Raw genomic sequence first — 72089 nt, 5'->3', positions numbered from 1 at the left:
ATAAAAAAGAATGGGCATGTGCCATTTTCAGAGATATCGATAGACTTAGAGACTATCTCACAGAGTGAAGTAAGTCAGAAATAGAAAAATAAGTATAGATGTGGAATCTAAAAAGATGGTGCAGATGAACCTATTTGCAAAACAGAAATAGAAGCACAGAAGTAGAGGACAAACATATGGACACTGAGGGGTGAGGATGGTGGTGGGATGGATTGGGAGATTGGAATTGATGTATGTACACTACTATATCGGAGAAGGCAATGGCACCCCACTCCAGTACTCTTGCCTGGAAAATCCCATGGATGGAGGATCCTGGTGGGCTGCAGCCCATGGGGTTGCTAAGAATCAGACACGACTGAGCAACTTGACTTTCACTTTTCACTTTCATGCACTGGAGAAGGAAATGGCAACCCACTCCAGTGTTCTTGCCTGGAGAATCCCAAGGACAGGGGAGCCTGGTGAGTGCCATCTATGGGGTCGCACAGTCAGACACGACTGAAGCGACTTAGCAGCAGCAACACTACTATATATGGAGCAGATGGATGGCACTGTGTTGCACTGTGCTTATTTACTCAGTCGTGTCTGACACTTTGTGACCCCATGAGCTATAGCCCACTTATAATAACCTAGTCAAATTCATAGAGTCAGAAAATACACTGGTAGATGCCAGGGTAGAGGATTAGTATTGGGGAGGGGGTTTGGGGAGTTAGTGTTTAATGGGAACAAAGTTTCCGTTTAGGAAGGTGAACGATTTGGGGGATGGATGATAGCAATTCAGAAGAGTTGCCCAACAATGAGAATGCACTTAATACCCCTAACTGTACTGTTAAATTGGTTAAAATAGTATGTTTTATATTATGTAACTTTATCACAGTAAAAGATAAATTAAAAATAAATAAAAATAATGATGAATTATTGATATATTGAGAGTGGATCTTAGATATTCTTAACCTAAACACAAAAATTAATTATGTGAGGTGCTGAATGTGTTAACTAATCTTATTGTGGTAATCATTTTGCAATGTATTTATATACATAGTGTATATTATATACACATTTGCAATATATGCATATATATACATAATATCTCAAATTATCACATTGTCTCCTTAAATTTACACAATGCTATGCATCAGTTGGATTTCAATGGAGCTGAAAAAGTAAAATAAACTTGCTTTAACTATGAAAGTAAAAGGCTGACAGGATGAGAGTGTAAACAACAATTCCATAGTCTATAAAATAATCAAATACAACATATTATAAAAAATGAAGAACTCTAGAGATGGTTTGAAAAGCAGGTCAGTCACAGCAGCAAAGAAGATATTTAAATGGGAAGAAATATTTTTGCAATAGAAATATGCAATTAGAAAATACTCAGAGTGAAGCATACAGAAGAAAACAGGATATAAATGAATATAAAAGATATATGAGATCCAGAAGATAACTATCAGAGTTCAAGTAATTTTAGTGCTAGAAAAAGGAAAACAGGTAATACAAGGGCAATAATAGAATACATGTAAGCTAAAGACACTGAAAAATTAATGAAAGGGGAAAGAAAACCTATTAGAATTATTTTTTAAAAGATCACACATGGAAATATCATTTTAAAAATACCTGAAAACCAAAGACAAAAACATAAAAACACCAATTTAAAAATCATCTTCTAATATACAGTATTATTAAGAGCTATTTGCCAACAGGAATGAGGGAACATTAAATCCAACAATTAAAAACTTTGAAGATGTTGAAAGAAACATCTGTGTAAAACTCTAAATTGTGGAAAATACACTTCAAAACTGAAGTCAAAGTGAAGACAATTTTAGACTCAAGGGACTTGGGAGTCCCATTATAATCATTAGAACAAAATATTCCTTAAAAATATCAAAGCAGAAAGAAAATGATTCCACAAGGAAGCATGATATCTCAGGAAGAGATATCATTTCATATTAAAATGCATGAGAACAATAACATAAACCTCATGTGTAGTCAGGTGGAGGAGTTAAATATTATAAGGTGTATATATTGTCTCAGCAGTAGTAAAGGCAGTCAGTCCCTCAGTTCTGTGTGACTCTGCGACCCCACAGACTGTAGCCTGCCAGGCTCCTTTGTCCATGGGATTCTCCAGGCAAGAATTCTGGAGTGCATTGCCATACCCTCCTCCAGAGGATCTTCCCAACCCGGGGATTGAACCCTGGTCTCCCACATTGCAGGCAGATTCTTCACCATTCGAGCTACAGAGAAAGTTCTATGACAGTAAAGGCAGGGCATTCCATAAAATGAAAGAGTGAATCCAATCATAAAATAGAATTGTATCCATCAGTTACACAACCTCAAGTCATACAAAGTTAAAATTGACAGAACCGAGAGATAAATTCGAAATCATAATTAAATATTTAGCCTAGCTTTCTGAGTAAATAATAGAAAAAGAGACAAAAATTCAGCAAAGATGCAGTACTTGAAAAGCATAGCTAGATGCTGATTTAGCTTCTGATATCCACAATTGCTTGTGGTAGACAAAATAATGGAACTCTCCAGGTGGCCCAGTGGTAAAGAAGGTGCCTGCAATTCAAGAGACACCAGAGACATGGGTATGATCCCTGGGTTGGGAAGATCCCCTGGAGAAGGAAATAGCAACTAACTCCAATATTCTTGCCTGGAAAATTCCATAGCCAGAGGAGCCTGGAGGGCTACAGTCTATGGGGTTGCAAACAAGTCAGACATGACTTAGCAACTATGCAACAAAGTAATACAGAATAATATCTCCCAAGATATCCATGCCTAAATCGCCAGAATCTGAATCTGTTACCTGATATTGGAAAAAAATTCTGATAAAAGCTATCTACAAAATATCTACACAAAATATAAAGCTTAATTTTGCACAAAGAGTTGGATACAACTGAGTGACTGAGCACCCAAAAAGCATGATTGTGTACAAAGAAATGTGAAAAGAAGGTATGGACAGCCTTCATACATAATAAGGCAGATAATTAGGTCCCTGGATATACAACATATAAAAGTCAAATATATTCCAATGCCTTCCATATGTTAGACATGTTTTATGATAACAAAAGCTGTCAATAAAACAAATGAAAATATATGACTTGTAAAAAAAACTCTTTATAGATATTATTGAGAAAAAATTTTAAAGGCCTAATTAAATTACTGGTATACTTTATTAATGAGCTAGGAGACTAAATAGCATATAGATGCCAATATGACAAGGTTAATATAGAGAATAATTTGGATTCTTGTCAATATCCTAGCACTATTTGTGCAAGTTGATAAACTTATTTAAAAATATATATGGAAGGCAAAGAACCAAAAATCACATGAATAATCCTGCATAAGAAAAACTCACATACACTCTCAGATACTAAGGTCTACTATCAAACTGTTTTTGGACAATATGTTATTGGCATGAGAAGAAGCAAATAGAAAAGGCACAAAATAGAGACTCTGTAAAGAGATCACTACTTCTATGATCACCTGATTCTTAAGAAAATTGCTATTACACATTAAAATGGAAAAGTATGATTATTTTAATAAATGGTAATGCAAAAACTCAATATTCAAATAGAAAAAAGTTATTCCCATCTAATGATCACACAATACATAAAAACCAATCTCAGATAGACTGTAAATTTGAGTGTAAATGGTAAAGCAATAAAGCTTACAGAAGATAACAAGGGGAACATGTTTATGACCTTACAGTAGGCAAAACATGGTTTCTACTGTTGAGTCACTCAGTCATGTCCAACTCTTTGTGACCCATGGACTGCAGGCACGCCAGGCTTCCCTGTCCTTCACCATCTCCTGGAGCTTGCTCAAACTCAGGTCCATTGAGTCAGTGATGCCATCCAACCATCTCATCCTCTGTCATCCCCTTCTCCTCCTGCCTTCAATCTTTACCAGCATCAGGGTCTTTTCCAGTGAGTCAGCTCTTCACATCAGATGGCCGAAGTATTGGAGATTCAGCTTCAGCATCAGTTCTTCCAATGAATATTCAGGGTTTATTTCCTTTAGAATTGACTAGTTTGATCTCCTTGCATTCCAAGGGACTCTCAAGGGTTTTCTCCAACACCGCAGTTCAAAAGCATTAATTCTTCAGCGCTCAGCCTTCTTTATGGCCCAACTCTCACATCCATATATGAATACTGGAAAACCATATCTTTGACTATACAGATCTTTGATACAAATTAATGTCTCTGCTTTTTAATATGGCATGCAGGTTTGTCATAGCTTTTCTTCCAAGGAGCACTGATTAAATCAGCCTCAAGATTTGCTAACCATAAAAGTAAAATATTGATACATGAGATGTCAATAAAATTAAAATTTTATGTCCAATAAAATTAAGAGAATGAAAACTATGTGTGATATGTATACCAACATATATAAGGCACTTATTCATAATACATAAAGAATACCTACAAATTAATAAGAAAAAGACAATTCAGTTTATAAAGGATATGTGGGGTAGTGTGGATATGACTTAAACAGGAATTTTACTAGAGAAATCATGGTCAATTAATATATTAAAAGGTGTCAGCATAATTAATTAACATCAGTAATAAATGTTAAACCCATGATATGATACAAGTATATACCAACAGAATGGCAGGATGATCAAAATGAAAACACAGACTATGTCAGGTGCTGCTGCTGCTGCTAAGTCGCTTCAGTCGTGTCCGACTCTGTGTGACCCCATGGACTGCAGCCTACCAGGCTTCTCCATCCCTGGGATTCTCCAGGCACAAACACTGGAGTGGGTTGCCATTTCCTTCTCCAATGCATGAAAGTGAAAAGTGAAAGTGAAGTCGCTCAGTGGTGTCCAACTCTTAGCGACCCCATGGACTGCAGCCTACCAGGCTCATCCATCCATGGGATTTTCCAGGCAACAGTACTGGAGTGGGGTGCCATTGCCTTCTCCCTGTCAAGTACTAGATTTTTCAATTCATTAATTTTTATTCTTTTTTTTTTTTTTAAACTTTACATAACTGTATTAGTTTTGCCAAATATCAAAATGAATCCGCCACAGGTATACATGTGTTCCCCATCCTGAACCCTCCTCCCTCCTCCCTCCCCATTCCATCCCTCTGGGTCATCCCAGTGCACCAACCCCAAGCATCCAGTATCGTGCATCGAACCTGGACTGGCAACTCATTTCATACATGATATTTTACATGTTTCAATGCCATTCTCCCAAATCTTCCCACCCTCTCCCTCTCCCACAGAGTCCATAAGACTGTTCTATACATCAGTGTCTCTTTTGCTGTCTCGTACACAGGGTTATTGTTACCATCTTTCTAAATTCCATATATATGCGTTAGTATACTGTATTGGTGTTTTTCTTTCTGGCTTACTTCACTCTGTATAATAGGCTCCAGTTTCATCCACATCATTAGAACTGATTCAAATGTATTCTTTTTAATGGCTGAATAATACTCCATTGTGTATATGTACCACAGCTTTCTTATCCATTCATCTGCTGATGGACATCTAGGTTGCTTCCATGTCCTGGCTATTATAAACAGTGCTGCGATGAACATTAATTTCTATTCTTAAGTCATCCTTCTTTTTCCTGGTTCCCAATATTTATCTTAACTTTCTCTCTCTAATTATTGATGTTGCTCAATAATTGTTATTGTTCTTCTCTTTCCAAATATTAGCATTTAAGGCTACATTTCTGAAAGTCTAATTTAACTAAATTTCCAATAATTTGATAGGTATTATTTTTATTTCCTTTCAGTCTTTAAAATATCTACTCTAATTTTCCTTTTATTCTTTTATTTATGAGTTATTTAGCTCTTTACTGTTTAAAATTTCAACTTCAATGGGATTTTTCTTGGTATCTTTTATCTTTTCCAAAATAAAAGAAAATATGGAGTATATAATACCAATTCTATTTAGAATTATTATAAATTCTTGAAGAGATTGAACTTTTAAACATTACTTATTTATCCTTTGTATATTTTTACACTTTAAAATCTATCTCACACTGCATTGCACATATATGAATATATAGAGTATACAGATACGATAGTCACTTATACTGTACTTTATGTTCACTTTGTTTTCTCTTTGCTTCCTTGTCATCACTGCCATCTACTAGTGACTGTAAGGTAACATCACTTATAAGACATACCCTAACTTCAGCTGTTAACATGTGACAAATGTTGTAGTCCAATTATGTGTGGTTTTCAGCAGTTGTGTGTGTGTGTGTTTTAATACACTTGTTGACTAATGACAATGTTCTTTTACAGTGAGCTTGTTTAGCAGTCTTGCAATCTGAACTTGGGAAACGGAGGGCGTTTACTACTGGAACTCAGCATAGTTGGGTTTAAGAGTATGTTCCTTGGGAGAAGAGTTTTGCTGATTCTGAAAGTTCTGTCCTGTTTCTGATATTTTTTTGCTTGAAAAGTCAGAAATATGGTGTAGAAAAGGATTGGCATTAGGAAAATAATGAACTTTCTAAATTCACATTGTGAATTAAGGGGAGCCTGTGTATAGTTTAGGAACATGATATTTACTCTAAAAATTATTGTTGACTAAATTTTGAGCATTATGAAACAGAAATTCTATGACGTTATGTATCAGTTCATTAACTCAATTGTGTCCAACTCTTTGCAACCCCATGAATTGCAGCATGCTAGGCTTCCCTGTCTATCACCACGTCCTGGAGCTTGCTCAAACTCATGTCCATTGAGTCGGTGATGCCATCCAACCATCTCATCCTTTGTCGTCCCCTTTTCTTCCCGCCTTCAATCTTTCCCAGCAACAGGGATTTTTCCAAAGTGCCAGTTCTTCACATCAGGTGGCCAAAGTAGTGGAGCTTCAGCTTCAGCAGCAGTGCTTCCAATGAATATTCAGGACTGATTTCCTTTAGGACTGACTGATTTGATTTTCTTGCAGTCCAAGGGACTCTCAAGAGTCTTGTGCAACACCATAGTCCAAAAGCATCAGTTCTTCAGCTTCAGCTTTCTTTACTGTCCAACTTTCACATCCATACATGACTACTGGAAAAACCATAGCCTTGATTATATGGACTTTTGTCAGCAAAGTAATGTCTCTGCTTTTTAGTATGCTGTCTAGGTTTGTCATAGCGTTTGTTCTAAGGAGCAAGCATCTTTTAATTTCATGGCTGATATTATGTATACCAGTGACATTTTTGAATCAAAATAACTTTTTAAAAGATGTATTTGAGTGTAGTTGATTTACAATGTTATGTTAATTTCAGGTATCAAAGTATCTTAAATGAAGTAGAAGAACATATATGGCTTTATGATTACAGAATTACATGAACACAGTAAAAACTGTTAACTGATCAAAGAGGTATGTAACACTATTTTATGGATTTTTGTGGATTTTTCCCATTATCTATAATAATTTCTATATTAATTCTAACTAAATACTCTGTCAAAGATGTTAAAATATTCTCCATGTTTACTTTGTATATCTGTCAATTTTTTGGAACATTAAAAGTGTGAGGAATATACTGTTTATGGTTTTACCTGCTGTAGTTTTTCCTTTGTGGGGACGATTAATAATATATGATCACAGTTAGTGTAAGCTACAAATCTGTGAGTAGTAGTTTTAATGATCACTTTGCATTAAAAGTCATATTTTTCCTCTTTAGAAAAGAAAATTCCATTACAATATTTAAGTCCATTAAAAAACATTGAGGGGTATTTTTACATATAATAAAAACATTTTAGTGGAGAAGTTTTCCATGAGCTTCAGCAGATATACACATGTGCAACTTCGAGCAAGTGGAGATACAGAATATGGTCATCAGTCTCAAAGAGTTGACAGCTGGGCTTTTGCAGTAAATTCTTCCCAAGATCACTGACCCCAGAGAACCACGAATCAGCTTCTTTCACTATTGATTATTTTTTTCCTATTCTACAGTTTGAAATTAATGGAATCATAAAATATCTAGTTTTTTGTGCTTGGCAGCTTTTGCTCAGCACGACGTTTTGGAGACTCATCCATTTTGTTGCTTGTATATCCCTTCCGTTCCTTCTTGTACTGTTCAGTCCTGTCCCTTTGTGTGCATTCACCTCTTGATGTCCATCTAAGTTGTTTCAAGTTTGGGGATATTACAAATAAAACTACTATGAAAATTCATGTTCAAGTATTTCTGTGAACATATGTTTTCATTTCTCCAGGTAAATAACAAGTGTTGAATTGCTAGGCCATGTCATAAGTATATGTTTAACCTTTTAAGAAACTGCCAAACTGTTTCCCGAATGGTTTGTACCATTTTATATTTCTAGCAGCATTGTCAGAAAGCCCCAGGTGTTCTGGTTATAATGCATCCTTTTCAACAATGAATGAAAAATTCACAATGCTGGGCATTCACCAAAGCTTTCAGTAACTGTAGGTTACCACCATTTTTATAATCATTGTCTTTAATACTAGTCAGATGAATGTTGCGGCAAACAGCCTGGACAATTGGACTTGGAGAGTCATGCTATTGCAAACAGTGAAGCTTTCTGCACGCATTGGGGAACAGCTAGATTTATATCACTACAATGCTGATGGGGTTGCTTTATTTAATAGTAAGTATAAATAAGTGGAAATGCTAGTTAACAAAATAATTTATCATAATGCTGAGATTGCGTATAGTCAAAAACAGTACTGACCCTTGCAAAAAAAACTTTTCTATTCCATTTATTTCTGTTAGTTGAGCAATCTTGTTGACTCCTGGGGACACTAAAGCCTGAGGAAGCCTTTTAGGAGTCTTTCCTTTTGTTGTTCTTCTTAGTTATAAAGTATAGAGCTCAGATTATAATTTGCAAAAGCATCACTTAATCCAGCAATCTAGGAAAATAGTATTCATTTCCTTTTGCTCCATTCTCCAGTGTTGCCTAGAAGTTGAGGAGAAATATTAATCTTTTCACTTCTTTTTCCTTTTTCTCTTCTCTGCTCCAGACGTTTTTTCTTTCCCCATGTAACCAAGGTGTGCCTTTATCAAGGAACATGTAAATGATTTAACAAACTCTATACAATCTTTCAATCACAAATGATAGTTTGAAAAAAATTTTTTTTGCTTAATTTATTAGGTTTAGAATGAGATCTTTGTATCGGGACTCCTTATACATAAGGAGCAATTATATAAATAAAATATTTTTAAGTTATAAAATTATTCTTGACATCTCTTTCTGTGCAATTTTGGATTCCAAATGGAGTAATTAAATTTAGTTTTTCTTAAAAAATGTTCCTTGATTTGTTTTATTAGTCCTGAAGTAAAAAGGAAGATTGTATCCTTCTATCTTCTAATTTAAAAATTTCTGGATATCTACACCCTTCCATGTGTACACTTAATAGTCTGCATTATTCAAAAATTTTTAAACTATATTAGGAAGACTTTGCTTTTTGTTTCTTAGTTTTATTGGCTTGTTTTGATTTGATTTGATATTTTGTTGGTTGATTGTGCTTGTGTGTTAGCAGACCTAAGTTTTCAGTTGCATAAAAGATAAATAAATATTAAATTGAGGAGGGACCTAGTGACTTGCTTATAATGTGGCTGAAAACTCCTCAGAAACTCTGCCATATTGGCATTTTTCAGTATGCATTTAACTCAGAACTCTTTAGAATTTATACTGAAATTAACAAAATGTTGATAGAAGAATAGATACTATATACTTTGCTTACGTACTTCGTTCCAACTAGCTGATTCTTATTTTACTTTGTCCTTACTCATTTTAGGTTTCAAAGCAATTATGCTAATTTTGTAGCAAATTTTAAAGTACCATATATTTTATTTAATACTTTTTGATGCATTTTTCCTTACTCTGTAAATAAGTATGGTCATCCTTTTTTAAACATACCCAAACAAAACAAATGAAAATCACAGGATTTCAAAACCGCAGATTTTTTTTTTTTTTTTTTTACTTTAGTTTGGTGGTGATGGTAGTTTTATCATTAAGTCATACAAGTCATATCAGGACTCTTGCGAACCCATGGACTGCAGCCTGCCAGGCTCCTCTGTCCATGGGATTTCCCAAGCAAAAATACTGGAGTGGGTTGCCATTTCCTTCTCCAGGGGATCTTCCTGACCTAGAAATAGAACTCACATCTCCTGCATTGCAGATGGATTCTTTACTGTTGAGCCACCAGGGAAGCCTCAAGTTTATTTTAGAACTATGTATTTGTTTTCTTTTCTTAATGAATGAAAAAATTTTAAATTATGTAGCACTTTGCAGTTTTCCAATTTTTCATGCAGGTGATTTCACTATAGATTTTATATGGAGCATTATAAAATGCTAAGCTTTGTTAATCTCATTTGGATTATTTTTGATCGTGATTGTTAAGAGACTTAAAATTTAATAGCCAGGTTGTTACTAAATCAAATTTCACTTGTTTCAATGGGTACACAGTTGAAGTTAAGAATTTCACAACTACTTGATGAATTTATTAATATAATAGGAAGCAAGTTAGAAAAATATTATTATTTAAAAATTTTCAAATATTTATATTAACAATTAGCTTTATACTAATATAGTCTAGAGGGTTTCCCAGGTAGCACTGGTGGTAAAGAACCCACCTGCCAATGCCGGAGACATAAGAAACCTGGGCTCCATCCTTGGGTCAGGAAGATCCCCCAGAGAAGGGCTTGGCAATCCACTTCAGTGTTCTTGCCTGGAGAACCCCAAGGACAGAGGAGCCTGGCAGGCTATAGTCCACTGGGTTGCAAAGAGCTGGACAGGGCTAAAACAAGTTAGTACGCAAGTAGCATAGTATAGTCTAGACTTTTTTCTAAAACAGCACTGAACTCGATCCACTGGGAACTTACTAATAAGCAGTTGACTAGAAGGAACAGACCTTTCCAGAACAGGAGCTTCAAATTGTCAGATATGATTGAATGTGATCCCCTTTGGCCACAAGGTTTCAGGCTGAATGCTTTTTCTATGCTTTTTGAGAATATGAAACAGTAAGTAGTAACACAGTAAAATCTCAGGAGACAATGTCTTTGTGAATATCTACCTTCCCTGTATATATAAAATTTAAATAGTCAGATTTTGAGAGACCCACAAAAGGAACCAGTGTTCACTAGTTCTGTCCTCTCCATAAATTCAGACAAATTGGTGGCCTCTTCTCAAATTTAAACTACCAGGAATATGTTCACAAATTTGCTACAGCAAATGAATAGCAACATAGAAAAATCATGGAATCTTAGAGTTAAAAAAAATCTTACAGACCATCTAATTCCAAACATTGCCTTAGGATAAGTGAAACTAGGAACCAGCTATTAAAAGGACTTAGACAATTACCCAGCTTCCTAGTTTTCCTAGTTCATATTTATTTAACATTATTCTGTAGTATTATTGATTTTAAGTACATGGTAATTAATAATTTCATACATAGACTCTTCTTCTTTTCTCCAGGAGCTGTACTAACTTCATCCTTCCTCGTGTATCTAATAGATATTATCTTAATGTTTATCCAGACTCCATACCAGAAGAATGAAATTGTACATAGAATTGATAACCCAAGTTTTGAACAATTTTAATCATTGACTCCATGAACCATAGATGAAGGTAAGAAAGATAAAAAATAGTAAAGATGCAATAGAGTTATTTCATGATATTTGAACCTAAGTAATTGCTCTTCTTACTTTCTAAATTTGTGTTAACGTTTCCTTACTCATTTAGTGATGATACACGCTACGCTTCATCTCTGAAAGAAGTGGCAGTTTTCGGTATTGTTTGTTTGTTTTAGTTTCAATTTAATAGTGCAAAAGTCAAGTAGTTGGTTCCCAGAATTAATGTTTTATTTTATTAATGTTTGATCTTCTTAATATTTATATTTCTACCATTTTTAGATGTAATTCAAGTGAGTATAATCATTGCCTGGCAGTCATTTGGATGTGATTGAAATATGAAGTATGCAGATTGGGAAAAGGTTGAATTAGGAAATACATTTATCACATTTTCACTTCAGCATGACAATAAATCTCTCCATTAGGTGAAACCAGCCATGTAACTATCTGCTTCCTTTAAGAGGAAAGATATAAAATCTAATCAGTTTTGTGAAACAGTCTTGCATGAGACTAAACAACAATTCAAAACTGACAAAATACTAAATATCACCCACTGATGCTCACTCAGAGAAAACACTGCAGACATTTAAAATTTCTACATTCATGGAATATTTCCACAGCAAATCTCCATATCTTAGGGTTCAGATTTTTCTATATCTCTTCACTGTGGCCATACATGACTGGTAATCATATATTCTTAACTGCTTACTTTGACAAGGGAGAAGCTATTGAATAAAAAGGTTGACTAATTCATTGAAGGTCATTTTAGTAGCAGTTAAGCTAGGAAGAGACCTGTCTTCCTCCCTTGCTTGAGATTCAATTTTCGCCACATACTCCTCCTGTAAAGGCTCGGATCATGCTCACACTTCAGCTTAAAGTGCAAGTTGTGCTTTTAGTTTACTAATCTCTTGTCCAGAGAAATCAGTTGGAGAAGGGAAAGAACAGTGTCAGGGACCAGTTTGAATATTCTTTAACAGTTAGGATACTGGCAAAAATATGAATCAAGTATTATAAATCAAGGCTTACCCCTGTATTTCATCCCAATAATTTTCCTCTAAAACAATAATACTTTTGGTAATATGAAAACCTTGTTTAGTTGATCTCAAAAATTGTTTTTGAACAATTTGACTCAGTCTCCCTTGGGAACTCCAGCAGACTGTATACATGCCTGAGTAGACCATGTGAAGAGCCACTTCATGTCATGTCTGCACATTTGCTTGATAGCATCCTACCCCCAACCATCTTCAGCTTTTTCCCTGAAGGCTTTGCTATACTAGAGGAACTAGCTCAGACTGAGGAAGATGAAACATGTCAGGGTGTTAATATACCTGGACTCAGTCTATCAATAGTTGGTGGGTAAATACCATAGCTTTCTTCCTTTTCCAGAAGGGGTGTGCAGTCAGTTGTAGTGTTAAGAATGTGAATACTATATATGGAGGCAATTAATACAGCTGCTGGGGCTTCCCTGGTGACTCAGATGGTAAAGAATCCATCTGCAATGCAGGAGACCTAGGCTGTAGTATTTCACTGAACAGGGGATTCTTCAAGGAAGGTTCACTGGTGAAGTCTGCAGTGTAGGAGGTAAGATCGCAAGCCATTTTAGGTAAGAGAAAAGAATAAAAAGAAAAGTCACTGAGACTAGAATAATCTTTCTTTTTAGAAGAATCACCTAATTGGAGAAAGAACCTATCTCAGATAATAATGAAAGATAAGAGGGAGTCAGAAAAAAAAATAAAGATTTTGGGGGATTTTATCTAATAAACTTCACATAATGAATACAGATTCTTGATTCAGGATGCTCTACTCAGACAATTATACTATAAGATATATCAGTTTTAGAGAGAAAAGAATCTATAATCAAATCACATCTAAAATATACTTCTATATTTTTGCTGTGGTGTTTTTAATAAACAAAAGTAAATACCATGACTATAACAAAATTTGAAAATCTGCCTACATACTGACTCATTCTTTATGAATAATACCACTTTAAGAAATGAAAAGCTTTGTTTTAGTGTTACATGTGGAAGGTATAAAATATCCATGGAAATTGCAACAATGATGTCCTACCATTTTTGGTGGGCATCCTTTCACTGCTGAATTATTCTTGAAAATATGAACAAAGACTTCATTTAGGAACTTTTTATTTAAATCAGTCAGTTAGTTCAGTCACTCAGTCGTGTCCAACTTTTTGCGACCCCATGGACTGCAGCATGCCAGGCTTCCCTGTCCATCACCAACTCCCAGAGTTTACTCAAACTCATGTCCATTGAGTCGGTGATGCCATCCAACCATCTCATCCTCTGTCGTCCCCTTCTCCTCTCACCTTCAATCTTTCCCAGCATCAGAGTCTTTTCCAATGGGTCAGCTCTTCACATCAGGTGGCCAAAGTATTGGAGTTTTATTTTAATATAAGAAGTTAAAGTGGTATATTGGCATTTACTTCTATTAACACTAAAATGTATCTACCTTTGATTGCTATATGACTGCTAATATTTTCCATTTTAAGTTAAACTTTTAAATATAAGGTAAATAATTATAATGGGATTATAAATATATTTTTAATGAATCAATATGTGTAGTTCTAAATATAATTTAGAATACATAATCTACTTCATTTTTTGAAAAAATTTGGGCACATATCCTTTGCATAATGTCAATTCTAGCAGAGTGGTACTAGAAATTAATCTGATACTATATTCTTATTTTCTATTTTTGATGAAGCTTACTATATGAATGAGTGTGTAACTGCCATAAAAATATAATGAATTATACCCATAGCTGAATATAATGGGCTAAATATTTAAAACATAGCAACCAAAGCATTATGCTTAACAGTGTCTCAGACACACAATTTCATGAGACTGAATAATTTCCATCACTTTAATGATATCAGAATGGAGATAATCATGAAATTTAGAAAAGAAACTTAATCACAATGAAATGTATTATTTTACTTTAAATTAGACACTACTATTTAAACAATTGTTTCCTCAAGGTATATATGAATAATTACTAAAATGTTAACTTGCTGATACAATTATGATATATATAGCATGTTACTATGGTTATGTTATATAACTATAACTTTAATGATACCAGATGACAGACCAGTGACAGTGACCAGCTATGATGAGTCAGAGTCCAAAGTTTCTTCACTATTTTAAAAACAATGGGCTCAGTTGATTCCTTTTTTGTTGAAAGCACTAGCATACTCTTTATCAGCCTGTCTATTATAATATATCCTAAAACATTTCGTTATAAACCATCTATACCCTTTCTCTAGCACTTATAAAATGGAGTAATATTACTTCATCTTTAGATGCTCATAATTAAACAATCAAACATGCTACGTACCCTAGGTATTTCAGAATACCATAGAATAAAGTTGTAGGATTGACAGTAATTCAAAGATATGTGCCTGGCCTGACTGATATTCTAACCATCACTTTCCAATGTATGCTCAATTTACATCCAATTTATCTTTTCCATTATTCTGTTATACCTAAATGAGGATTCTGTATACATTTGTTTCATTTACCTATAAATATCATTATATGGCAATTGCCTTGTTTTCGTTTTTATTTAATTTTTAAATTGAAGTGTAGTTGATTTATAATATCATTTAAGTTTCAAGCATACAGCACATCAATTCAGTTATACAAAGGTAGAGGAAGAAAAATATCATATGGTATCATTTATAAATGGATCTAAAAGAAAAAGTCATGAATTTATTTCCAAAACTGAAAGGGACACTCAAACACAGAAAATAAACTTATGGATACCAATGGGGAAAGGAATACGTAGGGAGGAATAAATTAGCAAGCTGGGATAACTACCCTCCAATTAAAATAAATTATTAATTTAAAAAATAGATAACCTACAAAGACCTAGAATATCCAAAAAGTTTATTTATTTATTTATTTGCCACTCTGTCTTTATTTCTGTCTTTTGTTCTTTTTCAATACAGACGACACAGGTCAACTACCTTTCAACAGGTGTGATATCAATTTAGCAATACTCCTAAATGAAACTCTAATTATAACATCTTTATATAAGCAACAAGAAGGCAAAATTATCTGACATAAAATATGTGTAACATATCTATATGGACTAGCATCATGTTATGGGGATGTCAAAACATTTTTGCTTTCCCTTGGCTGTGAAGGAAAGAAGGAAGGAAACAGTCTTGAGAAAACAAAGACCTATTACTCTCATGGTCAGTTGAAAAAAATGTGCTCTGGTGTACCTGTATTAATCAGAATCAAGAAAAAAATGATTATACAATTTGTCATAAGAAAACAAAAACACTTAGAAAGGTAAAAGAAACATTAGGAGTAATAACAACAAAATAACAGGTGTAAAATGGAACTGTCCAAGGAAACTGGGTTGCATGGTTACACATGAGCCTGTCTTCCAGACCTTGGCCCAGAACTTCTCTTTGATTCTGATCCTTCTCTACAGTGCCAGTGATTCTTGTTAAAATACTGTCCGTTTGACAACACTATGGTATATTTTGATATTCAAAGGTATGTTTAATTATCATGCAGATTCATATTATAAACAACAGTTCAATTTACCTTAAAAATCATAAACTAATTTTTAATGGTAATTGGCTGGCTTGCTATTTCCTTTATCTTGTGGTTGCATCAGAAATGCAATAAATACAAAATTATTATAAATGTAAATGTTCATACATCTTTGCCTAATAACTCTCATGTTTGTGGCATGCAGATGTTTGTATATGCATAATAGGTCTGATAATTTTTGCTAACGTCCCATTTTTACACTTCATCATTTCTTTCCGCTCACTAGCTACGTGAATGCACAGCAGTACTTTGGTGGTATTACAAGTGACCTTCTTATATTTCCCAAGTATTTTAGGAACCACTTCATTGAAATTCAGACCAAAAATGAATGCAATTTACTTTTGCTTAATAATAAGGGATCATCTGGCTTCAGCTGGGTTCCTCTGACAGAGCTTAATAAAACATTTGATGAAATCTTGATTAGGCCACACAAAGCATGATATTTGGGAAACATCAAGTGTGATTTGAGTTTTTATATAACTCTAACCCTAATGTCCCTTGTGCTGAATGAAATAATCAGTTTAAATGTATGTACACTAATGATGCGTTTGTCATGAAAATAGAGCATACAATTCCTTCATCAGTGTGACAGGGGAGCACGATTGATTTAATTCATTGCTGATTTTTAAATATTTTTGTGATGGAATGCTTTTGAGAGCTCTGGTATTTTTGAAATTATTTTTTGTGTCTAATTTGTATAGTCCATGGATGATAAGCAAGGTTTTACCTTTGGTGGCTTTGTTTTTCTTTATTTTCAGTTTGAGACCTTTGAAAGACAAGCAGATAATTGAATGTACAGAGATGAAGCCAGTATGTTTCATAAAAGGTAGCAACCTCATTGCTTATGTGCACTTTACAAAAACTTGATTTCTTCTGTTGCCAACAGAGTCATTTAAAACTGGCTTTTAGTTACAAAGAATGTCCTTACCTCAGAGATTTTGTATATCTGCTTCCTTTCAACTACATTAAAAAATGAGTCTTTGAGTATGTATATGTATGTATGCTTGTATGTACGTGATTTTATGTGTAAGTGAAGGGGTACATATAAGAGCATTATTTGTTCCTGTTTAGTTGTTAAGTCACTTCCAACTCTTTTGCAACCCCACGGACTGTAGCCCACCAGGCTTCTCTGTCCACGGATTTCTCAGGCAAAAATACTGGAGTGAATTTCCAGTTCATTCTGCAGGAGATCCCCCTGACCCAGGCATTGAACCTGAGTCTCCTGCTTGGCAGGCAGATTCTTTATCATTGAGCCACATAGGAAACCCAATAAGATATGAATAGATATGAATGTGCATGAATTGGGAGAGGAGAGTATATGTTCATATTAGATTAACTGGGATATAGTGATCATGGAGCTAATGTAAACAAACTCATAGAACTAATGATAAATTTTATGTATAGGATATATTTTTTTTCCAAAGATGCTCAATGAGATTTATTTTTTATTTTATGCAGGCAATATCTCCCACTGAATAATAGAATTCATTGCGTTCAAAGAAAGAATAACTATTCCATCAGGCTTTATATTTGGTCACATTATAGTTCCACTGTAGTTTAACTATTATTTGATTATAAATTGCACTCATAAAAAATCTGTGATAAGAGCAGAGAATAAAAGGTCTTGAGACTATCAATCAATTGACTAATACCTTCTAGGACTAACTCTATAATGTAACATAAATAGTCAAACAAGTGTTAAAAAATATATTTAATTAATGTAATTCAGTGACATCAGACTTAGATAAGGCATGATATAAAAAGGATAGAAATAAAGTAGTCTACAAATAGACATCTAGATTAACAAGAATCTCTTTAGTAAACTAATGAAATGAAGTAAATTCTTTGGTTAATGCTGTATAAAGTTCTCTGAATGGAATAGAAGTAGAGCCTCAGTATGGAAAATAAAGATGGAAAATGAGTCATAGGTCCACATGGAAATATTCACACAATTGACAGCAGGTCATATTAAGCTACTATTCCATATATGTTTCCTAAAGTTTATTTTCAAATTAATCTCTCTCTTAATTTGAATCAGCATTATTTATTTAATTTTACTTCTTTATTGTATATTTCATTTATTTATATTTATTACATTAGTAAGATATTTACTTGTAAGATAAGTTTTAACTTATTGTTTTCCCAATGCAACATTCTATTGCCCCAATATCACTTCTTGAATACGTAGTCTTCAATATTATCATAAATGAAATTCCTTATATCAAGATAAATGTAAATCTGCTTATAAGCTCTCAATTCTATTCCATTATTTCCCCCGCCCTGCTACTTCTGCTGCTATTACCACAGTAGATTAATTGATAAAATCCTATTGTATATTTTGATATCTGGTAGGACAATATCTTTATGACTCCTTTTTTCTTAAAAATGTATTGATTATTTGTTCATTTTTCTTCTCTAGGGCAGATACACTTTAAATAGAACCCTGGTAACTCATGACCCTGTATAACTCTCTCCATTGGAGAGACAGTGGAAGCAATGACCTGTTTTTACCTAAAAAGAATATGGCAAAGGTCATGTGTTATGAAGGGACCTGGGAAAGGGCCAGGTGGTAAGGAACTCTATCCTTTCCTTACTGTGTCCAGAAACTACGAGTGGCACCTGGCCTGCCGTCAGCAAGGAAACAGACATCGGAGATACATTCTGCCAACAACCCGAGTGGTCTTGGAAGCTAATTCTTCCCCATGCAAGCCTCTAGATAATAGTGCATCCCAGCCAAGATTCTGATTTAGCCTTGTGAGACTCTGAGCCGAGGACCCGGCTAAACTAAAACTAACCTATGCCAACATTTCTGACCTAAAGAAATGGTGAAAGTGAAAGTGAAGTCGCTCAGTCGTGTCCCACTCTTTGCGACCCCATGGACTGTAGCCTACCAGGCTCCTCCCTCCATGGGATTCTCCAGGCAAGAGTACTGCAGTGGGTTGCCATTTCCTTCTCCAGGGGATCTTCCCGACCCAGGGATCGAACCCGGGTCTCCTGAATTCCAGGCAGTCACTTTAACTCTGAGCCACCAGGGAAGCCCTGAAATAAATGGTAACATAGTAAATTTGTTTTGTTGAATTCTGAAAAATCAATACTTTAAGTTGTGCTGCTGGAGAAGATTCTTGAGAGTCCCTTGGACAGCAAAGAGATAAAACCAGTCAGTCCTAAGGAAATCACATTCTGAGGACTCATTGGAAAGACTGATGCTGAGGCTGAAGCTTCAGCACTTTTAGCCACCTGATGTGAACTCACTGGAAAAGGCCTTGATGTTGGAAAAGATTGAAGGCAATAGGAGAAGAGGGTGGTAGAGAATGAGATGGCTAGATGGCATTACCAAGTCAATGGACATGAAACTTAAGTGAACTCCAGGAAATGGTGAGGGACAGGGAAGCCTGGAGTTTTGCAGTCCATGGGGTCTCAAAAAGTCAGACAGGACTTCATGACTGAAGAACAACAACAAGCCATTATTTGTTGTAATTTGTTACACAGCAGTAGAGAACTAATATATTCTCCAAAATAAATTTTAGCATAATAAAGTGTTGCATTTTTATGAGGGAAGGCAAACAATACAATGACATGTATGTTCAGGAAAAATTCACTTATTAGGGACAATTTTTAAGCAGAGGGTCAGCAAGATGAAGTTTGAGTCCCCGAGTTTTTAGGCCTTTGTGGAAAGGTATGCTTAAAGCTTCATGCAGATGGAGATACTATGATTCTGTGCTCCAGCAAGATGCCTTGCCTTTCGCTCTTCATTTTCACTCCCTTCTTTTGTGATGTGGTTATCCACATGTTGAGTGTCAGTTATTTAGGGGAGTCATGAACACACACCGTGGAGCTGGGCAACAGTGGTAACAGCATTTGCAGACTTTAGAGAACACTCATATCTTTGAGTTACTCTCACTGGGATGTACGGGAGAAGAATCACTGGTGCCAAAAGTCAGGAGGAAACCACATGAGTTATTTAGACAACAGTCCTCTTCCCTTCCCCTTATACAGGATAATCCTCAAAAGCCTTCCTTTAGGGCCATAAATTAACTGGCCTGTGCCTATCTAGACTGGAGAATAAAAGTGATTGTTCATCCCTCTATTTGTTTATAAGACTGGATTTGTTCATTTTCTAGAAATATGATTTGTTATACCCCTCAAGGAGAAATCAAGCTCTTTTTAATGTTCATAACAGTAGACTGTAGAGATTCAAGGATTTGCCATTCTATAAGTAGAATCTATTAAAGAAAAGGGAGGTATTATTAAGAAAATTTATAAGCAAACAGTCATAAGTCAAAGACATGCACGCATCTACCATCCTGAAGAAGGTCACGTGGACTGCGATGTACTTGCATGTGCTCTGTGTCTGTGTTCCAGAAAGGGGCACTTCTTCTTATTCTGTAATTCCTTATGAGTGGTCTTGGGCAAATGCTAAAAATTCTCTGAAATTGAATGTCAGACAAATAGGAGAACTGCAGACAAGCAGCATGCAAGATACACCCAGAGAAAGACAATGAGAAACCCTTTTGATTGGGAAAAAAGAAAGGTATAGCCCTATTAACTCACTATCTGGCAAACCAAAACAAAAAAAAAGACATTGTTAATTAACAAACTGTCAGGTTGATTTCTCTAAAATTTTTGATAAGGTTTTCATTGGGATTGTAGATAAAGAATATAAATTAACTCCTTATCAGCCCCCAAAATTATTAACCCAGATTACATAAATAAATAAATCCTTGCAACTATTGACGCTGAAGTAGATCACATACAATTGCTTATATAAGAAACAGTTTAATTGGAAATCAAGCCTAAAGTTCATAATTTTCTGTCCTGACAATGTTTTCTTCAGAGTACAGATTTGAAACCCCTGTGTATTTTCTGTATCCACTTTTTCAAATTACATGTATGGCATTTCCCACTGAATTTGCTTTGGAGGAGTACCTTACACCTTTGTTTCAGATGACTCTTTAAATAGCTCTCCAATTCTTTCTCTTTTCATGCAAACTATAAGATGATCCAAAATTTAATACCCATATTTAATTAAAGTCTGATTTTTTGCCATGTAGGGAAAGACAGAGATAAGAAGTTCAGTTTATTTACATAGCTTCACAAAGTTCCAGCATCTTTACAACACACTCTCTTCAGAAACATGAGATGCCTCTCCATTTATTCATGCTTTTTTAGTATCTTTCAGTAAAGTTTTATTGTTATCCTCATATGTGTTACATATTTCTTAATAGGTTTCCCTAGATATTGTACTATTATAGATTATATTATATATAATCTAATATACACAATAGATATTCTTCTATTGTGAATAGATCCTTCCTGTTCATTTGTTCTAGGATTTGTTACTTTTGTTCTATTGGAGAATTGCTGAATTTGCATTTCATTTTTTCTTTACTTGGTTGACTGACCTTAGGGTCAGCTATCTTATACTTTTATCTTATTAAGCCTGCATTTTTTAAAAAATGTATTTCCTTCTCCTTAAATAGTATTGGCAAATAACAACCATCGTAACTGCAGATTAACACCCTTGTAAAAAAAAAAACTAGCAACAGAACTTAGACTAGCTCTCTGGTTCCAAATACTGGAGTGAAATTCTGCCTCTAAAAAAATAAGTTGGTGTAAGATAATTTTCCTCTGTTAAAAGAGTTTTCAATCCAAGCCAAAGTCAGGAATTCCCTGGTGGTCCAGTGGTTAGGATGCCACACTTCCACTGCAGAAGACATGGGTTCAGTCCCTGGTCAAGGAATTAAGATTCTCCATGCCACATAGCCAAAAACAAAATAAGCAAAAGCCAATTTCTCTTGAAGGAAAAGCGAGTCTTGTCAGAAAATAAAAATAAGGTTCAATATTGCAGCATCACTAGCAAACTTAGGTGGTACTCTGAGAGGGAATCTTAGTGAAGAAAGGTCCATATAGTCAAAGCTATGATTTTTCCAATAGTCATGTACGGATGTGAGTATTGGACCATAAAGAAGGCTGAGCACTGAAGAACTGCTATTTTTGAAATGTGGTGTTGGAAAAGACCCTTGAGAATCCTTGGATTGCAAGGAGATCAAATCAGTCAGTCCTAAAGAAAATTGACCCTGAGTATTCATTGGAAGGACTGAAGCTGAAGTTACAATACTTTGGCCACAGGTGTGAAGAGCTGACTCATTGGAAAAGACCCTGATTTTGGGAAAGTTAGAAGGCAGAAGTAGAAGGGAACAACAGAGGATGAGATGGTTGGATGGCATCACTGACTAAATGGACATGAATTTGAGCATGAATCCTTAAGCTCTAAGAGATGGTGACCCCACTCCAGTACTCTTGCCTAGAAAATCCCATGGATGGAGGAGCCTGGAAGGCTACAGTCCATGGGGTCGTTGAGGGTCAGACATGACTGAGAGACTTCACTTTCACTTTTCACTTTCATGCATTGGGGAAGGAAATAGCAACTCACTCCAGTATTCATGCCTGGGAAATCCCATGGACAGAAGAGCCTGGATGGCTACAGTCCATGGGTCTTAAGAGTTGGACACAACTTAGCAACTAAACCATCAAATTAAAGTATGAATCAGAGTAATAATCAGAGAAATTTTGTGGCTGTCATGAAGAATCCATTTAAGAATGTGTATAATTCTTGTTTATACCCACTGATGCTGAGATAACATATCCACTATAATACTAAAATATTCTTTTGAATTTTGCCAGAACTGAAAGAGGTTGTTCTCTTAACACTGCGACACTATAGTTGTATTCTTCATTGCCTATGCAGAGATATCTCAAAGTAATTTTAGTAAATCTAACATTTTCAATAGGCACTATTGGTGATTCAATTCTGAAATAAATACACGCTTATGAAATAGAGTCATAGAGCTATGTAGTGAATTGTATCTCTCAGAATTCTTAAATTGAAGCCTCAAATCACAGTGTGATGGTATTTGGAGATGGAGCTTTGGGAGATAATTAGATTTAGCTGAGGTCAAAAAGTTAGGTTCCTCTTGATGGATTTAGTGTTCTTATGAGAAGAGATACCCTGTTTATTTAACTTATATGCAGAGTACATCATGAGAAATGCTGCACTGGAAGAAACACAAGCTGGAATCAAGATTGCGGGAGAAATATCAGTAACCTCAGATATGCAGATGACACCACCCTTATGGCAGAAAGTGAAGAGGAACTCAAAAGCCTCTTGATGAAAGTGAAAGTGGAGAGTGAAAAAGTTGGCTTAAAGCTCAACACTCAGAAAACAAAGATCATGGCATCCGGTCCCACCACTTCATGGGAAATAGATGGGGAAACAGTGTCAGACTTTATTTTTCTGGGCTCCAAAATCACTACAGATGGTGACTGTAGCCATGAAATTAAAAGATGCTTACTCCTTGGAAGGAAAATTATGACCAACCTAGATAGCATATTCAAAAGCAGAGACATTACTTTGCCAACAAAGTTTCATCTAGTCAAGGCTATGGTTTTTCCTGTGGTCATGTATGGATGTGAGAGTTGGACTGTGAAGAAGGCTGAGCCCAGAAGAATTGATGCTTTTGAACTGTGTTGTTGGAGAAGACTCTTGAGAGTCCCTTGGACAGCAAGGAGATCCAATCAGTCCATTCTGAAGGAGATCAGCCCTGGGATTTCTTTGGAAGGAATGATGCTAAAGCTGAAACTCCAGTACTTTGGCCACCTCATGCGAAGAGTTGACTCATTGGAAAAGACTCTGATGCTGGGAGGGATTGGGGGCAGGAGGAGAAGGGGACAACAGAGGATGAGATGACTGGATAGCATCACTGACTCGATGGACATGAGTCTCAGTGAACCCCGGGAGTTGGTGATGAACAGGGAGGCCTGGCGTGCTGCGATTCATGGGGTCGCAAAGAGTCAGACACGACTGAGCGACTGATCTGATCTGATGAGAAGAGATACTAGAAAGCTTGATGTCTCTCTCTTTGTGTACATCCACTGAGGAAAGGTCATGTCATCCTGGACCTAGGACTTACTGAGAGTTTGAGGAAAAATATCAGGAAAGAAAAAATCAGAAAGAGAATTACCTATATTGGTTTTCAGAGAATCTGTGTGCTCAGTTGCTCCATCATGTCCAGTTCTTTGCAAACTCATGGACTATATCCCACCAGGATCCTCTGTCCATGGGATTTTTCAGGCAAGAATACTGGAATGGGTTGCCATTTCCTACTCCAGAGGAAATCCAGCGATCAAACCCACATCTCTAGGGTCCCCTGCTTTAGCAGACAGATTCTTTACCACTGCACTGCCTCAGAGAATCTGTATATATCCTTAATTAAGGTTTTCTTTGTTGCAAAGTAATCAAATATTAAGAGAATCAAAGCCCTTAAAAAGTATCCTACCCATAAGATAGCAAGACAACTTTAAATATATAGCCTCTATAAAAATTTAAATAATAATCTATACTTCAGGATTAGGGCTTCCCTCATAGCTCAGTTGGTAAAGAATCTGCCTGCAATGCAGGAGACCTGGGTTCAATCCCTGGGATGGGAAGACCCCTTGGAGAAGGAAATGGCAGCCCACTCCAGTATTCTTGCCTGGAGAATCCCATGGACAGAGGAGCCTGGCAGGCTACAGTCCATGGGGCCACAAGAGTCGGACACGACTTAGTGACTAAACCACCACCACCATACTTCAGGATTAATTTTAATAAAATACTCCATTATTACTCAAAATGTACAATTTACAAAATGTACAAATGGGTATTTTGTTTTTCTTTCTGATCTCACTTCCACCACTTCTTACCTCCCAAATCTGCTTCAAGCAGCCTGTTTTATCAAAAGGCCTAAATATCAGATCATAGTGTATATATTATATCAATATAGACATGAGCTTATGAGGAGCAGAGACAGAAATACTATCCTGAAAGCTCATGCTCAGTCACTTCAGTCATATCCGGTCCTTGTGACCCCATGGACTGTAACCTGCCCAGCTCCTTTGTCCATGGAATTCTCTGGTCAAGAACACTGGAGTGGGTTTCCATTTCCTTCTCCAACTATCCTGAAGAGTTTTCTGAAATTTCTGAGAACCATTGTGTGTTTTTCATGTGCTTGTTGTTGTTCAGTCGCTGAGTCATGTCTGACTGTTTGCAACCCTATGGACTGCAGTACACCAGGCCTCCCTGTCCCTCACCATCGCCTGAAGTTTGCCCAAGCTCATTTCCACTGAATCAATGATACCATCCAACCATCTCATTCTCTGTTGCCCACTTCTCCTTCTGCCTTCAATCTTTTCCAGCATCAGGGTCTTTTTCAGCCAAGTGGCCAGAGTATTGGAGCTTCAGCTTCAGCTTCAGTCCTTCTAATGAGTAGTCAGGGTTGATTTCCTTTATGATGGACTGGTTTGATCTCCTTCCTGTCCAAGGGACTTAAGATTCTTCTCTAACACCACAGTTCAAAAGCATGGATTTTTCCATGCTCTGCCTTCTTTATGGTCCGACACTCCTGAATAATTTTCTGAAATCTTTGAGAATCACTAAATGTTCCTCACTGTGCTTGTACTTTCTCTAATTAAAGAGTGCTTTTTTTTTTTGACAGAATTTATTAGAAGCAGAATATATCTACAGCCTAATTAAAACCATTTTACCTCATTTGTCTTTACTTCCTCCCCTTCTGTTGAGGCCTAGGATCCCTGGCTTTTTGCCTGGCAACAAAAGCCAGTATAGACAATACTCTTTCCTCATTCTGTCAATCACATTCAGTAATTAATTAATTTAAGTTGTGAAAAATTTGTAATTGTTATCAGTGCCATTGCCTTTCGAATTATGAAATCAGGCAGCAGCAGTTAACTAATTATTAGAGCTTCAAAAGCTATGAGGGTGATGACACCAGTTACTAATTTTGATTTCATTTATTTAAGAAACTCTCCCTGTGCTCATATTTAAGGCTGACAATGAATTATTCACATCTAATGGAGGAAAGTGGAATAAACATTATCCACATCATTCATATTACTTAGTTTGAAAGCCTTTCATTGTTTTTGGATGATTATTATTTTATATTTTGAAACAAAAATAGATTATAAAAATGAATGTAGCAGAACATTATCCCATTTTTTTTTAAAATGTGACCAAATGCTATTAAAATGTGAGAACAATCTATGTGTGTGTGTGTGTGTGTGTGTGTGTATATATATATATATATATATATATATATATATATATATAAAAAGAAAGTTATCTCGAATAACAGTTATAGAAAGTATACATGATGTGCTCTTTAAAACTTCCTAAAATTTCTTTGTATTTTTCAATCTATGACAATTCCCTTTTCCTATTTCCTCAACATAAATATATCAGAATGTTATATATTTAATAAATATTACAAATAAAATATTAGAATGACTACATTAATATATTTATTTTACCAGAATACATCATTTCAATTTTAGTTTTTACACAGACAAATTCACTAATTCAACTTGTAGGAAGTAAGAAAATATTCTATTTTGTTTATGTTTTATTTTCTATATCTGGAGAAGGAAATGGCCACCCAGTCCAGTATTCTTGCTTGGAGAATTCCATGGACAGAGAAGCTTAGTGGGTTGCAGTCCATGGGGTCACAAAGAGTCGGACATGACTGAGTGACTAACACTTATTTTCTATATACCTATTTATAAACATATACACGTAGCATACTATTTTCATAATTATGTTAAAGCCATGACATGAGTAAATTTCAAACAGCAGGAAAATGCACTGATAGAATATTTATGTTAAGGTGACTAATATAAAAAATAATAGAGCATTTAAAATATATTAAAATGTATTCTGTAAGTTGCTAAGAGAATAGATCTTAAAACTCTTCATCATAAAATACGTGCTATGAATAGTGACAGATGTTAACCTGATTTGCTGTGGGAATTGTTTTGTAATACATATAGATGTTAAATCATCATGGTGCCTACCTGAAACTAATGTGTTTCATGTCAATCACAACTCAAAATTTTTAAAAAACTTTTAATTGAAATTAAAAGATATACTGAGTACACTGACTCAAATTTTTTAGGATTTCATTCTGATTCAGTGAAATCCAATCAAAATACGAAGAAGCAGTTCTATTTTAGCTATTTAAGGAAATTCCATACTGTTCTCAATAGTGACTGTACCAATTTACACACGCACCAACTATGTAGGAGTGTTCCCTTTTCTCCACACTTCTTGTAGCCTGTATTGTTTGTAGATTTATTGATGATGGCCATTCTGACTGGCCATGTGAGGTGATACTCATTGTATTTTGCTTTGAATTTCCCTAATAGTTAGTCAAGGCTATGGTTTTTCCTGTGGTCATGTATGGACATGAGAGTTGGACTGTGAAGAAGGCTGAGTGCTGAAGAATTGATGCTTTGAACTGTGGCATTGGAGAAGACTCTTGAGAGTCCCTTGGACTGCAAGAAGATCCAACCAGTCCATCCTAAAGCTATGTAAAGTGAAAAAAGTGTTCATTGGAAGGACTGATGTTGAAGCTGAACCTCCAATACTTTGGCCACCTGATGCGAAGAGCTGACTCATTTGAAAAGACCCTGATGCTGGGAGGGATTGGGGGCAGGAGGAGCAGGGGATGACAGAGGATGAGATGGCTGGATGGCATCACTGACTTGATGGACATGGGTTTGGATGGGCTCCAGGAGTTGGTGATGGACAGGGAGGCCTGGCGTGCTGCTGTTCATGGGGTCACAAAGAGTTGGACACAACTGAGTGACTGAACTGAACTGAACAGTCATTTTCATAATATATTAATAGATTCTTCCAATCCAAGAACGCGGTAATCTCTTCATCCATTTGTGTCATCGTTGATTTCTTTCATCAATATCTTACAGTTTTCACAGTATAGGTCTTTTTCCACTTTACATAGGTTTGTTACTAGGCACTTTATACTTTTTGTTGCAATGGTAAGTGGAATAGTTTCACTAATTTCTCTTTCTGATCTTTTGTTGATAGCACACAGGAATGCAAGAGATTTCAGTGTATTAATTTTGTATCCCACAACTTAATCAAATTCACTGATGAGCTCTAATAGTTTTCTGGTAGCTTCTTTAAGATTTTCTATGTAAAACATCATGCCATCTTGCATAGTTTTACTTTTTATTTTATAATTTGGATTCCTTTTACCTCTCTTTCTTCTATGATGGTACTGGCTAGGACTTCCAAATCTACTTTGAATAATAGTTCTGAGAATGAACATATGATCCAGCAAACCCACTCTTGGATGCATATCTCAAGAAATTATAATTTGAAAATATACATGCACCCCAGTGTTCACTGCAGCACAATAACCAGCACATGGAAGCAATTTAAATGTCCATCAACAGGAAAGGGTAAAGAAGATATGGTATCTATATACAATAAAATACTGTTCAGCCATGAAAAAAAAAATGCTATTCACAGCAACATGGATAAAACTAGAGACTATCATCCTGGGTGAAGTCAGACACAGAAAGACAAATGTCATATGATATAACTTATATATGGAATCTAAAATAAAGGATATAAATCAATTTATTTACAAAACAGAAATGGAGTCAAAGATATAGAAAACAAACAAAGTTATCAGGGGATAAGTAAGGGGCAGATAATTTGGGATACTGGGAATGACATATACACACTACTATATATGAAACAGATAACTGATAAGAACCTATTGTTGTATAGCACAGGAAACTCTACTCAGTACTCTGTAATGGCCTATGTGGGAAAAGAATCAAAAATAAAAATAAAAGAGTGGATACACATATATGTATAACTGATTCACTTTGCTGTAAACCTGAAATTAACATAGCAATGTAAATTAGCTGTGCTCCAATAACAGTTTAATAGAAAGAACACATGGAAAAAACAAACAAACAAACAAAAAACAAAAAGCAAAATATCAAAGGGCTATTGCGTGTGTTTGTTGGAAATTATGTTTGAAAATTGACCAACTTCAAGCTGATTATATTTATGCAGAAGTGTGAAGGATTTAGATTAGTCAAAACAGTTTTAGAAAAGGATAAAGTAGGATTTACCTGATTTCAAAATTGCTACAAAGCTACAACAATACAAAGAGATTGCCATTATCATAAAGATAGATAAACATCATGCAACTAAGTATTTCTCTGAAATAGACCAGCCATATATAAATTAATAATTTTGATATATGTATTAAGACAATTTTATAAGTAAAGGAAAACATTTTTAACAATATGTGCTGAAAAAATGGATATCCATATAGAATAAAAGTAATCTTAACCCCTTTTTCATTTTATTTGCAAAAATTAATTTGTGATAAATCAAAGTACTAACATTTAAGAGCTGAATTTATAAAAAGTTCAATATAAATCATAAAAAATCATTGTGTAACAGGCAAATAATATTTGATCTAAGATAAAAATTACTCATTAACAATAAAATTGACATAATAATTTTGAACTTCATCAAAAGATATCAATAAGAAAATTATGTCATATATAATGTCAGACATATGTCAAATTAAAAAATAGTCATAGCCTAATAGTTGAGAGTCATGTTTTATTTGTTAGGAATTTTTAGAGCTTTGTGCTCAGGGGACAGAATCTTAAGTAACTCTGAGAACTGCTCCAAGGAAGTGAGGAGAGGAGCCAGGTTATATAGAAGTTTTGCAACAAAGGATGGGTAATCTAAACATCAAAATATGATTATTAATTAAAACCAGATATCCCAAGTTAAGGAATTTAGCACTTTTATAGGTATGGGAAGATGTAAAAGACTGGTCTCACTGAAATCTTTCCTTTAATATGAATCTCAGCTCTCTTGGGACCAGGATCCAGGGTTTTTCACATCCTGGATGTTCAGGATGTGAAATTAAAAAAAAAAAAAAACAACACACAAGAGCAGTTCTCCATAGATCTAAATAGATATCTCTCCAAAGAATATATACAGATGGCCAAGAGACATATAAAGAGAAGTTCAACATCACTAACTATCAGAGAAATGGAAACCAAAACTACAATGAGGTATCACTTCACACCATTCAAAATGACTATCATCAAAAAATCTATCATCAATAAATGCTGGAGGAAATGTGGAGGAAAGGAAACACTCCTACACAGTTGGTGGGAATGAATTGGTACAGCCATTATGGAGAACAGTATTAATAGGTTCCTTAAGAAACTCAAATAGAGCTACCATATGATCCAGCAATCCTACTGCTGGGCATATATCTGGAGATAAACATGGTTCAAATAGACACATGTACCCCAATATCCATTGAAGCACTATTTACAATAGCCAGGACATAGAAGGAATCTAAATGTCCATCAGCAGAGGAATGGATAAAGAAGATATGGCATATATACACAATGGAATATTATTCAGCCATAAAAGAACAAAATAATGTCACTTGTAGTGACATTGATGAAGCTAGAGATTGTCATAGTAAGTGAAGTAAGTCAGATAGAGAAAGACAAATATTATATATTATCATTTATAAGTGGAATCTAAAAAAAAAATGGTACACATAAACCTATTTACAAGACAGAGTCACAGAGGTAGAAAACAAATTTATGGTTACAAAGGGAAAGGAGGGGGGATGGATAAATTGGAAAATTGGGCTCGACACATATACACTATTATATATAAAAATATAACTAATAAGGACCTACTACATAGCATGGGGAACTCTGCTCAATATTCTGTAATGACCTATATGAGAAGGGAATCTAAAAAAGAGTGGATATATGTATATGTATGGGTTTCCCTGGTTGCTCAGTGGTAAAGAATCTGCCTGCAATACAGGAGGCCCAGGTTCAATCCTTGGGCTGGGAAGATACCCTGGAGGAGGGCATGGCAACCCACTCCAGTATTCATGTCTGGAGAATCCCATGGACAGAGGAGCCTGTGGGGCTACAGTCCGTAGGGTCACACAGAGTGGGACATGACTCAAGCAGTTAATCAGCAGCAGCACGTATATGTATAACTGATTCATTCTGCTGTACAGCAGAAACAAACACATCTTAAATCAACTATACTCCAATAAAAATTAATTAAAAATAATATTGATGAAATCAAGAACATTATGCTGCGCAGAAAAAGACATAACAGAATAATATTATTTCTTTCTGTATAAATTAAATAAGAGACAAAATTAAGCTATGAACACAGAAGTGCAAATGTGGTCAGTTCCTGAAGATAGGATACTATTGGCAAAGAACACAAGCATATTTTCTTGTATAGGAATGGCACTTACTTTGTTGTAGGATGATAGCTATTTAGATATGTAAAAGATTATAATTTATCAAACTGAACACATGAGTTTTGTGCATTTTACAGATAAATTGCACTTCAACATGTAAATATACAGAAAACCAAGGATAAAGTTAACTAGCATCGGAATTAGTGTAATGACAGGAAACAGGAGACCACATATATCTGGTCTCAAACCCAAGGATTGATAAATCTTACAAATACAATGATGAGTGAATAAAACGTAAATCAGGAGCACATGATGTATGGTTTTGTTATATAAAATTTTTTCAACTGCTGCTACTGCTAAGTCACTTCAGTCGTATCCGACTCTGTGCGACCCCATAGACGGCAGCCCACCAGGCTCCCCCATCCCTGGGATTCTCCAGGCAAGAACACTGGAGTGGGTTGCCATTTCCTTCTCCAATGCATGAAAGTGAAAAGTGAAAGTAAAGTCGCTTAGTTGTGTCCGACTCTTCACGACCCCATGGACTGCAGCCTACCAGGCTCCTCTGCCCATGGGATTTTCCAGGCAAGAGTACCAGAGTGGGGTGCCATTGACTGTCAAGATAGTAACTACACTTTGGAGAAGGTAGGAGTATGAGTGATCAAGGTGTTACATGAAGAATCTTTGGGGTTCTGTCAATGTTCTTTTTTTTTTACTTCTTTGGTGATACATTGATATTTTGGTTTTCACTGTGTGATAAAAATATTGAGCATAAGGAAAAAATGGAGCATATTGCAAAAGTCAACCACACAACTGAAAATATTGAACACAATTTTAGTTGCTATTGTATGAAAAATCAGTCTAAAATCAACTTAACATGAAAACCGGAGCTGGCATTTGAATTAAAGATGATGCTGTTAAAGTGCTGCACTCAATAAGTTAGCAAATTTGGAAAACTCAACAGTGGCCACAGGGCTGGAAAAGGTCAGTCTTAATTCCAATTCCAAAGAAAAGCAATGCCAAAGAACATTCAAACTATCCAGTAATTGTGCTCATTTCACATGCTAGCAAGGCAATGCTCAAAATCCTATAAGCAAGGCTTCAGAACACCAAACTAAGGATTTCCAGATGTATAAGCTGAATTTAGAAAAGGCAGAGGAACCAGAGAGAAAATTGCCAGTATCTGCTGGATCACAGAGAAAGAAAGAGAATTCCAGAAAAAAAAATTTACTTCTGCTTCATTGACTATGCTAAAGCCTTTGATTGTGTGGATTACAACAAACTTGTGGAAAATTCTTAAAGAAACAGGAGTACCGAACCACTTTAACTGCCTCCTGAGAAGCCTCCTGAGAAAACTGTATGCAGGTCAAGAAGCATCCGTTAGAACCAGACATGGAGCAACAGAATGGTTTAAAATTGGAAAAGGAGTATGTCAAGGCTGTACATTTTTACGTAGCTTATTTAACTTCTATGCAGAGTACATCATGCAAAATGCCAGGCTGGATGAATCACAAATTGAAATCAAGATTGCCAGGAGAACCATCAACAACCTTTGTATGCATATTATACCACTTTGATGGCAGAAAATGAAGAGGAACTGAAGAGTCTCTTGAAGGTGAAAGAGGAGAGTGAAAAATCTGGCTTAGAAAACTCAACTTTCAAAAACTAAGATCATAGCATCTGGTCCCATCACTACATGGCAAATAAATGTGGAAAAAATGGAAATAGTGAATTTTCTTTGGCTCCAAAATCTCTTGAACAGTGACTACAGTCATGAAATTATAAGATGCTTGCTCCTTGGAAGGAAAGCTATTACCAACTTAGGCAGCATATTAAAAAGCAAAGACATCACTTTGCCAACAAAGGTCTATATAGTCAAAGCTATGGTTTTTCCAGTAGTCATATATGGGATGTGAGAATTGGACCATCAAGAGGCTGAGCACCAAAGAATTGATGCTTTCGAACTGTGGTGCTAGGGAAGACTCCTGAGAGTCCCTTGGATGGCAAGGAAATTGAACCCGTCGATCCTAAAGGAAATCAGCCCTGAATGCTCATTGGAAGGACTGATGCTAAAGCTGAAGCTCCAATACTTTGAATACCTGATATGAAGAGCCAAGTTACTGGAAAAGATTTTGATGCTGGGAAAGATTGAGGACAGGTGAATGAGGTGACAGGATGAGATGGTTAGATGGCACCATCAAGTCAATGAACATGAATTTGAGCAAACTCTGTGAGATAGTGAAGGACAGTGAAGACTCGCATGTTGCAGTCCATGGCATCACAAAGTCAGACACAAGTTAGTGACTGAACAACAACATTGGATTAAAAGGAATTTCTTTATGTGATAACATAAACATAAATCCATGGACTACATGGATTTAAATCCACCTTATCCCCCTTACATTCCCTTTTCAGATATAATGGTATATTAATGCTGTTTAAGATTTGGTATGTAAAACAGTGTTGATGGTATTCACATGCCTATTCTAATTATATATATTTATCCATAATGAAGTATTGTACAAATTTATGGCAAATCAAAAAAGCTAAAGAAAATCCCCCCATAATGTCCATCCGTGAGAGAATATACTCACATAGACATCTGTTTATACACACTGTGATTCTTCATATAGATTTATAGAATCCCAGATGCTTCTGAAATTATGTGCTGAATTACAGGTGAAGAAACAGTAGCCACCGGAGGGAAAAAATAGGCTTGCACATTTATAGGAAAGAAGCTGACATGAACCTTTCTGAAGGTTTGAAAATGTCCAGTAGACTCTTATTTTAAAAATTGTGCTTGCCTTTGTACTTTTATGTGCCTAGAAGAACTAATACAGTTAAGAAGTAAAATAGTATAATCCACTCTTGGCAAGTTTTACAACCAGGTTTTGAGACCCTAGAGGCTCAAATATTTTAGTCAAGCAGTGTTCTGAAACTTTAAATCCTGATCTCAGCTTTCAGAGTTAACTATTAGTAAATAAAGCACTTCTACATCTAAGCTATCACTTATGTTGTATAACTTAAGTGTAAGGAGAGTATCAATAACTGGGCTTCCCTGGTGATTCAGACAGAAATAATCTGCCAGCAGCACAGGAGACCCTGGTTTGATCCCTGGGTTGGGAAGATCCCCCTGGAGAAGGGAATGGAAACCCATGCCAGTATTCTTGCCTGGAAAATTCCATGGACAGAGAAGCCTGGTGGGCTACAGTCCAAGGAAACTATCAAGAGGAAAGAATAAGATTAGTTTTGTTCTTTGACACATCCATCAATTCAATACAGGCATTAACACAAATTCAAACATAAATTGCAGATCTTGCAATTCAAGTATCACAGATTAGATGTGGGTGGGGCATGAATCTAGGGAATGGAGAAAAAACAAAATTATGAGGTTATAGTGAGAACCAAACGGAGTGCCATTTGATTGTGTGCTGGAGTACCATTTGTACCCTTATTGAATTGTTTGAAAAACACCAGAGCTCTGTCAATAGGGTTTCTCTGGTGGCTTAGATAGTAAAGAATCTGCCTGCCATGCAGGAGACCCGAGTTGAATCCCTTGGTTGGAAAGGTCCCCTGGAGAAGGGAACAACTACCCTCTCCAGTATTCTTGCCTATGGACAGAGGAGTCTGCTGGGCTGCAATTCATGAGGTCAAACACACCTGAGCCTCTAACACTATTACTTTCACTTTCAAAAAGAAAACAACACTGAAACAAGCATTGTCCTCTAGCACTAGAATGATCTTCATTGTGTTCCCTTTTTATTCAATAACGAAGAAAATCAAATCGTTCCAGATTGTCTCCAGATCCTATTAACCAATTTTATAAGCCTCTGAAGTAGAGATTGATATTCATGGGTTTAACTGATTTAAAAAATAAGTGACACATACAAGACTATTATTTGCAAAGAAGTTCAAAGTACCTATCTGGTAGATGGTGATGAATTGGACATGTATTCTTTCTCCCTTAGCCCTTGTTTCCTCATGGAGTTTAAGTACTCAAAATTTGAAAGAATAAAGGATATCTGATTCATAGGATAGAGTTGATGAAATAGTCTATATTACACTACAGCGATAAACAGATTATTTAGATCAATTGCCTATTTGTTAAGATAATTCCATTTCTAAGAGTCTATGGGGCTTCTCTGATGGCTCAGATGGTAAAGAATCTGCTTGTAATGCAGGAGACCTGGGTTTGATCCCTGGGTCAGGAAGATCCCCTGGAGAAAGGAATGGCAATCCACTTTAGTATTCTTGCCTGGAGCATTCTATGAGTCTATATGCAGAAAAAAATGCAGACATAACAGTAAAATGTATTTATTGTTTTATGATTATTAATAATAGCAAACAAAATAAATTAAACTAGAAATAATGCAAATGTTGAAATAGTAAGATTACTTACATTAATGAAATGCATATAAACCCTAAGGGAATATTATGTTACTGTTAGAGCTATACTTTTGAATAATTTTTAATGGGAAATTATTTTATCTATAATAAATAGACACATATATGTCTAGAGAGAAGATATTAATCATAGTCACAGTTTGTGTATCAAAGTATAAACCCTTATTTCTTAAATTCACAAATAAATTTGTCCACAGATAGGCTATAAAATTTTTCCTTAGTATCCTAATAATTTGTAGAGCTAAAGAAGGGCAATCTTGCAGCACTCTTCATGGATTAAGAGTTTGGTGGGGAATAAGTAATTTCTTTTTTATTAAAATATTGCAAATGTCCATCTGTTAAAGGGATTATCAGGTTAGTTTAATGATCTATCAATTTAAGTAGACAAAAACCAAGTTGACCATTTTAGATGCCATTTCCTTAAAGAATGAGAAGGTATATCCTTTGCTTTTCAACTTGCTCAAATTTTTGTGTGGGAGGCTGTATATTTCTCAATACTCAATAGTAAAAAAACAAACAGTGTAGATGGATGATAAATGATAAAAGACATTTTATAAAGAAGGATAGATAGAAGAAAAATAAGCACATGAAAAGAAACACTATTAGCTGTTTGGAAAAAACACAGTAAGCTATTACTATACAATTATTAAAATGAAAAAGAGAAAAGAACCCTTACAATACTGACAACATGTATGGCAAGGATCCAGAGCAATGCCTGGAGAAAGAAAAAGGTACAGCAGTTACTCTGGAAAATATGCTGGCATTTTCTCATAAAGTTAAACTTATATTTGTAGGAAATAGCAATGATATTTCTAGGTATTTACTTTTAAAAGATTTAAACCTATACTTATACAACAACCTACATATTAATGTTTATAGTAACTCTATTTATAAAAATTGCCCACCTCTCAAAAAATGAAAACAATACAAAATTCTTCCATGGGTGAATGCCTAAAGTATGGATGTAGTACATTCATACCATATAATATTACATACTAAACAGAAGAAACTGTTAATAACATTCAGCATAAACAGATAGCAAAAATACTATGCTTACATTGAAAAGAAGACAATTTAAAAGGATTGCATGCTACAGAATCATGAAAAAGGAAAACTACAGCAACAAAGGAAAGTGAGAGAGGAGAGTGAAAAAGTTGGCTTAAAACTCAACATTCAGAAAACTAAGATCATGGCATCTGGTCTCATCACTTCATGGCAAATAGATGGGGAAACAGTGGAAACAGTAACAGACTTTATTGGTGGGGGGTGCTCCAAAATCACTGCAGATGGTGACTGCAGCCATGAAATAAAAAGATGCTTGCTCCTTGGAAGAAAAGTTATGACCAATATAGACAGCATATTGAAAAGCAGAGACATGTCTTTGCCAACAAAGGTCCATCTAATCAAAGATATGGTTTTTCCAGTAGTCATGTATGGATGTGAGAGTTGAACTGTAAAGAAAGTTGAGCGCTGAAGAACTGATGCTTTTGAAATGTGGTGTTGGAGAAGACTCTTGAAAGTCTCTTGGGCTGCAAAGAGATCCAAGCATTCCATCCTAAAGGAAATCAGTCCTGAATATTCATTGTAAGGACTGATGCTGAAGCTGAACCTCCAATACTTGGGCCACCTGATGCAAAAAATTGACTCGTTTGAAAAGACTCTGATGCTGGGAAAGATTGAAGGCAGGAAGAGAAGGGGATGACAGAGGATGAGATGGTTGCATGACATCACAGACTCAATGGACATGAGTTTGGGTAAACTCCAGGAGTTGGTGATGGACAGGGAGGCCTGGCGTGCTGCAGTCCATGGGGTCGCAAAAAGTCAGACACGACTGAGCAACTGAACTGACTGACTGACTGACAGTAGCAAAAATGATCAGTGGCTGTCAGCATAGAGGATACAGGAAAGGTGTGATTTAAGGGGACAAAAGAATGAGAACTTCGGGGTGATGGAAAGGTTCTATATCTTGTTTGTGGTTGTAATTACATGCGTCTCTACATGTATTGAAACTTCATAGCACTATAAACTCTGCCACAAAATTTCAATATTACTGTACATTAATATAAAAAAATAAAATTAAAAATATTCTTTAACAATACATTCATAAATTGGTTTAACATCAAGAGCTTTAAGTTTAAAAAATAGACTAAGTAAAGATGTAAGGATTTAAAAAAATATTTATAAAAGTAATACAGATCCAGAAATAATATGTAAGAAACAAAAATCATTCTGGCTGATCTTTATGAAACTCTTTATCAAAGGCAATATGTATTTTCAAATTGAAGAGTACTAGTAATTAAAATTCCTATTAATCTAAAGTGAATGGATATTCATATTGGGTTGTATTTTTAATTAAATACTTTTTGAACATTTATAAATAAATATTATGATAGATGCATAGAATATTTCATTATTTTTTACTTCCAATTACCACACTGGATTTCAAATTTTCTTCAGTTACAATAATAATAGGTACTCTCACTTTGTAACTCCACAATTTAAAATATAATTTTGTATTACTTTGAGTTTTCAAATGCATACATATTGAACGTCAGTTGTTTCTGTTCTCTGACATCATTCTATTGAAAATACACTTGGTATGTTATTCTCAAGGTAATTTTATTTTGGTGCTTTGTACTATGCTATAAATTGTAATTTTTTTTTAATGCAATGAAACTTAATTAATGTTGTATTTTATATGTCCTGGAATTAACATGTTTAACTGTATCTCAAGGGCAAAAGTGATATGTGATGATGTTCTTCAATAATATCAAAAGTGCATTAAGGTAATTAACCATATTAATAAGTTACTATTTCAGTGACACTCTGCTTCTCCATGATTTTGAAGGGATGCAAACTTACATCACTGTATATGAATAAAACATTGTCTCAGTATATTGTGGGAGTAAACTCTCCATACTTTTAAGAGTGATATTTTGCTGTAAAAAGTGGATTTTTTATATTTTCTCTTAGTACTGATCCTTTCATTTACATTAGACATTGTTTCATTTTCTGTTATCTATTTATAAAAGAGTTGCTTTTCTCAAATTCCCAGCTTTAACAACTTTTGTTTATTGCTTTGATATTCTTTCCTCATTTTTCAATTTATTTAATCAATCCATTCATTGAAAATCTATTATGTTCCAAGCAATGTGATTGATACCAGGAGTAAAACAAAGTAGATTACAAATACCCTTGTTCTCATGGAGGTTATAGTCAATAAGGATGATATGGGTTTCTTAGAGATGGGTAAGACATGGATATTAATGTCTCTTAGTTGCTAAATTGTTGCTGACTCTTTTGTAACAACATGGACTATAGCCCTCCAGACTCCTCTTCTCTGTCCATGGGACTTCCCAAATAAAAATACTGGAGTGGGTTTCCATTTCCTTCTCCAGAGCATCTTCCTTATCCAGGGACTGAACCCATGTCTTCTGCATTGCAGGCAGATTCTTTTCCACTGAGACATGAGGGAAGCTCAACATTAATATTAGTCATATATTAAAAATGAGATTATAAGAATTATGACAAAAATGTATAGTTTATCTGCTATGAAAGATTGTAACAGGTAACCTCATCTAGTCTAAAATGAAATAAAACATTCCCTAAGAAAATGGCATTTGAACTGAGATCTGATGGTTGAGGAGAAATTCAGTTCAGTTCAGTTCAGTGCATTTCAGTCCAGTCACTCAGTCGTGTCCGACTCTTCATGACCCCATGAATCGCAGCCTGCCAGGCCTCCCTGTCCATCACCAACTCCTGGAGTTCACCCAGACTCATTACTTAGATGAAAAGAAGGCAACACAAACATTCTCAATAGAAGCAAACACTTACGTGAAGCCGCTGAGTCAGTAGGCAGTGCCCATTTGAAACAATTAAAATGAAGTCAGATGAGGAAGGAGTACAAGTTGAGACTGCCGATGCTAAGTCACTTCAGTCGTGTCCGACTCTGTGCAACCCCATAGACAGCAGCCCATCAGGCTTCCCCGTCCCTGGGATTCTCCAGGCAAGAACACTGGAGTGGGTTGCCATTTCAAGTTGAGACAGGAAAGGATAATTGTAGCAGATTATACCAAATCTTGTTCTTATTAATATACTGATCTTTACTCTGCAAGCAATATGACTGATTCATTAGAGGGTTTCAGGCCGGGATGAAATTATTAAAATGAAAATATCAAGAGGGTCCACTGAAGTAGTCCAGGAGAAATGATCATCACCTTCATCAATGAGAAGGTGACAGTTAATACAAAGAAGGATTCAAGTTCTATTCAAGTGAAACAGCAATATAATATGGGGTGAGATTGCAAGTGTGGGTGATGGAGTGTGCACAGCTGGTCAGACAATCCTCTGGGTTCTCACTCATATCATTGTAAAAAAAGTTAATGTTATTAAATTACTTAAGAAACAAATTTAAGGGACAAGAGCATCAGTTTGGATTTTCATGTTGAATTCAAGTTGCTTCCAAATGATTCAAGCGGCTGAGTGAAATATACAGCTGAAAACGTATGGTCTGAAACTTAAAGGTAAGATCAAAAATACTACATTATATTAGGCTGGAAATTGAAGTGGGGAAAACTGAGGGTAGGTAGATGAAAAAGAATTGATGCTTTTGAACTGTGGTGCTGGAGAAGACTCTTGAGAGTCCCTTGGACAGCAAGGAGATCAAATCAGTCAATCTTAAAGGAAATCAACCCTGAATATTCACTGGAAGGACTGATGCTATAGCTGAAGCTCCAATACTTTGGCCACCTGATGAGAAGAACTGACTGAAAAAGGCCTGATGCTGGGAAAGATTGAGGTCAAGAGGAGGAGGCAACAGAATGACATGGTTGGTTGGTATCACTGACTCAATGGAAATGAGTTTGAGCACACTCTGGAACATAGTGACAGACAGAGAAGCCTGCTGTGCTGTAGTTCACAGGGTCGCAAATAGTCATACATGACTTTGTGACTGAAGAACAATACCAGCAACAAGACTGCAAGCCCAGCATGGCTTGACAGAAAATTTGTCTAACTATGGTCTTCTGGTATACCTATATCATATGTTCAACTCTATCTTCCAGTTTGCTAATATTCTTTTCAGCTATGTTGGATCTACTGTTTATACTTTTGAGAATTCTATATCCATGATTTAGTTGACATTTGTTTAAGTCCTATTTTTTTAAAATATACTTGATTATTTTTGACAGTTTCTCACTACTGAAAATTTTTTCTATTTATTTCTTAAAATATTCCCTACATCATCATTATAAGGACTGAAGTGAAGTGAAAGTCACTCAATCGTGTCGACTCTTTGCAACCCCATGGACTATACAGTCCATGGAATTCTCTTGGCAAAATACTGGATTGGGTAGCCTTTCCCTTCTCCAAGGGATCTTCCCAACCCAGGGATTGAACCCAGATCTCTTGCATTCCAGGAGGATTCTTTACCAGCTGAACCACAAGGGAAGGCCAGAAATACTGGAGTTGGTAGCCTATCCCTTCTTCAGTGGCTCTTCCTGACCAGGAATCAAACTAGGGTCTCCTGCATTGCGGGTGGATTCTTCCAATTGAGCTATCAGGGAAGCCCATTATAAGGACTATATCTGAGTATTATCAAAATCTGAAATATTTTTTGCTATTAATCTGATACCCCTTATTGGTAACTCTTTATCCTCTATGTTTGCTTTTTTTTTTTTTTTTAACAATAGTTCAAATTTTCCTGAACTTGTAGAAATATCAAGGGCCTACACTGTGAATGCTTTTCTTCAAGGAAGATTTATATTTGTTTCTGCTTGGACGCTGGGTTTATTATTGAATACTCTAGGAATATGTGTCTAATATGAGAGTCCTATCGTGTAGTGGGACTATAGTGACACAGTCACCATGTTTGAGTCAGTTCAGTTCAGTTCAGTTCAGTTGCTCAGTCGTGTCTGACTCTTTGAGACCTCGTGAATCGCAGCACGCCAGGCCTCCCTGTCCATCACCAACTCCCGAAGTTCACCCAAACTCATGTCCATCGAGTCGGTGATGCCATCCAGCCATCTCATCCTCTGTAATCCCCTTCTCCTCCTGCCCCCAATCCCTCCCAGCATCAGGGGTGTTTCCCATGAGTGAACTCCCCACATGAGGTGGCCAAAGTATTGGAGTTTCAGCCTCAGCATCAATCCTACCAATGAACACTCAGGACTGATCTCCTTTAGGATGGACTGATTGGATCTCCTTGCAGTCCAAGGGACTCTCAAGAGTCTTCCCCAACACCACAGTTCAAAAGCATCAATTCTTTGGTGCTCAGCTTTCTTCACAGTCCAACCCTCACATCCATACATGACCACTGGAAAAACCATGGCCTTGACTAGACGGACCTTTGTTGGCAAAGTAATGTCTCTGCTTTTCAATATGCTATCTAGGTTGGTCATAACTTTTCTTCCTACATAGCTCCTAATCATTGAAGTTTCCTTACTTTTAGGTTCACTTATTGCTCACAAAACATTGCCCTGGTTTCCAGTTAATTGTCCTTTCTCATTTAAAAAAAAGAAAAAGAAAAAACGTTTTGACTTTCAAAGAATCTTTCCTTTGCTTGCTTGCTTTTTTTTTTTTTTTTTTTTAAGCAGGGTCACCATATCCATTTTTTTAAATTAATTAATTAATTTCTTTTTGATTGCCCTGGGTCTTTGTTGCTGTGCATGGGCTTTCTCTAGTTGCAGCAAGTGGGGCCTACTTTTTGTTGTGGTGCATGGGCTTCTCATTGTGGAGACTTCTCTTGCAGAGCACAAGCTGTAGGCACAAGAGCTTCAGTAGTTGCGGTGTGTGGGCTCAGTAGCTGCAGCTCTCAGACTCTAGACTGCAAACTCTGTAGTTTGGCAGACAGGCGGAATCTTCCTGAACCAGAGATCATACCCAGGTCCCCTGCAGTGGCAGGAGGATTCTTATCCACTGTACCACCAGGGAAGTCCCTCCTTTGCCTTCTTACAATACTAAAACCAGTGTTGTACTTACTAATTGTATTGCAGTGCCATTCTCCTAGAAGTGCAAGACTCATATCATATTTTCAGTAAATTAATACTCCTCATCATTTAAAGAAATGACTGTAAACAACCAGAATGAGTTTAAAATGCTTTGAGAAAGGACTGATTTTTTGAACTCTGTTCATGTGCTCATGTTTGATGTACCTGGGTCATGAAAAGTCTCCTAAGATTTCTCAGTTTTCACTGAGAGACTGGGTCCCTGATTTATCAACACATCTAAGGTTTCACACAGGAAATCAGAGTGCTACAAGACAACAAAAATAGAATTTGGGTAGCCAAAAGTTGATACATGTCTGCTATATATTAGATACTTAGATTATTTCCAATTAAAAGCTGTACATTTAAATGTTATTTGAAGCTCTTTTTATTCCCTTAGAATTATGTGTAGAAAACTTAAAATGCACATATTTTTTAGAGGTAGGTACAAGTGAGATTTCCAGAGATTTCAATTTTGTTGTTTCTACTATTTTGTAGTCTCTGACCTAGAGCCAGACATCCTGGAATGTGAAGTCAAGTGGGCCTTAGAAAGCATCACTATGAACAAAGCTAGTGGAGGTGATGGAATTCCAGTTGAGCTATTTCAAATCCTGAAAGATGATGCTGTGAAAGTGCTGCACTCAATAGGCCAGCAAATTTGGAAAACTCAGCAGTGGCCACAGGACTGGAAAAGGTCAGTTTTCATTCCAATCCCAAAGAAAGGCAATGCCAAAGAATGCTCAAACTACTACACAATTGCACTCATCTCACATGCTAGTAAAGTAATGCTCAAAATTCTCCAAGACAGGCTTCAGCAATACGTGAACCGTGAACTTCCTGATGTTCAAGCTGGTTTTAGAAAGGGCAGAAGAACCAGAGATCAAATTGCCAACATCCGCTGGATCATGGAAAAAGCAAGAGAATTCCAGAAAAACATCTATTTCTGCTTTATTGACTATGCCAAAGCTTTTGACTGTGTGTATCACAATAAACTGTGGAAAATTCTGAAAGACATGGGAATACCAGACCACCTGACCTGCTTCTTGAAAAATCTGTATGCAGGTCAGGAAGCAACAGTTAGAACTGGACATGGAACAACAGACTGGTTCCAAATAGGAAAAGGAGTACGTCAAGGTTGTATATCGTCACCCTGCTTATTTAACTTATATGCAGAGTACATCATGAGAAACGCTGGGCTAGAAGAAGCACAAGGTGGAATCAAGATTGCCAGGAGAAATATCAATAACCTCAGATATGCAGATGACACCACCCTTATGGCAGAAAGGGAAGAGGAACTCAAAAGCCTCTTGATGAAAGTGAAAGTGGAGAGTGAAAACGTTGGCTTAAAGCTCAACATTCAGAAAATGAGGATCATGTCATCCAGTCCCATCACTTCATTGAATATAGATGGGGAAACAGTGGAAACAGTGTCAGACTTTATTTTTGAGGGCTCCAAAATCACTGCAGATGGTGACTGCAGCCATGAAATGAAAAGACGCTTACTCCTTGGAGGGAAAGTTATGACCAACCTAGATAGCATATTCAAAAGCAGAGACATTACTTTGCCAACAAAGGTTCGTCTAGTCAAGGCTATGGTTTTTCCAGTGGTCATGTATGGATGTGAGAGTTGGACTGTGAAGAAGGCTGAGCACCAAAGAATTGATGCTTTTGAACTGTGGTGCTGGAGAAGACTCTTGAGAGTCCCTTGAACTGCAAGGAGATCCAACTAGTCCATTCTGAAGGAGATCAGCCCTGGGATTTCTTTGGAAGGAATGATGCTAAAGCTGAAACTCCAGTACTTTGGCCACCTCATGCGAAGAGTTGACTCATTGGAAAAGACTCTGATGCTGGGAGGGGTTGGGGGCAGGAAGAGAAGGGGACGACAGAGGATGAGATGGCTGGATGGCATCACTGACTCGATGGATGTGAGTGTGAGTGAACTGCAGGAGTTGGTGATGGACAGGGAGGCCTGGCATGCTGCGATTCATGGGGTCGCAAAGAGTCGGACACGACTGAGTGACTGAACTGAACTGCAAAATCAGTGATTAAAAATTAAACTTAAAGTATTTAAACATAAATTACTGTAAACTGGAAATCTGGAGAAGTGAATTTGTTTTTCAGCTGTGCTCTATATTACTCTGCATTTTTGAACTTGAATATACCCTTTTCTTTCATGACGCCCCAGTTGCCTCACCTATAATGCATATACACACATTCACATGTGTACACACAATTTCCAGAATTTCATGAAAATCAGGTTTATTAATGTGTGGGATAGTACTTTACAATCTATGAAATGCCATGTGATTGTTAGGATCCATTTGATGTTAATTATAATGAAGAATTGGTTACAATAATTTAAATTCTCTCAAAAATAGTATGAATACATTTATAGCTAACTTGAAAATGCTTGTCTTTGAATATATGTTTGTGTAAGTTGTCAGATCATGCCTATTGTGGGCTCAGTTAAGCGTATACCTTAGGGTCATTCATGAAATAAATAATCAATTAATTCAGTAATCACAAGGAATACATGAAATGATGTTCATGCTTTTCCTTCTCTGCACAACATCAAGCAAAGAAAATAAGCATGTGTATCACATGGTTGAAAATTAAAAAAAAAAGGGAGAGAGAGAGAAGGAAATATTTGATAACTGATCTTCAACAGAAATAACTCTTCAGAAAGTCTCAGAGCAGCAGATTCATTACCACACCCCCACCCCACCCCGCCGCCATATAATGTAGCTAAGTAAGTTGTACACAAATCAATACACATCTCTGAGATAAAGGGTTATAAGAGAAACAAGAAAGAAGGAAAGAAATAAAAAGAAAACCACAAAGATGATAGGAAATGACAAAATAAGACTATGTAGTAATTGAATATATTTTTTCCAGGTTACCATGTAGTACTTTACATGATAGCATTTGAAAGTTGGATCTTTCTATTTATCTTCCTGCCCATGTGCCAAACATATATATAATGCATAATAAGAACAATGAAAATATTGTTGATTTCAGTCATTTGGAGAGTGTTATATTTTCTATTAAACATAAAACTGGAAAGAAAGTGTAAGGCATGGAGGCACTTTTGAATACATTATTCACCATTTAGCATACTCTTGTGTTCAAATTGATAATAAAGCTTACATTCTCATAATGAAGAGTACTATTAGAGAATAAAGGATGGGAAAAGAAAACAAGAAGTCATTTATACGAAGTACTTTCTTGAAAGATTTGTCCATAGTTATGCTGGAAGCTTTAGGACTCATCTCTGTTGAAGGAGATTCTCTGGGAATATTATATACCTACAGCCTTTCCCTTTTAAGCCCTTTCTGATTTTGACCGTAGCCTGAGCCAGCAATTTGGATCAATTCCACTTAAAATGGGATCTGTTTATACTTCCTTGTTTTAATCAGCCTTAGACTGGAGCTGGAATGGGTTGCATAATTATTTGATGGTGCCAGTGTTTGCCAGTCTGTCTCACCAGCTTGAGTCTATCTAACAGATGATTTTGAAGTAAAAAGGTTACTTTGCTTACCAAGCAAACAGAGAAAGGCAAGTAGTTTTTTTCCCAGAAATGTAGACGTGGTTTCTTTCTAGGAGCCCACACATTGGAGAGAATCCCTGACTGAAATCTCCACAGCAATGTTTCAGGATTCATTTTTAATAAAATTGCTTTTTTCAGAGTATAAGCTCCACATTCATGCAAAATGCTGAAACCAGAACAGGAGGTTAAGAAAGCTGTTCTGCTGTAATAGTGCAATTTGTTTTTTGGCCATTAAATGAGAATGCTGGGATTTTAATTCCACTATTTGGTTTCCAGCATCTCCTATAATTAATTTTCTCTTATTTTGTTGCTATAGAATCAAATGGCAACTAATGATGTGGAACTCAACGTTGTCAAGGCAGTGATGAGCTTCATCTACGAGGTAGGGAAGCTCCTCCATTTGACAAAATGGCAGATGACTTGAGTGGTTTCTAACAATGCCGGGGTCCTGTGCCTTGCGGCAAAGTTCTGCTCGAATTAGACCACCTAGGGACTGCAGTTCCAAACCAAAGCTGTTTTAAATCTTTCACTTGCTTGCTTCTGTACTGTTTTGTCAGTTTCGTAACATATTAACTTATTTTGTAAGCACTCTCTTTATCTGATTTTTTTAAGAATTATAAAGACTAGGACATCTTAATAACTGTTTCATTGTTTCCTGATGCCATCACATTGAGATGTAGCAGGGTTTTAAAAATAAGTACAAAATAAATTTTTATAGATACTGCATTCTAATCAATGAAAGAAGATTTGAAACATATATAAATGAATCAAAGGTATTTAACAATCGGGCATTTCATTTTTCAGAAGGCAGAAAAAGCATTAAGCCAAGATAATCTGTTAACAAATTATTAACAGCAAGAGAGAAATTCTTGATTAGGTATGAGAACAATTCAGAACATGCCTGTATCATCCTAAAGCTTGTGAAAATCAGAGAATAAAACTTGGAGCATTGGCAATATGTGTTTATCCAAATAGATAGTGAAAACAATATTATATTCAAACTTATAAGAAAAAAATGTTCCAATGATAAGGGGATTTGATACACACACACACACACACACACACACACACACACCCCAGAAACTCTCCTATGAGCTTGGAAAATCTTGAGATGTAACACTCTTTTGAGAATACCACAAGAAATTACAGCAGGATGTTAAGAAAATTTGGTAGAAGTTATAGCTGAACTAAAATATGAATGATAAATAAGAGTTAGGTGTGGTTTGATGAAGAAGAGGAGGGAGGAGAGCTGTACCAGAGAAAAAGTATTGAAACAGAGAAAAGAGCACACGAATATACTGTTTGGGAGGGAACCTAGCAGGGAGCAGGATGGCTGGAGCATAGTTAAGAAGAATTGTACGAAATGAGGGAAGGAAAGCTAGCAGAGGTAAGACTTAGCAAAGCCTTGGTATAGACTATTCCAAAGATGTTTGGACTTTATTCTAAGTTCAGTGTCAAGTCTTCAACAAATTTTAGGCAGAAGAATCAAAAATCAAATATGAAATTTACTAGGATAAGTCTTACCAGATTCTGGGGAAAAGTTGAAAAAGGAGAATGTGGAAAACATGTTGATATGAGAACAGTTAAGATAGCTATGATAATATTCCTTGTAAGCAAAGGGAATGGTTTTAACTAGAGTAACATTAGTAGGAAGAGAGACGAGTGGAAAGGTGTGGATATTTTGGAAGCCAAAAACCAAACTTAATATTAAGAGATGGGAAGATGTCTTATCCCATGTTTTTCTAACAGTCTGAGAAAGATCAAATTCTAATGTGTTATATCAGAGGTACAACTGCAGTACAATGAAGATAACAAAAAAGTGAATGATGTGAGGAAAGGTATAAATCACTTTGAAAAGACATAGGGATTTGTTCTATAAATATGTCTACCTGTCTAGTAAGGCTTCTCTAAATCAGGTTACAAAAGTAAACACTCTCAAGTTATTCCTTAAGAGTGAGGATGAAAGGAAATTCATCTTTCTAATTCCATCCCATTTTGTTGTTGTTGTTGCTTTACAGTGCTCAAAATTCTTTCCCCTTGCAAAGCCAATGGGAATATAAGGAAATGCCAAATGGTTATGAGTACTACAGTCTCAATCAATAAATTCTAATTGATCGGTGGGGTAAACGAGGATACCATTTCATGTGATGAGGAACAGGGCAGAGGGTGGGGGGTTTCAGGTTTGGGGAGTTAATACATGTGAAGGCTGACAAAGGCATGGATCAGGTGGATTACACTCCAGTGGGCATCAAGGGAGGAATTAAAAGGGTTCAAATTTGAGTTCAGAACTGAGTAGACGTATGTAGAACTAACACCCAAAAAGATGTCCTTTTCATTAAGGGTGACTGGAATGCAAAAGTAGGAAGTCAAGAAACACCTGGAGTATCAGGCAAATTTGGCCTTGGAATACGGAATGAAGCAGGGCAGAGACCGAGTTTTGCCAAGAAAATGCACTGGTCATAACAAACACCCTCTTCCAACAACACAAGAGAAGACTCTATACATGGACATCACCAGATGGTCAACACCGAAATCAGATTGATTATATTCTTTGCAGCCAAAGTTGGAGAAGCTCTATACAGTCAGCAAAAACAAGACCAGGAGCTGACTGTGGCTCAGACCATGAACTCCTTATTGCCAAATTCAGACTTAAATTGAAGAAAGTAGGGAAAACCACTAGACCATTCAGGTATGACCTAAATCAAATCCCTTATTATTATACAGTGGAAGTGAGAAATAGATTTAAGGGCCTAGATCTGATAGATAGAGTGCCTGATGAACTATGGAATGAGGTTCATGACATTGTACAGGAGACAGGGATCAAGACCATTCCCATGGAAAAGAAGTGCAAAAAAGCAAAATGGCTGTCTTGGGAGGCCTTACAAATAGCTGTGAAAAGAAGAGAAGCGAAAAGCAAAGGACAAAAGGAAAGATATAAACATCTGAATGTAGAGTTCCAAAGAATAGCAAGAAGAGATAAGAAAGCCTTCTTCAGCGAATAATGCAAAGAAATAGAGGAAAACAACAGAATGGGAAAGACTAGAGATCTCTTCAAGAAAATCAGAGATACCAAAGGAACATTTCATGCAAAGATGGGCTCGATAAAGGACAGAAATGGTATGGACCTAACATAAGCAGAGATATTAAGAAGAGATGGCAAGACTACACAGAAGCACTGTACAAAAAAGATCTTCACGACACAGATAACCACGACAGTGTGAGCACTGACCTAGAGCCAGACATCCTGGAATGTGAAGTCAAGTGGGCCTTAGAAAGCATCACTATGAACAAAGCTAGTGGAGGTGATGGAATTCCAGTTGAGCTATTCCAAATCCTGAAAGATGATGCTGTGAAAGTGCTGTACTCAATATGCCAGCAAATTTGGAAAACTCAGCAGTGGCCACAGGACTGGAAAAGGTCAGTTTTCATTCCAATCCCAAAGAAAGGCAATGCCAAAGAATGCTCAAACTACCACACAATTGCACTCGTCTCACACGTGAATAAAGTAATGCTCAAAATTCTCCAAGCCAGGCTTCAGCAATATGTGAACTGTGAAATTCCTGATGTTCAAGCTGGTTTTAGAAAAGGAAGAGGAACCAGAGATCAGATTTCCAACATGCTCTGGATCATGGAAAAAGCAAGAGAGTTCCAGAAAAACATCTATTTCTGCTTTATTGACTATGCCAAAGCCTTTGACTATGTGGATCACAATCAACTGTGGAAAATTCTGAAAGAGATGGGAATACCAGACCACCTGATCTGCCTCTTGAGAAACCTATATGCAGGTCAGGAAGCAACAGTTAGAACTGGACATGGAACAACAGACTGGTTCCAAATAGGAAAAGGAGTACGTCAAGGCTGTATATTGTCACCCTGTTTATTTAACTTATATGCAGAGTACATCATGAGAAACGCTGGACTGGAAGAAACACAAGCTGGAATCAAGATTGCCGGGAGAAGTATCAATAACCTCAGATATGCAGATGACACCACCCTTATGGCAGAAAGTGAAGAGGAACTCAAAAGCCTCTTGATGAAAGTGAAAGTGGAGAGTGAAAAAGTTGGCTTAAAGCTCAACATTCAGAAAACGAAGATCATGGCATCTGGTCCCATCACTTCATTGGAAATAGATGGGGAAACAGTGGAAACAGTGTCAAACTTTATTTTTGAGGGCTCCAAAATCACTGCAGATGGTGACTGTAGCCATAAAATTAAAAGACGCTTACTCCTTGGAAGGAAAGTTATGACCAACCTAGATAGCGTATTCAAAAGCAGAAACATTAGTTTGCCAACAAAGTTTCATCTAGTCAAGGCTATGGTTTTTCCAGTGGTCATGTATGGATGTGAGAGTTGGACTGTGAAGAAGGCTGAGCACCAAAGAATTGATGCTTTTGAACTGTGGTATTGGAGAAGACTCTTGAGAGTCCCTTAAACTGCAAGGAGATCCAACCATCCATTCTGAAGGAGATCAGCCCTGGGATTTCTTTGGAAGGAATGATGCTAAAGCTGAAACTCCAGTACTTTGGCCACCTCATGTGAAGAATTGACTCATTGGGAAAGACTCTGATGCTGGGAGGGGTTGGGGGCAAGAGGAGAAGGGGACGACAGAGGATGAGATGGCTGGATGGCATCACTGACTCGATGGATGTGAGTCTCAGTGAACTCCGGGAGTTGGTGATGGACAGGGAAGCCTGGTGTGCTACGATTCATTGGGTCGCAAAGAGTCGGACACGACTGAGCAACTGACATGATCTGATCTGATTGTTGGTAATCAAAGCCATGGGAGTGATCGGGATGCAACACCCACCCCCACCCTCAATAATAAAGTTTGAAATAAGAAGTCACAAGATCAAGGAAGACACACTGAACAAAATCCAATACATATGGTCAGTTAGAAAAAATAACTTGGAACTAGAACTGAACAGAAATTTGGTAGAAAGTTCGAACAAAGACAACTAGTTAGTTAATGGAATTTGTCTATTTTAATAAGAGAGAGATCATAGTAAATAGGAAAAAGCCAACAGAAAGGGAAGGCTGAAAATAAGATGATTGTAATCAATAGCAAGGAGTTTTTGAAAAGTGCGAAGAAATATCATTTAGAGCTATAGACTGATTGCTTATATGGAGAAGAAATAAATCCAACCTTTATTTTTAATATAAAAATATATGTGAAAAATACTTTTGATACAGATAGGTGTGACCTTTTTTCTAATATTTTAATTATTTTATTTATTTTTTCTTGAAAAATGAATAAAGACGATCTGTGAAAATGTTGCAGTGGTGCTTTAGATAAGGTCTTGAGTTTTAAAAAAAAGTAGATATATTTAAAATACTTTTGATAGTGGGGGGACAATTTGTAAATAGATAAACATAGTAAAAAGGGAAAAAATTAAGGTAGTTATGTATTGAATGGTATTGTATTGAATTACCCTCTAAAGAGACATGCTGTTGTCCTTATTGTCAGTACCTAAAAATGTGACCTTATTTTACCTCTAAAAGGGAGTCACGTTGAAATGAGGTCATTAAAGTCGGCTTCTGTCTAATATGAGCAGTGTCTTTCTGTAAAAAGGGGAAATTTGGAGGAAGAGACAGACACACATAGAGGGAAAATGACGTGAAGAGACAGCGAAGATAATAACCATCCACAAGCCAGATAGAGAGGCCTGGAACTTACCCTCACTTCACAGCCCTGAGAAACCAAGCCTGTTGACAGCTTCATTTTGGACTTATGTAGTCTAGAACTGTGAGCCAATCAATTTCTGTGATTTAAGGCACAAAATCTTGTGGTACTTTGTTAAGGAAGCCCTAACAAACTAGTAGAGCTGTTTTGAATAAATTTATTATCACTAGTCTGCCCGAAGGTGAGACTTACTTTCACAACAGACTAGGAGGCACACTTTTGCCATTCTTACTTCTGGTGCTCAGTCACGTCCAGCTCTCTGCAACCCCACGGACTGTAGCCTGCCAGGCTCCTCTGTCCATGGGATTCTCCAGGCAAGAATACTAGACTGGATTGCCATTTCCTCCTGCAGGGGCTCTTCCTGACCCAGAGGTTGAACCCACATCTCCTACATTGACAGGAGGATTCTTTACCACTGAGTCACCTGGGCTTGATTCCTTCAGAGCTTGGATTTTACTAACAGGTTGCATCAAACGGACAAAATGACAAGAATAGCAAGAGTACTGTTAAGAGTGAAAGTTCAGTGTTGTGAATTAGGGAATTAAAAGAAATAAAAGTAGAGTGAAGAGTCCTGAAATATATGGAGACAGTAAGTTCTAATGAGGTCAAAAGAGCCATTGTACAGGCAGAGGTTATAACTCATAACCAGGAATGAATATAAAAATCGAAGCAAAAAAATAATGTCTGAAAGGTCAAAGCAAATATAAAGAAAACACAGAAAAACTCTTCAAACCTAATTCAAAAGCTACCTCACCTTTCAAACCTTCCTATTGCTCTTAACAGAGTTAGTCATTCCCTCCTATATATGTCCTCAAATTTCATTCATTTTTTTAATACTAATTCTGTCTTTATTTAAATTTTTGATTTTTAAAAGATTTCTTTGCATTAGTTTGCCTTTTTTATTTATTTATTTTTAATTTATTTATTTTAGTTGGAGGCTTTGTAGTGGTTTTTGCCATACATTGATACGAATCAGCCATGGGTTTACATGTGTTCCCCATCCTGAATAAATTGAACTTTTCATTTTGTAATACAATTACTTCAGGTATGCTCTGTGATTTCACAATTAGGCATGGAGATTTTCTGCCCTATAACATTCAGTGCCTGCTGCTGCTGCTAAGTCGCTTCAGTTGTGTCCGACTCTGTGCGACCCCAGAGACGGCAGCCCACCAGGCTCCGCCGTCCCTGGGATTCTCCAGGCAAGAACACTGGAATGGGTTGCCATTTCCTTCTCCAATGCATGAAAGTTAAAAGGGAAAGTGAAGTCACTCAGTCACGTCTGACTCTCAGCGACCCCATGGACTGCAGCCTACCGGGCTCCTCAGTCCATGAGATTTTCCATGCAAGAGTACTGGAGTAGGGTGCCATTGCCTTCTCTGTCAGTGCCTAATATATACTATATATTGTTGAATGATTAGTGGCAAGATGGAAGAGTTTCCTAAGAGTGATATTTGGAACATACAAAGTAAAAAGATAATGGAAATACCGGGTCTGCTATTAAGAGTTCATGCTATAAGGTTAGTATAAAGTCAAATTACTGAACTTCTAATTTACCTCTGTCTTTCTGTCAAGGGGAATGAGCATCAGACTGAAAGCAAAGATCTAACTTTGGGAAGAAGGGATTGAAGTCCATGGTAAGTAAGGAGATATGTAAGTAACTCTAAATGAGTTTGTCTCGTGGCTCAAATGAGTTATTTCCCAGAGTTCTGAGAAAAGTCAAGTGTATTAAACTGTTCTTCATGATATTTGAAGAACCATATAGAATGAAGAATTGCTGCAAAACTGGAGATAGATAACTGTTCTGGTTTTAAGAAAAACATCAAAGGAACTACAGATTTAAGCACTAGGTACAAATGTCAGTGAATATTTATGGCCAGGATAATAAAAGCATGGTTTAAACATAGGGAGGGAGGAAAAGGCATCATAAATTCCTGAAAAATGAAATGTATCAAAATTGACTTCTCAACCAAGTCATCTGATTTCAGAATCATTCATTGAACCATGATGCTTTGGATTTAATGATTCATTTATGGATCAATTTACTATTTTTTTTTCAAAAGTGATTACTGAGTATGTTGTAAATTAGTACATATACAAGCTAATGTCTAAAAGTTACACTTGCCATGTCTAAAAATATATATATATATACACACACATATATATATTCTATGTTTCAGCACACAATCTGACAAACTTCTCATAATATCCTTTCAGACAAGCAGTGAAAATGTGCTGTAAATGATAATATAATTAGGAATATTATGGATGCTCATGTCAAGGTGGCAAAAATTGATGATTACTGTCTTTAGAACTCAACTTCTGGAAGTTGAATCGCCACTCTGCCACCACCTAAATATTACCACCTAGGTTCCCCACCTTCCTATGCCTCAGTATCCTCATTTATAAAGGAGAGTTCTAATAATATTAACCAAAAGGATCATTGTGAGAGCTTGCGAATACATCTAGAGAACTTAAGGGTTTGGCATATAATAATCACTCATAATGCTAGTCATTTTTCTCATTAATTTATATATCATTTCAATTGAAAAGAACAGTATCTCTGGTCTCTTTCTAATATATAGTTTCGTCAACCATTTGACAGATGTCAATGACGTTTAACGGGGGAACCTGGTGGGCTGCCATCTCTGGGGTCGCAGAGTCGGACACGACTGAAGTGACTTAGCGGCAGTAGCAGTAATGACATTTAAACCAAATTTGAGAACACCATGAAACTAGGAGTTTAAGAAGTGATATGAATGTACCTAATTGTTTTGTAACCAGGAATAATAAAATGAATATTTTAAGGTAAAATGTATGGGTATAGGGACAATTATTGTTTTAAGGTCACAAAATACATTGCACATGTTCTAAGGACTTCAGACTTTAGAGGGAGAAGCCTGTCTTAACAAGATTAATGAGATACAGTTATTAGTTTGGTCATTTAGGTATAACTTTATTAATATGTTGATAGAACACTAGGGGCTCAGTTTAGTTCTCAAGTGACTACTTTAGCCAGTCAGTGTGTAAATGTGCAAACATCCAGGGCTCACTTGAAAACTATTCCTGTGTGAACAAGCAAAGGTGGCAAAGTCTTCCTAAGAAGACAACTGAGACAAAGAAAGGTGCTGACTCAACAGACTAAACACCTAGATCTGAATGTTCTTTGATTGATCTAATCACAATATGTTTCATTAAAAAGTATGGAAATGAACTCAGCAAAATAAATATCACCTGTTTTCATAATAAAATGGATATTAATTTTATATTATGTTAATTTGTGGACTATACTATAAAATAATGTTATTCACAAGTTATATTGCATTATATTAAAATAATCTTGAAGTATAAGATATTAAATAATTATATACTTATACAAAAGTAAATGGGCTTCCCATGTGGCACAGTGATAAAGAATCTGTCTTCCAATGCAGGAGATACAAGAGATGGAGGTTCAATCCCTGGATCAGGAGGACTCCCTGGAGGAGGAAATGGCAATGTGCTCCAGTATTCTTGCCTGGAAAATTCAATGGACAGAGGAGACTGACAGTCTACAGTGCATAGGGTCACAGATTCAGACGTGACTGAGGACGCATGCACATAAATAAATACCACGCATTAATATTTAAAGATTATATTTTATATTAACTCATTAAATGCCTATTTGAACAAGATTATTTCAAGGAATAACAAAAATGGCCAGAATTAGGTCACTGTTACATAGGGATTGCTTTCACCTCACTTAGTTTTACTTTACTTCATGTCACTTCACTTCATTTTCGTGTCTAGATTATTATTTTTTTCACATATAGAGGAAAGCAAAACATGCATTTCTGTATATCCAATATAGTTTTTTTTTCAAATGGTAATAATAATTTCAGATAAGTTTTTAAATTGCACTATACATTAATGAATAATCATAATATTGGTATTGTAAAATATGTGTAGGATTAATTGATGCAAATGTGGACATGAAAAGGAAACAGTGTAAGTAACAATTTTGGTGTCATCACTCCATCTCCCCTTTTAAGTGACTTTCAATAACTGAGATTGGCGTTTGTTAATAAAATTTAAAGCTACTCTGGGATACGCATTAATCATTTGAAAATTTTACTTCACATGTTTTTACTCTTTTTCTCTGAATTGGAAAAAGGGTAGACCCTAATATTTCCATTGTTCTCATTTTTTTTCTATCTAATTATAGCTATGTGTTTTTTAAAATTAACTAATAGAGAAACAAAAGTTTGGATAATTAAAAACAATAATAAAATACATTTGCATAAGTTCTTAATTTTACTTAATGCAATTTTTAAGAGTAATAGTTGAGCAGAAATCAGCACTTGCAATTTCTAACATAGAAATGGTTTGTTTTAAAAAAGTTAATTTTCTAGTCCTCTGTTTATAATCGAACTACCTTTTTTTATAGAAAATACTATCAATAGAGATTCATTTAAAAAGCCAGCCCACATGTTTCTATTATAAATTTCTAAAACTGGACAGAGTACACTGTCTCTAGTACTACCATGGCATGGTATATTCAACCATGAGCTGTTTAGGGCACACTATGTGCTTACCAGGATGCAAACTCTTTGATGACATATATTCCTCACTGAATACACTATATTTTTATATGAAGAATGAATGAATGAAATGTAGCACCCCAGTAACAAGATCACAAAATTGAAAACCCATAAAGAAGTTTTAGCCTTTGTAGTATATTTTTATATCCTTCTTCAAATGAATATGTTACTTTTGAGAGAAAAGGAAAAAGAAACTTTTCACCAAAAATCTGCCTCTGAGTGTGATGGATTGATGTTTTAAAATAAGCAATGGTACTGTTGCTTAATATAGCAATAAATGCAGAGCTGTATAATAACAGTGAGCCTGTCACATCTCTCTGGAGACTCTTTCATAATCACATAAGCCATAACAACAAATGTTTCTAAAGACTGAAAATTGCTTAGAAACCTTAATGTCTGAAGTGTATTATTTAAGTAATATAGAAATAAATTCAAGAATAGAGTATTTATTATCCTGGAGTATTTATTCATACAACATAGTGAAAAGCTGATCATGGTAGAATTTTGACTGTCAAAAAAGATTAATGGCATTACCTAATTATGTGACTTGGAAAATATTGTTGAATTCACCATGCAATTTGAAGTTAAGCATATAGAACACTGTGAATACTTTTCTTACAAAACAGGAATTCCAAACTTCCATCTATGGCTGCTGACTGAGCTCATTGACAAGTTTTGTAAATAGGTAATCAGACTTCTAATTTAAACTCTATATGACATAGACTGTAGATCTTATTTTCCCCATTTCCTTAGAGGCATTGCTTTAACCTAAAGGATATTTTTCAGATTGCAATTCAGAAATTCTTTATAACTTCATCTTAGAGTTATGCTATAATGCAGCACTGTATACAGGTAATCAAAAATGTTTGCATACTTTGGATATGAACTAATCAAAATACCCATTAAGCATGCTAACAAGCACACCTGTTATCATTAAAAGATTTATTCTCTAATTTTATATGATTGGCACAATCAAATTAAAAGGTGAAAACAAATGGTGATAGCACCCTCTTTATAAAGTATGAGTGATTATTACTGTACATAGTATTAGTAGCAGTTATAAAAATAAATTCCCAGAAGTTATATGCTTATATAATAACAGTAACCTCATTCATTAAAAAACAAATACTTGTTACAAGAAGGTAGTAAGGCCTTTCTATTCATTCTCATTTATTCTCATTGAAGTCCACAAATAGCTGCTTAAAGATTCTAGACAGTATTATTATTCAGTCTAAGCATCTACTTTTTGTCTTTAGATCTAGAGCTATAAATCACAGACTATATTTTGGTTCCCCTTCCCTATTCTGCTAAAGTATTTGTTTCACTCTTAGTTATCTCTTTACTTCTCTTCCAGAAAATAATCTGTCTTTGTAGTTGTTATTGTGATTCAGATATTAATTAAATTAATTTTTACATATTGTAGCATAGGATAGGGCTGCAATATTTCCATTTTGCTTGTTTGCTCCAACCTAGGTCTTGATAATTAAAAGTAAAACTGAAAGTTTTTCAACATACATGTGTCATGATATTTCTTTCCCTTGGGACTTCTGGGGGATAAAACAGGAGTATTTTAATCTACTAACAATATGCAGCTTTATGTTGTGTACTTATGTCATATGATAAGTATGGGTATTAAATGTAGTACAAATATTGTACTGAAATATAATTGCATTTAACTAAAATGTATTATAGTCAAAATTTGTATTATAAATATTAACAAAATCAAAATACTATCTAGGTTTCATCCTAACCCCAACAATTTTGGCAAATGTTTGTTGCCAATGCTCAATATGATAGCAAAATTTTCCAATGTTTATGCAAAAATAATTAAAATTGAAGAACAGAACAGAAGTTGTCTTCAAGTTTCAAATGGAAAAGAAATGTCAACCAACAAGGACAATGCTCAGGAATGGATGTATGGTTGGAGCCTGGAGTGTATGCAACATATAAGAGGTGGAATCAGGAACAGGAATGAGAGTCAGAAATGAAAAAATGAAGGAGAGATTTACAGTCATGGTGCCAATCAAGAGCAGTTTGTAGAAGAAACACTATTCTGTATCATAGTCAGAGTCAGAATGGAAAAGAGCATGAAGAGAAAGCAAATTTCCTGTTGTACCATGGATGAGGCTTTCTTCATGTGAGTCTGTTTCTTGAACAAGCCTCCTAATAGTCCTCAATTTTTTTCCAGAAAAAAAATATTAATAGCTTGTTTTTTTAATATTCCCCTAGTTTTTTTTTTTTTTTTTTTTTTGTACTTTGAAACTTTTATTTTTTTTTATTTTTTTTTTTTTAAATTTTATTTTATTTTTAAACTTTACATAACTGTATTAGATTTGCCAAATATCAAAATGAATCCGCCACAGGTATACATGTGTTAGTGTCTTGAAACTTAATATTTGCTTGAAATATTTTTTTACCAGAAAATTGAGAAACAGTCAAGGTTTGCAGGTCTTAAACAAATTTGATATAGATGTTGAGTTGCTAGGAGCAAGTGTCAATCATCTTTGATTATAGGAATATAGATTGAGTAAATTCTAAAGTAGAAAAGGGTTAATTTAACAGTACAAGGAAGCCAAATGTTATAGATCAATACAAAGCTTCAACTTCCAACAGTACAAGCCTCTTAATCTTCATGAACATGACAACAAACTTTATTCATATCAAAATTAAAGGTCAGTGAAGTACTTTATGAGCACAGACTGACAACTTCCATCAATACTAACATTTCTAATCCTTATGTGTTCTGTAAGCAGGAAAACTTGAGTTTTATGCCTGACATATCAAATGAAAACATAGTAGAAAGGAGAAAGGAAACATTTTGGATAATCATAATAAATTTAACTGATTCTAACTAATATATGTGATTTTAACTTTAAAATAGGATTGCTAATTAGCAGTTCTTTCCCTATGAATGAGAAGGACAAAGTGAAATTTGCAAAACTTCTTTGAAAAAAAAATGACTAATTAAAGATTTGGATTGATTGGTGAGAAACACAAGGTTTTTGAATAAACACCTTTCCATTCAATATATGTTAAAATAGTGGAAAGAAAATAGTGCTATTTAAAAAAAATTATTTGTTTATTTTTGCTTTTATTTCCAATATTCTGGGAGGTGGCCTGCACATCAAAGGAAACTATTAGCAAGGTGAAAAGACAGCCTTCAGAATGGGAGAAGATAATAGCAAATGAAGCAACTGACAAACAACTAATCTCGAGGATATACAAGCAACTCCTACAGCTCAACTCCAGAAAAATAAATGACCCAATCAAAAAATGGGCCAAAGAACTAAATAGACATTTCTCCAAAGAAGACATACAGATGGCTAACAAACACATGAAAAGATGCTCAACATCACTCATTATCAGAGAAATGCAAATCAAAACCACTATGAGGTACCATTTCACACCAGTCAGAATGGCTGCGATCCAAAAGTCTACAAGTAATAAATGCTGGAGAGGGTGTGGAGAAAAGGGAACCCTCTTACACTGTTGGTGGGAATGCAAACTAGTACAGCCACTATGGAGAACAGTGTGGAGATTCCTTAAAAAACTGGAAATAGACATGCCTTATGATCCAGCAATCCCACTGCTGGGCATACACACTGAGGAAACCAGAAGGGAAAGAGACACGAGTACCCCAATGTTCATCGCAGCACTGTTTATAATAGCCAGGACATGGAAGCAACCTAGATGTCCATCAGCAGATGAATGGATAAGAAAGCTGTGGTACATATACACAATGGAGTATTATTCAGCCATTAAAAAGAATACATTTGAATCAGTTCTAATGAGGTGGATGAAACTGGAGCCTATTATACAGAGTGAAGTAAGCCAGAAAGAAAAACACCAATACAGTATACTAACGCATATATATGGAATTTAGAAAGATGGTAACAATAACCCTGTGTACGAGACAGCAAAAGAGACACTGATGTATAGAACAGTCTTATGGACTCTGTGGGAGAGGGAGAGGGTGGGAAGATTTGGGAGAATGGCATTTAAACATGTAAAATATCATGTATGAAACGAGTTGCCAGTCCAGGTTCGATGCACGATACTGGATGCTTGGGGCTGGTGCACTGGGACGACCCAGAGGGATGGAATGGGGAGGGAGGAGGGAGGGGGGTTCAGGATGGGGAACACATGTATACCTGTGGCAGATTCATTTTGATATTTGGCAAATCTAATACAGTTATGTTAAGTTTAAAAATAAATAAAATTTAAAAAAAAATTATTTAACTTTATTTTAATTTATTGCCTGATAGAATCAGGCCATGTTTCAATCTATATAAAGTGTGTTTTTCTTTTGTGAGATATCTATATTGGTACTAGCTCAAATCCTAATGTGGAAATATAAGGGACTGTTACTTGCTTTCAGTCCCCACATGTAATCTGTGAATTGTAAGAATGCCACAATCAGGTACAGAGATGTTTATCACGTAGACACTTTTCATATGCGAGTAAATCAATATATAATTTCACACTACATATTTTGCAAGCTAGCCTGCTGAGCACTCATAAGCAGAGTTTGCCCATGCAAAGCCGTCTTAGGCATGCATTTAATTAGTCAGGTACCTGTGCCCAGCATTAATATTTTACATAAGCCAATCACTTGATTCTGATGAGCCGCTAGTACTGAGAACTGGATAAAGACTTTCATAAAGTTTTGTTTTCTTTGCTGCTACACTTGAAAACTTTTTCTTTCCTTATTAAAACAAAATTCAGTGTTGGTGAAAAAGGGATATTAAAAGTGATTCTTAAGTTTTCAGTAAGAGTGCTGCTGATGGCTTTAATGAGATTTTAAATTTGAAACAGATAATGAGACACTATTGCTCATCATGCACAGTAAAAATAAGCTACTAAACCAACTGTTTTGTAATGGGTTACATTACCACCATGTGTCATATAACTAGATCTTGAAAGCACCATGAGAATTCCTTTGGAAGGTTGTAGATTGTAATACCCCATGAATTTATTTCCTCAACAACCAACAAGGGACCAAAAAAGACAAGAAAAGAAGAACTTAACAATATGTGCATTTTCAGAAAAGTATTGAATGCTAGTTCTCTTCAAAACACATGCAAAGCTGTCATTAGTGGCAATAGAAAGTGCATAGGCATATGGAATTTGAAGAGGATATACAATCAAAGTGTCTTGAATATAATGTAACATATGATGCTTCTTTTATAGCATTGATTAGGAAAAATTAGATTCAATTAGACTTTTCAATTGTAAACACAGTTCATACCCTTAGTTATAGAGACAACAGGAAGAAATCAGAAATATAAATTATGAGAATAGTTATATGTAATCTGAAATCCTCTGTTGAAATTTTAAAATATAGGTGGCATTTTATGATTAGAAAAAGAAAGTAATAGGCAGTTAATTTATTTTATGATTCAGACCTACATAGGGAAACATACAATAAAAAGATACATTTATACACTGTGCCACTACCACACACATGATCCTATTTCAATTAACAATTATATATAATGTTTTTAAATGTTTAAATATTCATCAGATCAGATCAGATCAGATCAGTCGCTCAGTCGTGTCCGATAACTATTGCTAAATAACAGATAACACTGATGTATATTGCATTTACTAAATCACTTATTCATAAAATATCATTGAATTATAACTGTGAACCTGACAGTTGCTGTGAGGATTGATGGAGACACAAAAGACCCTGAATAGAAAAAGCAATCTTGAGAAAGAAAAATGGAGCTAGAGGAATCAGGCTCCCTGATTTCAGACCATGCTACAAAGCCACTGTTATTAAAACATTATGGTACTGACGCCAAAACAGAAATATAGAGAAATGGAACAGGATAGAAAGCCATGTACCTATAATCAATTATTCTACAAAGGAGGCAAGGCTATACAGTGGAGAAAAGACAGTCCCTTCAATAAATTGTTCTGGAAAAACTGGACAGCTGCCTGTAAAAACGTGAAATTAGAACATTCTTTAACACCACAACAAAAATAAACTATAATGGACTAAAGACCTATATGTAAGGCTGGATACTACAGAACTGTTAGAGGAAGACATAGGCAGAACACTCTTTGACATAAATTGCACCAATATCTTTTTTGATCTGTCTCAAAGAGTAATGGAAATAAAAACAAATATAAACAAATGGGAACTAATTCAATTTAAAACCTTTTGCACAGAAAAGGAAATAATAAACAAAATGAAAAGACAATCCACAGAATGAGAGAAAATATTCACAAACAATGCAACCATCAAGGAATTAGCCACAAACAGCTCATGTGGCTCAATATTTAAAAAAAATAAATAAAAAGTGGACAGAAGACCTAAATAGACACTTCTCTAAGACATAGAGATGTCCAAGAGGTACATGCAAAAAATTACGCTTAACACTGCTAATTACTAAAGAAATGCAAATCAAAACCACAATGCGGTATCACCTCATTTCACTTAGAATAGCCATCATTAAAAAAATCTACAAACAATAAATGCTGCAGGGGGTGTAGAGAGAAGAAAATCTTCCTACAGTGTGGGTGGGAATGTAAATTTATACAACCACTATAGAGCACAGTATGGAGATTTTATAAAAAACTGAAACTAGAGCTACCACATGATCCAGTAATCCCAATACTCAGTATTTATGTAGAGAAAAATATGGTTTGAAAAGATACATACACCCCAATGTTCACTGCAGCACTGTTTACAATACACAAGACAGGCAAGCAACCTAAATGTCCACTGACAGATGAATGGATTAAAAAACGGTGGTACATATATACAATGGAATATTACTCACTCGTTATAAAGAATGCAATAATACCATTTGCAGCAAAATGAATGAACCTGGAGATTATCATGCTAGGTGAAGTAATCAAAGGCAAATACTGTATGATATCACTTTTAAATAGAATCAAAAAATGATACAAATGAGCTTATTTACAAAACAGGATCAAACTCAGGGAGTGAATTTATGATTACCAATGGGAAAGAGAGGGAGAGGAGGAGGGATAGATTGACAGCTTGGGAATGACTTGTACACACTGCTATATTTAAAATAGATAACCAGTATGGACCTACTGTAAAAAAAAATTAATTTAAAAAATAAGATTGTCCTCAATCTAAAAAAAAAAAAAAATGCATAGTATTTTTGGCTCTTAAAACAAAAGTGATTGGTCAAACATTTACATTTGTATTTAATTTCAAATATGATGGGAAAAAGTTATCAAGCTAATGATAACACTTGGGAATAACAACTCTATATATGTTCATTATAAGACATATGTACATATATATACATATAAAATTATATTTGATCACTTCCCAATAAACTACATACTTTATATTTTCTTTAGTGTAGTTTTAAGAAATATGTTATGCTCAAAATAAAAAACTTCATTTGTAGGAAATACCTATAAATATGTATATGCTTATATGGACATAAAATTATTTCATTTCATAAAATGTCTATTTGTGATTATCAAAGAAAGATCCATACATTATAGAAAATTAAACTATATCTCAGAATACAAAGCTAAAAGCACAACATCTAGATAATATCATCTTAACATACCAATATAAGGTCTTCACAGCATATCTTAATTATATAATAAATATAAATGTATTATGCTGTTACTTCCTGATTTTCTACTTTATATTATTTTAATGTGGTATCAGGACATTAAACATTTTTGTTTCCATGCATACTTTAGTGAATAATAGTATATTGTGACTATATACCATAATTCTTTCTTCAATGTTAGATTTTTATACTGCTTCTGATTTCCACCATGTGAATAGTGCTGAAAGTACTAGCCACAGAAATCAGAGAAGAAAAAGAAATAAAAGGAATACAGATTAGAAAAGAAGAAATAAAGCTCTCACTGTTTGCAGATGACATGATCTTCTACATAGAAAATCCTAAAGACACCACCAGAAAACTACTAGAGCTAATCCATGGATATAGTAAAGTTGCAGAATAAAAAATTAATACACAGAAAGCCCTTGCATTCCCATACACTAACGATGAGAAAACAGAAAGAGAAATTAAGGAAACAATTTCATTCACCATTGCAACATAAAGAATAAAATACTTAGGAATAAATTTACCTAAAGAAACAAAAGACCTATATATAGAAAACTATAAAACATTGATAAAAGAAATCAAAGAGGATACAGATGGATGGAGAAATGTACTATGTTCATGGATTGGAAAAATCAATATAGTGAAAATGAGTATACTACCCAAGGCAATCTACAGATTCAGCACAATCCCTATCAAGCTGCTGCTCCTGCTGCTGCTAAGTTGCGTCAGTCATGTCCAACTCTATGCAGCCCCACAGATGACAGCCCACAGGCTCCCCGGTCCCTGGGATTCTCCAGGCAAGAACACTGGAGTTGGTTGACATTTCCTTCTTCTACTAGGGTATTTTTCACAGAATTAGAACAAATAATTTCACAATTTGTATGGAAACACAAAAAACCTTGAATAGCCAAAACAATCTTGAGAAAGAAGAATGGAACTGGAGGAATCAACCTGCCTGTCTTCAGACTATACTACAAAGCTACAGTCATCAAGACAGTATGGTACTGGCATAAAGATAGAAACATAGATCAATGGAACAAAATAGAAAACCCAGAGATAAATACATGCACCTATGGACACCTTATCTTTAACAAAGGAGGCAAAAATATACAATGGTGAAAAGATAATCTCTTTAACAAGAAGTGCTGGGAAAACTGGTCAATGACCTGTTAAAGAATGAAACTAGAACACTTTCTAACACCATACATAAAAATAAACTCAAAATGTTTTAAAGATCTAAATGTAAGACCGGAAACTATAAAACTCTTAGATAAAAAACTGGCAGAACACTGTCTGACGTAAATTACAGCAAGATCCTCTATGATTCACCACCCAGAGTAATGGAAACAAAAGCAAAAATAAACAAATGGAACCTAATTAAACCTAAAAGCTTTTGCACAATGAAGGAAACTATAAGCAAGGTGAAAAGGCAGCCTTCAGAATGGGAGAAGATAATTGAAACTGAAACAACTGACAAAGAATTAATCTCCAAAATATATAAGCAGCTCATGCAGCTCAATATCAGAAAAATAAGTGACCCAATCAAAAAAATGGGCCAAAAAACTAAACAGACATTTCTCCAAAGAAAGCATAAAGATGTGTAACAAACACATGAAAAGATGCTCAACATCACTCACTATCAGAGAAATGCAAATCAAAACCACAATGAGGTACCATCTCATGCTAGTCAGAATGGCTGCCATCAAAAAGTCTACAAACAATAAATGCTGGAGATGGTGTGGAGAAAGGGAACCCTCTTACATTGTTGGTGGGAATACAAACTAATGTAGCCACTATGGAGAACAGTGTGGAGATTCCTTTAAAAACTGGAAATAGAACTGCCTTATGACCCAGCAATCCCACTGCTGGGCATACATGCTAAGTAAACCAGAATTGAAAAAGACACGTTCCTCTGTGTTCATTGCAGCACTGTTTACAATCGCTAGAATGGAAGCAACCTAGATGTCCATCAGCAGACGAATGAATAAGGAAGTTGTGATACATATATACACAATGGAATAATACTCAGCTGTTACAAAGAACACATTAGAGTCGGTTCTAATGAGTTGGGTGAAACTGGAGCCTATTATACAGAGTGAGTTAAGCCAGAAAGACAAACACCAATACAGTGTATTAATGCATATATATGAAATTTATAAAGAAGGTAATGATGACCCTACATGCAAGACAGCAAAAGAGACACAGATGTAAAGAACAGACTTTTGGACTCTTTGGGAGAAGGTGAGGGAGGGACTATATGAGAGAGTAGCATTGAAACATGTATATTACCATATGTAAAATAGATGACCAGTGCAAATTCAATGCATGAAGCAGGACACCCAAAGCCGGTGCTCTGGGACAATCCAGAGGGATGGAGTGGGAAGGGAGATGGGAGGGGAGTTCAGGACAGTGGGACACATGTACACCCATGACTGATTCATGTCAATGTATGGCAGAAACCACCACAGCATGGTAAAATAATTAGCCTCTGATTAAAGTAAATTAACTAATTAAAAAAAAAAAAAGAAAGAAAGCACATTCTGGCACGATTCACTCCATCCCCTTCTAAACAGGTTTATAAATTTTCCTGAAATAAAAAGACATAAGTTCACAATGTCATCTCAACATAATGATGCATTCTGGAAGTCATACATTCTGAATAAATAAAAAAGTAAAAATGAATGGAAAAAGCAAACACTGGAAAGAAGGTATATATTTTTATTCCTTCAGTGTACTGTTTGAAATCAATTGATTTTTGTTGACCTTTTTCTTCCCCAATCACTAGCAGTTGTTATTTATTGACTGGTAAGCCAACCCGCTGCCACTGCGGGGCTTTGCCTCCAGTGGGGAAATTGAACTGAAAGCCCTAGAATAAGATACTGTGAAATGAGCAGCAAGCGGCCGAGAGGAGCTACCCCACGTCCAAGGTCAGGAGCAGCAGCAGAGACGAGATACCTCACATCCAAGGTCAGGAGTGGTGGCTGAGAGGAGATACTCCATGTCCAATGTAAGGAACAGTAGCTGTGATTTGCTGGAGCAGCTGTGAAGAGATATCCCATGTCCAAATTAAGAGAAACCCAACTGAGATGGTAGGCTCAGAGAGAAGGCATCAGAGGGCAGACAGACTGAAACCACAATCACAGAAAATTAGCCAATCTGATCACATTGACCACAGCTTTGTCTAACTCAATGAAATTAAGCCATGCCATATAGGGCCACCCAAGATAGTCAGGTCATGGTGGAGAGTTCTGACAAAATGTGGTCCACTGGAGAAGGGAATGGCAAACCACATCAGTATTCTTGCCTTAAGAAACCCATGAACAGTATGAAAAGGCAAAAAGATAGGACATTGAAAGATGAACTCCCTAGGTCAGTACGTGCCCAATATGCTACTGGAGATCAGTGGAGAAATAACTCCAGAAAGAATGAAAGGATGGAACCAAAGCAAAAACAACACCCAGCTGTGGATGTGACTGGTGATAGAAGCAAGATCCAATGTGGTAAAGAGCAATACTGCATAGGAACGTGGAATGTTAGGTCCATGAATCAAGGCAAATTGGAAGTGGTCAAACAGGAGATGTCAAGAGTGAACGTCAACATTCTAGGAATCAGCGAACTAAAATGGACTGGAGTGGGTGAATTTAACTCAGATGACCATTATGTCTACTACTGTGGGCAGGAATCCCTTAGAAGAAATGGAGTAGCCATGAGAGTCAACAAAAGAGTCTGAAATGCAGTACCTGGATGCAATCTCAAAAACGACAAAATGATCTCTGTTCATTTCCAAGGCAAACCATTCAATATCACAGTAATCCAAGCCTATGCCCAACCAGTAACACTGAAGAAGCTGCAGTTGAACAGTTCTATGAAGACCTACAAGACATTCTAGAGCTAACACCCCAGAAAATATGTCCTTTTCATTATAGGGAACTGGAATGCAAAAATAGGAAGTCAAGAAACACCTGGAGAAACAGGCAAATTTGGCCTTGCAGTACAGAATGAAGCAGGGCAAAGGCTAATAGAGTTTTGCCAAGAGAACACACTAGTCATAGCAAACACCTCTTCCAACAACACAAGAGAAGACTCTACACATGGACATCACCATATGATTAATACTGAAATCAGATTGATTATATTCTTTGCAGCCAAAGACGGAGAAGCTCTATACAGTCAGCAAAATCAAGAATGGGAGCTGACTGTGGCTCAGATTATGAACTCCTTATGCCAAATTCAGTCTTAAATTGAAGCAAGTGGGGAAACCCACTAGACCATTCAAATATGACCTAAATCAAATCCCTTATGATTATACAGTGGAACTGAGAAATAGATTTAAATATCTAAATTAATAGAGTGCCTGAAGAACTATGGACAGAGGTTCATGACATTGTACAGGAGACAGGGAGCAAGACCATCCCCAAGAAAAAGAAATGCAAAAAAGCAAAATGGCTCTGAGGAGGCCTTACAAATAGCTTTGAAAAGAAGAGAAGCAAAAAGGAAAGGAGAAAAGGAAAGATATACCCATTTGAATGCAGAGTTCCAAAGAATAGCAAGGAGAGATAAGAAAGCATTCTTCAGTGATCAGTGCAAAAAAATAAGGAAAAATAATAAAATGGTAAAGACTAGAGATTTCTTCAAGAAAACTAGAGATACCAAGGGAACATTTCATGCAAAGATGGGCTCAATAAAGGACAGAAATGGTATGGACCTAAGAGAAGCAGAAGATATTAAGAAGAGGTGGCAAGAATACACAGAAGAACTGTATAAAAAAGTTCTTCATTACTCAATAATCATGATGGTGTGATCACTCACCTAGAGCCAGACATCCCAGAATGTGAAGTCCAGTGGGCCTTAGGAAGCATCACTACGAACAAAGGTAGTGGAGGTGATGGAATTCCAGTTGAGCTATTTCAAATCCTAAAAGATGATGCTGTGAAAGTGCTGCACTCAATAGGCCAGCAAATTTGGAAAACTCAGCAGTTTCCACAGGACTGGAAAAGGTCAGTTTTCATTCCAATCCCAAAGAAAGTCAATGCCAAAGAGTGCTCAAACTAACTTACAACGGCATTTATCTCACACGCTAGCAAAGCAATGTTCAAAATTCTCCAAGCCAGGCTTTAGCAATACATGAACCATGAACTTCCAGATGTTCAAGCTGGTTTTAGAAAAGGCAGAAGAACAACAGATCAAATTGCCAACATCTGCTGGATCATCAAAAAAGCAAAAGAGTTCCAGAAAAACATCTAATTCTGCTTTATTTACTATGCTGAAGCCTTTGACTGTGTGAATCACAATAAATTGTAGAAAATTCTGAAAGAGATGGGAATACCAGACCACCTGACCTGCATCTTGAGAAACCTATATGCAGATCAGGAAGCAACAATTAGATCTGGACATGAAACAACAGACTGGTCCAAATAGGAAAAGGAGTACGTCAAGGCTGTATATGTCACCCTGTTTATTTAACTTCTATGCAGAGTACATCATGAGAAACGCTGGTCTGGTTGAAGCACAAGGTGGAATCAAGACTGCTTGGAGAAATATCAATAACCTCAGATATGCAGATGACACAACCCTTATGGCAGAAAATGAAGAAGAAGTAAAGAGCCTCCTGATGAAAGTCAAAGAGGAAAGTGAAAAACGTTGCTTAAAGCTCAACATTCAGAAAACTAAGATCATGGCACCCGGTCCCATCACGTCATGGCAAATAGATGGGGAAACAGTGGAAACAGTGGGTGACTTTACTTTTTTAGGGTCCACAATCACTGCAGATTGTGATGCAGCCATGAAATTAAAAGACTCTTACTCTTTGGAATGAAAGTTATGACCATCCTAGACAGCATATTCAAAAGCAGAGACATTACTTTTTCAACAAAGATCTGTCTAGTCAAGGTATGGTTTTCCCAGTAGTCATATACGGATGTGAGAGTTGGACTGTAAAGAAAGCTGAGCTCTGAAGGATCGATGATTTTAAGGTTGGAGAAGACTCATGAGAGTCCCTTGGACTGCAAAGAGATCCAACCAGTCCATCCTAAAGGAAATCAGCCCTGGGTGTTCATTGGAGGGACTGATTTTGAAGCTGAAACTCCAATACTTTGGCCACCTGATGCAAAACACTGACTCATTTGAAAAGACTCTGATGCTGGGAAAGATTGAGGGCAAATGGAGAGGGGGACGACAGAGGATGAGATGGTTGGATGGCATCACCGACACAATGGACATGAGTTTGGGTAGACTCTGGGAGTTGGTGATGCACAGGGAGGCCTGGCGTGCTGCACTCCACTGGGTCACAGAGAGTTGGACATGACTGAGCAACTAAACTGAACTATAACTGAAACCCACTGCTTTGTATGACATTTAAATTCAATCAACCATTTTTTTTTCATAATCTGAGGAGTCAAAATACACACGGTTCATACTTTGCACATAAGAATATAGTTCCTTCTCATTAGGCTATGTTTATTTTCTAGACATCATTAGTTACATTCTATATTCTGAAGAGCTGTCATTTGTTTCATCAGATCCATTCTTCATCACAGCAATGGTCTGATCTGTACTCCAGTGTGGCAAGTATAAGAACCAAGAAGGAGGTCCCAAGGCTGGCAGAAGTGGGAGTTCAGGGCATTTATTTTCTCAGCTTTCTCTTAGTCTGACCATGGGTTTAAAGTATTACTCTTTTAGTGACTATAGCTCCTGTCAGATGGCTTTATCACACAGTTCTCTCTTGTGTCATGAACCCAAGATTATTATCCCATCTCTTGCCATTGTCCTAAACCCATCCACCTCTTTGAAAGTAATCCCTTCATTAAACTGTCCTCAAATTACCAATTTGAATGTGTCATAAGTTTCTTGCTGTGCCCTCAATTCATGCAGCTTCTTGGAGAGAGAAGAGGCTACCTGGAAATGACACAGACCTTACCATTTAGAATTTATGTGATCTGGTTAAATTGCTTGATATCATTTAGCCTTCTTCATCTGTCATGATGTCTAATAATATCTACCTGTAAAGATGCTATGAGAAGAAAAGTGCACTTGGGACATGAAAGGTATAACATAGGTAGTATCTGGTATTATTTTTACTTTTCTTAGCCAAATTATCTTAGTAATTAAGAATAAAAAATAAATACATGTGTATATATGTAAGGGGAAGTGACACGATCTATTAATGGCACTATAAATTTTGAATTGATTCTTTAATTCTATTTCAAACACAAGACATATGAAATTGTTTTCAAACAACATATAATGGTAGGTATATGCAAATTTAATCCACGTCATACATGGCAAGTTTTAATGTCACTTGTAGTGAAGACCAAAACTCAAAATTTCTGTGAAAATTATATCTAACAAGATACAACAGCAAAAAGCACAGTGTTAAAATTCAAAATATACTGTCTAATTGATGCCACTGACTGTATATGGCAAAATTATCAAATTACTGCTAATTTTCATATATCCATGTAAATGACATTATATAATATATCAAAATGGTCTATTATGGCTGTGATTTCACAATATAATATAGATTTTTATGCTCATATATTTTTGTCTTCTTCCAATCATTTCCAGGCATCAACCACTTCTAAAGCATATACTGCTCAAAATACCAACTTTATAACACTGGCATTAGGTTCAGTCAATAAATGTAGTGTAAACAAATATTAATATTGACATGGATTCTATTAATGAATGCATTATAGTTTCATGGGATGAATGAACAGATCATTGATTTTTCCACTTCTGAATTTCAATATTGCTATAAGTGTTAGAGATCTCTTTTAACTTTAGAGCTAATTTGGCTCCCAACATCCTACTATTGTAATCATAAATAAGATGTACATAACCACTTCAATCTAATGATGCTTTATGTTAGGGATATTTTAAAGGTTAAAGTAAACATAAAATATTTCTGTATCTAGAGCCATTCTTGGAAAATTGATGCATGTTGGAATTTTAATAAAAACACTTTCATTTTTGGTATATCATAAAAATAGTTAAGGAAAACTGCTTTTGAGAGCTCTTATCATATTTTCTTCATTTTAGGTAAGATTAAGGA

Source organism: Bubalus bubalis, chromosome 8 (genome assembly GCF_019923935.1).
Source record: "Bubalus bubalis isolate 160015118507 breed Murrah chromosome 8, NDDB_SH_1, whole genome shotgun sequence".
Taxonomy (NCBI): domain Eukaryota; kingdom Metazoa; phylum Chordata; class Mammalia; order Artiodactyla; family Bovidae; genus Bubalus; species Bubalus bubalis.
Note: the sequence above shows the minus strand (reverse complement) of the source record.